The sequence below is a fragment of the Crinia signifera genome, chromosome 2 (genome assembly GCF_055691185.1).
Source record: "Crinia signifera chromosome 2, ASM5569118v1, whole genome shotgun sequence".
NCBI lineage: Eukaryota > Metazoa > Chordata > Amphibia > Anura > Myobatrachidae > Crinia > Crinia signifera.
The window spans coordinates 30,903,132-30,956,438 of NC_139218.1; the positions used below are offsets into that span (position 1 = coordinate 30,903,132).

The 53,307-nt window shown below is 43.8% G+C and overlaps 1 protein-coding gene across 2 annotated transcripts; it reads right to left on the bottom strand.

Annotated features, from left to right (window-relative positions):
* Positions 1-3,777: 3,777 nt before the first annotated feature.
* On the bottom strand, positions 3,778-45,597 carry C2H21orf91 (chromosome 2 C21orf91 homolog). Of its 2 annotated transcripts, none has more exons than XM_083171874.1 (5): positions 45,521-45,597; positions 41,386-41,519; positions 9,493-10,023; positions 8,313-8,375; positions 3,778-7,765 (listed from the first exon to the last, which is right to left on the bottom strand). In XM_083171874.1, exons 1-5 carry the CDS (start codon positions 45,544-45,546, stop codon positions 7,599-7,601), a joined length of 921 nt encoding a protein of 306 aa, XP_083028000.1. In that variant the 5' UTR covers positions 45,547-45,597; the 3' UTR covers positions 3,778-7,598. The 2 variants fall into 2 exon arrangements, with proteins under 2 accessions (XP_083028000.1, XP_083028002.1); XM_083171876.1 differs by lacking the exon at positions 45,521-45,597 and adding an exon at positions 44,997-45,229 and having other exon boundaries at positions 3,779-7,765.
* Positions 45,598-53,307: the final 7,710 nt, after the last annotated feature.

Here is a 53,307-nt window from a genome sequence, read left to right on the forward strand (position 1 = left end):
GATCTGCTCAAGTTACATCTGCCCCCCCCCCTGCAGTGCACATGGTTTTGTCCATCTAAGAAGGATTTTATCTGAAAGAGTGAACTTGAATAAGGCCCAAAGTCTTGACACCAGGATCTAAGGACTCTAGATGTTATCGCCCTTGCTGAGGATGCCTTTATTGCAGCTCCTGATGATACATGCTGCTTTATTAAATTGATCTCTATTTTTCTCTCCATAGAGTCTTTAAATACATTCGCATCCTCCAGTGGAAGAGTCGTTTTCCTTGATATGCGAGCAATGGCAGCATCTACCTTGGGTGCCTCCTCCCACGTTTTAACCTGTTCTGGGTCAAACAGGTACATCGTTACCACCCTTAGCGGTACTGACACTTTCTTATCTGGGTAAAGCCACTCCTCTTCCACATCTTTTAATGTTTTGGATAATGGAAATTGCTTAACCTTTTTCTTTTTATCTCTAAATAATAGGTCTTGAAGTTTCCCCTCTTCTTGGGGGTCTTCAATATTAAGTGACTTATGTATAAGTGACAACAGGTTATCAAGCAGATCTGGGTTAAAAACTATTTCTTCTTTTTCATGAATAATTCTCCCTCTCCTGCTTCTTCCTCGGTCCTAAATGCCGGGCCTGCCTCAGATTCCTCTGAATCTGAAAGTACCGCCCTGCTCCTTTTTGTAGGAGCTTTTGCCAAGTCCACTTTGGTAACAAAAGTATCTGCAAGTGCTGTTTTTAACATAGCCACCAAGCTCAGTCATTTGAGGCATCCCCATTTGATGGGACCCCTTCCATTTATTACAAGTAGAACCCGAGCATTTCTCATGTAAGATTTTATCATATAATGAGCACTTCGCTGTATGTATGTATGTAGAGTAGTATAGAAGTAACAATTAGGGATGCCAATCCAGGGGCATTTTTTCAATCCCGGGATTCGGGATTGAAAAATGCTCAATCACGGGATTCCCAGGATTGGCCTCCCTAATAAAAAAAAACCGCAACAGATCCCAATTAATACCCCCCCAATCCTCCCCATCCACCCTGCCCTGCACTGTCACTTACACATTGTTGGTGACAGGCAGCAAGACCATCTCTTCACTTCACAGCAGGCTGCAACGGGTGTCTGGGAGCGGCACAGCACGGGGGCATGGCGACACTGAATATTACAGCAGACACACAGCATCCCGGCGGCTGGGCTGCGCAGCGTGACACTTGACGTCACGCTGCGCTGCTCTCTGTGCACAGCGACACAGTCTGAATAGGCATCCCGGCAGCTGGGCTGCGCAGCGCGACACGACCTCACGTCATGCTGCGCTACTCTGTGCACACTCTGCCGTACCACCGGGGGGGTCACTAATAGCAGCCGGGCAGCACATCTGAGCTATGTAAGGTGCTTAGTGCTGCCCGGCTTTTAAAAAAGAACTTAAAAATGTATTGCCGCAGTAATCCCGGGATTAAGAGATCCAATCCCGGGATTCAAATCCCGCCTATTTTAGGCCAAAATCCCGGGATCCCGCCGATCCCGGGATTGGCCTCCCTAATAACAATCCTCTGATATATCTAAAATACAAAAAAATACTCCAAAAAAAACACTCCTGGCTTACCCTGACTTCATGGGCTGCTTTTTCTCATCCTCCATTATAATACCAGTACTCAACACTGTTTGTGCACTGCCAAAAGGAAAACACTTTGGTATAAGAAACTGCAACATTTAGTAAGAAAAAATGTAACCATTGCCCCAGCAGCGCCGCTGCTTTACAGGGGCTTATCGCAGTCTGCTGGTGTTAGGGAGAGTTCTGCAGCAACCTCCAGGGTTTGCAGGTTGTGCTCTGGTTACAGGAGCCGGTTGCATGCCGCGCCCGGCGATGACGTCAGACACCGCTAGCAAACACGTGCCTGAGCCGGCGCACAGCCTGGCGCTGGATGCCGCTCCTTGATGACGTCAGATTCTGGCTGCACGTGTTCCACGGTACTCTCCAGCGCCGGTGCCTATATTTAGCATCACAGGGTAAGCCATCCATCTACCCGAAAAAAAAAAAAAAGACACAGCCTTGTGGGAGCGGTCTTATATAGGGGCAGTGTCTTTTTGTTTACTTTCCAGATATCTACCCAGGAGGGCTTAACCCAGAAGTATGCTGCCATGGGGAGATAGAGAAAAAACTGCATTACCGAAGGAGGTAGGGTCAGCTCCATAGTTCAAGACCACTCAACTTGTGCTGGCTGTAGTAAACGTGGCTGGGGTGGAATATGTTGCCAAAAGTTCCAGATAAAAGATCCCTCAAAGCCACAAGGTACTCACTTGACTGGTGATTCTTTCCTTATAAAAAGGGAATCTTAATTCTGGGTACACCTTGAATATACACAAAAAAAAAAAAAAAACAACAACAACCTCTAATTCTGGCTCCAGCTCCGCCACCTATTTGGCCCTATCCCTTCTCCCTTTCGGCTGCTCTGTTTAGATAAATGGAGGTTATTTGCCTACTTTGGTAATGTAAAGTAGAAGTATTATCCCCCACACAAGTGTATAGAACTGCTTCAGTGGGCTCTCACTTGTTACCTTTCAGGCAAAACAAACAAAACTACAGCTACATAAAACAAACTACAAGCTCATAGCATTAAAACAGGCACGGACATATGGAGAAGTGGTATGATTTATTTATTTTTTGCCATTTATTACACATGCACACTAGCCTTAGGCCAGATGACATTAAAGGTTACGATCATTTTATCGCTCACTGATTATCGGAGATAAAACAAGCAACCAGACCTAAGGAATGCCCAAGGACAGCCTGCCATAGTGCTATCATTTTGCAAGAATGTGTTGTTTAGTAGTGAAGAAAAGGTCAGATATAACTAAAAACACCCAAATCTTCTATTTCAATGCAGGACCAACTATTACTTTTTTTATTTATTTTGGGTTTCCTGAATCACAGAGCCCTAGAATATCAGCATTTTTTTCACAGCACCCCTATGTTAAAATGAATTAATACATTTTGAAAAAAGTATTAAGTAAATTGTGCCTACCTGACATCCTTAAGGCCCATACACACTAGAAGATTATCTTTCCAATCTGGCTGGTTGGAATGAAAATTCGGAAATTTTTGGGAACAAATATCAATCAACCTTTTGCTCCCAAAAGTTGGAAAATGGACAAAGGCAGTCATCTGCATAAATAAATGTAACCAATTTGTCTGAATGACCATTTTCGTCTATTTTCCATGTTTAGGAGCCAATGGTCAATTGTCATTTGTTCCCAAAGATTTCCAACTGGCCAGATTGGAAAGATAATCTTCCAGTGTGTATGGGCCTTGAGGTTGTGTTTGTGGTGGTGACAAAAGAGGCGTGGATTATAAGAACAACAGTATCTAGGTAGACAGTCAATATGTCGACCACCATGAGTCGACATTGACAAAATGATGACGTGAATGTTTCACTTTATTTGGGTGTCTGTCGACATGGACACCATATTAGTGTACTGCTGTGCTCACCATGCTTCAGACACGGTGCCTCGCTGCTCTCGGCACACTATTATGTTCTCTTATGTACAGCGTTGCTTTTGATTGTCCCCATTTTAGGTTTGCCAACCACTAGCACTGGTTGGCTGTCATTTAGACCATACATAATTTGATTTGGTTCTGAACCACTGGTATAGTACAATGTATACTGCTTTCTTATAACTGTCTCACTAAACCCCAAACCAGTAAAATAAAAAAAATCCAACCTTGTTTACTTATTAAAACATGTTTATTACAAAAAGAAAAGCATACATTGCACCATAAAACTTAATTTGTTTTAAGAAAAACAGCAACTTTTAAATAGAAATAAAGTCCATTTTTTAAATGAAAAAACATGAATTCAAACTGCTTTCTAAAATTCTAAAATAAAAGCACAGCTTTTATCAGTGTAAAAATCTTACCAAGACAAAAATAAGCATTAAACAAAACCATTTGAATAAATTTTATAAAATAATTGGTTAAAAAAAAAATAATAAATATGGTCAAACAAACAAAAAATCTGTATTAAAACATAAAAAAAAAAAAGTACCAATAGTTTACATTAACGGTTTTACTTTGGCAGTGATGAAAATATCCGTCAACTCCACAAGTTACAAACACTGATATCACAGGGGAAAAAAAAAAGGCTAAAAAAGAAAAAAATATGAAAATCTAATTACTATCATAACACAAATCTATGTACATGTGAAATAAAAAAACGAACAAAGACCTAATTGCAAAAGAAGTTAATATTTTAGGACATCAGCATTTGACATGTATGCATATTTTTTTAAATGTATAATACATGTTAAAAGGAACAATATATTTACTAGGGATAGTCAGTATATGCACGTCCTTAAGATGTACATTTTTATGGGCAGTGTCAAGTCAGATAATACATTTAAAAAACACACACACAAAAAAAAAATACCACACAAAGAAAAAAATAGAAAAGATCGCTGCATTATGAGCAAAGCATTTAAGTCTTCCACTTTTATATACCCTGCTACACCCTGTGTTCAGTGGGCCTGATTCAAATCCATTCGGTACTGCGTGACCGATGTTGCGCGTCTGCGCATGCGGGTATCTGCGCATGTGCAGGCGTATGGTATGGTGCGTGCACCCATGGCGACCTTTCGGTGTGGGGGGGGGGGGGGGGGGGGGTCGGAGATGGGCGGGGGCACCGGGCTGCCCCATTACCATGGGCGTTCTCATGGTAATGAGGCAGTGACGCGGGTGTGGGGGGCGGGTAGCTGACATCACCGGATGTCAGCTGCCCGCCTACATCCACGCCAGCGTGCACGCAAATGTAAGTAACTGAAAACTCACTTATATATGCGTGCACGCTAAACATCATTCGATGGTCAGTGACCATCGAAAGATGTGGGCAGTTACCCGAGCCATGCGAATGGATGTTTATGCAAAACATCCATTCGCAGCTGCTCGGGCGAAGCCGCACTTTGAGGGGGCGGTGGTCGTTCGCCGGGCGGGGTTTGGTGGACTCGCAAGGCTGCGAATTCGCAGCCTTGCGAATCAACCTGAATAAACCCCATAGCCTCACACCCACATGGTGTTGAAATCCTGGAGCTCCAAGGAGTGGAAGGAGCAAATTACTGTAGTAAAACTGAAGCAAGGAAAAAACACAGCTCTGTAGAATATTTGTTTAATAAAGTTAAGGTGCAGATACGGTATGCGGATGGCTAACACTAAGTATGTCGACACGAGCAATAGGACGACATGCCAATAGCCAACACATGAAAATTCCAACATGAGACAAGGTTTTTAATTTGTGTACTTTTATGCCTTACTACCCCCACAAGGAATCTTTTTGAGAATAGAAAAAAGTGTTCCGAGCATAGCGATCCATTAAAGGGGACACAGTATACTAATTGGGGTTCAGGTGCCGACTTTGATACAAAAAAGGGGGAGGATTTTCAATAGTTACTCTTTGGAGGGGGGTGAAAAAAATAGCGCCGGGGGAAAATTTTCAATACTTATGCCACTCGTTTATTCTATATTAAAGAAGATGATTTACGGGTTTAACATTACGCATCTTTTCATGCATAAGATAAACAGATATACTTTAAATCCTACACCGCACATAAAACCTGATCTTCATGTGCGGCAGGTTTTCTTCCAATAAAACTTTGTGCATAAGATATCTTATGAACGAGTCGGGAACCAAAACAATAGGCCGCCAATTGGTCAAGTTTGTACTCCGCTTAGGGGAGTATTAAATCATGTCCACATTTTTTGGCTAGCCGAACATACCTGTTCAACATGGCCATTTTTTCAAAGTTTTTTTTTCCCCCGCAGTTGCAGTTTCCGGACCTGAATTGAATTCCCCCCGACAGCCGGACCTGAATTGAATTGGTCAAATGTAAATTCCTCACCAAGAAATAGTGGAAAACTGACAATTTTCCCACTGTGAGAAATCGACATGGACTGAAATCCCCCCTTAGTCTCGAATTACATTAAATTTCCCCTTAATTCAGCAATATAATTGTGCAAAAATGATCCAAATTTAATTTGTTTTCACCGACAGATTCAGTGAACTAAATAGAATAACCTTACTACATTATACAAATACTGTATATACATTTTACACCAGGACACCGTATCATAGGACTACCCATGGGCGTAACACCCAGAGGCAATAGAGATGCCTGCCTCAATTTTAATAATGGTATCCATTTTTTTGCCGCTAGAACATAATTACACAAATGTCTATTACACAATGCAAATGGTAATAGACTTACAAAAACATTCTCACTTCCACTTGTTTACCAGTCTTTGCCTTGACCTTTCAGGTATTGTAGTATTGCATAGCAACCTATACTTATAAAATATCATGACGACTTCATCACAATTTATATAGCACCAAATACATATTATCTCTGCTAATTTTTTTATATTTGTAGAAGACCATTGACCAGCATTAGGACACACATACTAGTACAAATAAAAATATCAGCCCACTTGCTCTTAAACACCCAAAATGTGTTTGATCCAAGTGACTTTCCACTTGCATGTGAAGTATTAATACACCAACCAGAAAGGCAAATAAATATATAATGAAGACAATGGCTTTATGTACCCCCCACAAAAAAACTTTTGCTTCACTAGTGCATATAAAATTAAAAAACAAACAAACAAACAAAAAAAACACACCCACACAAGAAAAATGAAATGCATAATTTTAGACAAGTTGCTGAAAAAAACAAAACACTTGCTAAAAGAAATCATTGGTCAGACTGATAATATTGTGCATAATCTGTAAACCTCCGTGAAGTTTTTTTTTTCTTTCAAATATATATATATACACAGTTATTAAAAAAGTATCCAAAATATTTCTCTTTATAAAAAAAAAAACACACCAAAAAAAAACAGCAGATCATATATAGTCTACGTAAACCTGAAAATTTTTCTAGCAATAGAACTTTAAGCGTTTCCAACCATCGTATATTATTACAGAACAGTTCAGTCTCTAAAAAGTTTTTTTTTTCTTTTTCTTAAAGTTGAAAGAAGGTGGCTTCTTTTTGGAAGAACAAGATATTAAAAAAAGCTTTGAATGACTTTATGTCAAAAAAAGATCAAACATATTGGAGTGCGTGACAAATTCAGCCCAAAATCTTTTTTAAGTAGGCACCAATGCTGCATGATTTGTCACAATACCAACCGGTTTTAGAAATGTAAAAAAAAAAGAAGATAGTTTACATTTGCTCTAGGGCCAACAGGGTGGACTTATTGCCTCTTGGTACAGGATTTGGTAAGTTCATAGTCTTTGTTTAAAAGGTCAACCCACCGGAGGGCCTTTGTCAGTAGCTGTAACGAGAGGGGAACAGCCCTCACCCACTGAGGACACCTCCGCGTGGTCTTTTAGGCCTTCCTTCTACCATGTAAGGATCATCCACATGCCCCAGACTCACACACAAGAACAGGTTTTGTACAATTGTGAAATGTGAAAGGCAGACCCATGATTTTTTTTTTCTTTTCTTCTTTGCATAATAAAAAGTATTCGCCTGGTTCATGTAGCAAGATGGCTGTATGTGTTATTGCTGGAGGCTGGCCAGGTAATTTCCTTTGTAGGCTGGAGAAGCTCTCCTCTACACTCTAGTTATGGATTGGAATATTCCCTTTCAATCTGGCCCGGCCCGTCTGGATACACGGCAGCTTTGAGTAGTTTTTAAGCATCTGTTCTATGGCGACGTGACGCACGTGGAGTTCCGAGGACAGTGCGTCCTTTTCTTGCAAGACGCAACTGAGATCTTCAAACACATCTATGGCAGACAAAAGGGAAAGGAATGAAAATTAACACGTCTTTTGACATTGCCGACTTCCTGCCATTTAAATAAAAATGTTAAAGAACCAATGCATGTTGCTTTTGTCATTACGGATAGAGAACTTCTTTTGCATCTTCACAAAAGAAGATCCGGACTTAATTAAAAATGGCTACATGATGAAGCGAGGCTGGGAAGCATTTATTGAGAATTGCCGGCTGCTTTGTGAAACGGCTCTGCTTAGTAAAACATTCCACTTAATGCCGGTAAAGCTATTCTAGTTTGTACAGTGGAATCTAAAAATAAGGCTCTAATACAGTCAAACCCTGATAAGCTTTACTGTAACCTATACTTATCCGGCAACTCAGATTACTGCACAAAGCATTGTAGTGTTGTGCAGTCCTAGTTGACATATTGATTTAACGCCAAGTAATTCCTTACAGCAATATTTCCAAATTAAAAAAAGAGAGAGAGAGAGAAAACGAATACCCTGGTCTCTCCCTACTATCTCCAGAGAAAACGCCAGTCATTTGATATTGAGACTTACCTTGTATTTGCCGTTGGAGATGTTCATTTAAATGTCCCAGTTCTTCTCTGCTCATCAAACTCACTAGAAGTGGTAGGGGGATGGGAAAAAAAAAAAAAAAAAATCAATCAATGGTGCCATGGCAACAGGAGTTCAATTTTTAGAAGGCCCTTTCACATTGCACTGGATCCAAGTTATTTGAGCGAAACAGGACCGGATTAAGGCCTGTGGGTGCCCTGGACAACAAAATTGCAGTATGGACATAGGCTGAAGGGTAATGCCACTGAGGAATCTATTGCCACAGCAAGGAGTGGAGTTGGGCAGGGTGGGGTGCTGGATGTTACTATGGGCCTTATTCTAGTTCACTCTGACAAAATCCTTCTTAGATGGACAAAGCCATGTGCACTGCAGAGGGGCAGATGTTACTTGTGCAGAGAGAATTAGATTTGGGTGGGGTTTTACTTCAAAGTAAGATCTATATCGCAGTGTAAAAATAAAGCAGTCAGCATTTTACCTGCACAGAAACAAAATAACTCACCCAAATCTAATTCTCTCTGCACATGTTACATCTGCCCCCTGCAGTGCACATGGTTTTGTCCGTCTAAGAAGGATTTTGTCAGAAAGAGTGAACTAGAATAAGGCCCATTGTAACAACTGGGTTGTTATTTATTTATAGGTTTGTTCCTTCATTTAATGGAGACCAAAAAAAAATTAATGTAATTTCATTCTTTGTCTTCAGGAAAATAAAAACCACCAGCTAAATATTTAATTAGAACAGCAATCAAAAAAAAAAAACAACAACAACAGATTTGTTCAGCAGCCATTGCATTGATTAAGGCCCTTTCCTAGATGGCATATTTAACATATAACACACAGTATTGTATTTACTACAGACTTAACTTTTAGCCAATCGTCTGTGTACAGAATCAGTCACTGCCGATTTGTCTTACTGTCAATCACGAGTAGCATTGTGACAAAGCAAACATCTTAAGGCGGTTAAAGAAGGCTGAAAGGCACCACAGCAGATGTGACCTTGTGGTGTCCTCTGCATTATTAGGGGAACACTACTAAGGACGACGGCAATGGCTGCAGGGACTGCATAATGCAGGCATTTAAAACTAAAATGGGGCTGTGCACTGTCATACACCGATGACTCAATGAGAACAATAAAATGATAGAATAATGCAAACACTAAACATACCTTCCTCCTTATTGTAATGCTGGTGATTTCTCTGAACAGTAGCTCCAGACTGGAGGTTGGAGGTATCCGCTTCATGTTCTTTGCATCCACTAGGCCACAAACTGCTATGGCGAAATGCGTTGTTGGCGTTCTCCAGCACTCTCATGTTGAAATCTCGGTCAGTGTCTTGATCTAAGATTCCTTGTCCACATCCGGAGAATCCGCAAGCTCCGGCATTCAGCCACTTCTCTGAGTACTTGGGAACCTGCAATTCATTCTGGGGATGCAGACTTCGGTCATTTAGATGTCGGAATTTATAAAGCTTGTGCGGAGAGGGTTTGGAACAGTCTGAATCTGAGTATAATTCTTTATTTTGTGCATATTGAACAATCCAGTTTATTTTTTTGCTTAAAATTGTTTTGACCCCCTCATAGGGACTCTTGACCAGCTTTGACCGAGGACAGTCCTGGTTTGCAATTTGGTGATATTTCTCGAAACAATCCTTATGACCTCGCAAAGACCTGCTGTGTAGAAGATCTGACCTTGCGATACCTAAAAGACAAATCAGAGCAAAATAAATAAGACATCAAAAGCTAAAAACAATAATTGACCAGTGGAACAGAAGAACAATTGTGCAATTTATTTTTAACGTCTTACTATAAATAAGAAACATAAAATCACAAAGGTAGAATAGTATATAAACAATTACTAACAAATACCAGGTAGGTCCAGCATAAATGAGTTCTCAAACTCGGTTGTAGGGACCACACAGAGGTCACGTTTTCCAGGTCTCCAGTAGGTGCACTGTGCATCACCAACTGTCAAATTTTAAAAATCTGCAGGTGACTTGGAAAAAAGGCACTGGGTCGGATTATGGGACAGAGTTTGAGAACCTGTGCACTAGTTAATTAACCATACTGGACGGCTGAAGAGGTGTGGTGCTTGTTTCACACACATCGCTACTTCTAAGATATGTCCCTGATGATACTTGTTATCTGAAACGCGTTGCACGGAAGCCATCACAAGGATTTAAGGTGACTTTGCTCCAGGTGCCCAGACCTGTGCCATTTGTAGTGGTGCCATGCTACTTGCCCTGGACTATAATGCTTTATTAACATAGCCCAACAGACCACAGAAAAAGGAGGAGAGACGAAAGGGTATTACCCTATCCTAGAGTGTATGGCATTTTGTATCCTATTTGTTTTGTGAATAGTCTTCTCATTTTATTATACCGTATTTAATCTTTTTATCTTCAGGTCATATAGCCAACAAGATTTGAGGACATTTTCCTAAAGATTAAGTGCCAGTCCTTACCCACACCTCTTGATGTGCTAAGCTTATGTCTCAACATGGGTATTTTTATCCATCTTGTAGTTAAGGGAACTACTGGACTCTGGATTAATTTGAACAACTTTTCATTCCCATCATCTATACCACAGGTTTTCAAAGTCGGTCCTCAGACTTTGCTGGTCTCCTCACAGAGGCAAGTGAAATAATTATCTCCACCGGTGTCTCTTTTAAAAAAGTGTCGATCAGTAATGAGTGCACCTTTCGGGTAAATGGAAAATGTGAACTGTGAATAGTCTGAGGATGGAGTTTGAGAACCGCTTATCTATACTATTTAATTGTAAGAGTATAGCAGTGATGTATGGGACATTATTGCTGACTTTTACTCTACTCTGTATCATTGCTTAGGCTGAACTGACGTAAGCCCGTCCTATGCAAGCCATTACCAAGCGGCCATTTTTATTTTTACTGAAGGTAACACCAATCCATGTATATGGAGGTTAAATATCAGCCTTCCAAAAAGTAAAGAAGTTGCCCACAGCAACCAACTTCAAGGTAGCATCTATAAAATGACATTCTTTAATAGGATAGGAGAAAAGGTTCTCTGCTATGAGCAACTTTACAATGGATACAGGACTATATATCCCGCACAATGCGAGACAGTAACTTTCTAAAAATAAAAATTGGGGTGTTGTCCATAGCAACCAGATTCCATAATTTCTCCACTGTAATCTAGAAATTGATAAGCAAAATCTGATTGCGATGGGCACCACCACCACATGTCTGTTTTAGACGCTTTATTAAAACCATGCCACAGTGGGAGAAATATAAAGCTTTTTGCACTACCGCTGTGCCCACTTGCCACAATATATTGCCATGATAAATGTTGTGGCATATTATGTAACAAGAGCAGGAACAGTCTGACACACATCCGGAGTATGGATTGGTCTTGCTGGCGACTTGGAAAGCAATTAGCTCTACCCTACTGACCTTGAATATAGTCAGTTAATAACTAAAGACAGAATGCAAAGAATAATATTACACAGACTCAGAATATACCACAATACCAAAGGAATGAAGGTCACATGTATTACTAGTTAAATAACCAAGCAGTAAAGTGGGAAGTGTCCTGGTTCCACATATAAAGCCAACAGCACAATAATTAAAAGATCATTTATGGCGTTTATCCTCTCATACACTTATGCACATAGGGCGGGATGCACCAACATCCGCGGAACTTCTTTGCCGCACATCGCCGGCTACCGCAGAAATAATTATTGAATACATACTAGCATATGCAATAATTATTACAAACGACAGCTCTTCCTCCCTCCATGGACCCTTACCGGGCTGCTGCTGCTGCTCCGCCTCCCTGCACCCAAAAGCGGCGCAGGGAAGAGGAGGTCACTGGTCCGGGCAGCACAGCAGGAGCCTGCCCGGACACAGGTGAGGGGGAGAAAATCGGTGGGGGTCATGCGGGTTGGGTAGGGACGCCAAGGGAAGCCCATCGGCTTCTATGGGGTTACGCCAGCTAGAACTGGGGTAACCCCCCCCGCAGCAAAGCCCCGGAGGTAGGCCTGGCGCTGCATATGAAAATGCAGTAAAAACCCAGAAAACAGGGTTTTTCCTGCATTTTCTGGTTAGTGAATCTTGCCCTAAGCAATATTTCAAACAATATCGTTCATTTTAGTCCTTCTGAGCAATATTGTGCCCCACACAAATGGTTAGCGATATGCTCATTATCATTAACAATGTGTGCTCCCTCACATAGTTAACGACCCCCACTCCTATTATGGTGTTTGCAGCCTGCTCAATGTTGACTTTATCGTCAAAGCATGCTGTCAGCAGGGCCAGGTCAGATCAATACTGTTCAGCATGTACGCAAAATCATTAACCCAGACTTACTGCCGATATAGTGTGTACAGATATTTAGTGTGCATGCCTTAATATCGATACTGAAGTGCATCCCCTGGGTTGTTCATGACCCTCCCAGTCTTCTGTACCAGCAGCTCAATCTTGACTATTTTGTCATCGACTGCATGATCAGTGGGGGAGCCGATAAGGTCATTGAATGATATTGTTCAGTGCTTATGAACTATATATTGCTTGCCATGAGTTCAGCGGGATATCGTTGATGATAAAGTTTGTAAACGATCTCGTCTAGTGCAAAGGTTTCCAAACACGGAACTCAAGGCACCCCAATGGTCAATGGTTTAAGTATATCTGTGGCTCAACCCAGATGGTTAAATCAAACGGGCTGTGGTAATTATTAAGTCACCTGTGGCTAAGCATGGATACACCCAAAACCTGGACTGTTGGGGTTCCATGAGGACCAAGTTTAGGAAACTCTTGTCTAGAAGGTATTATTTCTTCAGATATCACCTTGTGGCATCCAACATAACAGTTTCAACACCTTACTTATTAAAACAAGATCTTCAATATAAGCAGTTTTACATTTCTCAATGCAACAAATATGGAAATTACCAGAATTTAATTGAATGAACTGAAAACTACATAAGAGCCTGCTGTTATCATCCATATTTACCATTATAGAGAGCTTTTACGCCCTATAAGAATTTTGGCTGACCGTTCTCCATTTTAAAATACCAAGCTTCATACCTGGACATCTGGGGTGAGATGTAATAGGATGAGAGATTCAGAAAATGAGAGATTTGGTAAGAAATCTCCAGTTTTTTAAAACAGCAATTATTTACACTGCAAAAGAAGTTTGATTTGGTAGTGTAAATGACTGCCGCTTTAAAAAAACTGGAGATTTCTTACCAAATCTCTCACTTTTTGAATCTCTCATCCTATTACATTTCACCCCTGGAGTCTTACAGCTCAAGTTCCTATTGACAGACCTCGCTTCATTGATATTATATACAGAAGGGGAAATATATTCTCTGCAAACTTAAAATTCAGGCTTTGGTAAAATAATTTTTTTATCCTTCAGGAGTATTAGAGGTAAATGGGTTTTATTTTCTTCCCCCTCTCTCTCTGCTATTCGGCGCTTGCAAAAGAAAAAAAAAGCGTGGCGTTTGGGACTTAAGACTTTCAAATATTCTAATTTTTAAAGACGTTCCTCTTACAAGTGGTGTTCAAAAAGCAGGTAGGACTGCAGACGTGAGATAGGATATAGGATTGATTTAATTTCATGCTTATTAGCTGATTTTGCAAAGGAGCTGAAATTCTTGACAGCAGGGACGAAGGACGTGAAACATCTGACGGGGAGGGATAGAAAGTAAAAATTAGGTCACTCCGGCATCTACAATGAAAACGACGGTGTATCAAAACTGCAGCCCGAATACATTGATCCTTTAAGTGCCACCGTTGCGGTGAGAGATCCTCAAAATATCCGCTAAAAATGCAAGCGTCGCTCACAGCGCCTGTCCTTTTTTTGGACGCAATATTTAACTAATCTTCAATGAATTGACTTGGTCGTATTGGTATGTATTTATACTAAAAGAACAGTCAGTGAATATTTTGAGGATCTCTCTCAGCAACATTGAACCTCAAAGGGTTAACATTGTTTTATCCTAAGCAGGATACAAGTGTACTCAAGGCACTGGAGTGAAAAGTTTCGTAGCTACTATATAAGCATATGGGTCAACCTTTTGATGTCATCCTTCCCATTGTCGACCTTACCAATGTCGGGTGTCGATCTAAGGCCGGTCAACCTTCAGTGATCAACCTGTCGACCTTAATAGGGTCACCCTAATAACCGTATCCCCTATATAAATAGAAAACTTTTCCACATTATTTCATACTTGCCTACTTTTGATTTCACCTCTCCGGGAGAAGCCCAGAGAGGCAACACGCCAGAGGGCGGGGACAAGGCTGACCACTTGGCTCCACCCCCAAATGCCGGAAAACACAGTGATTCGTGGGCCGTGGAGAGGGGTGGGGCTTTAATGACGCGAAATGCCACGATTGCATCATTAAAGCCCCGCCCCCTCACCGCAGACCCGCGATTAATGGTAATTAAAACAGGGGGCAAGGGGGTCTCATCACTAGAAAGCGGGAGACTCGCCCACCTTCCCGGGGGGCCGGGAGAAGGACCCGATTTTCGGGAGGCTCCCGGCCATTCCGGGAGGGTAGGCAAGCCTGCGTTATTTTTAATACTGCAGGAGGGCAGATGTAAGTCAGCAGGTTCATGTCTCCTAAACACGGAATACGCCTTAAATTCTGGAATAGGGATGATGAATCCAAAAGAAGGTTCTGGATTCTGAGGTATGGATAAAATGCGCAGTGCTACCCAGATAGAAGCCTAAACACTGTGGAATTGTTCTTTTAAATAGACCAGCAGCTGGCAGATTCCTGACTGAACCAGTCAGCTGGGATACAAACTTATGTGCTAAATTGGAAAAGGAAGCAGGATCGGGAGAAAAAAAAAAAAAGTAGTTTCTCTACTGAGCATAGATTTAAGCCGCGGGCATGAAATGTGCATCTCCAGCTCAGAGCATACTGCTAAATTATTATACCAGGGGCTTACGCAATACTTATATGGGCAATGGACGAGGCACGCAGGAGCAGCTGGCAACTTCACTGCCTTCGACCCCCCCCCAGCTGAACAGCTTCTAAATAGGGATACATTCAGAACTTCACATAAGCCCCTCTCTACTGTACAGGGCCGCACAAAGTTTCATCTGCCGTTTATTGTAAGAATTAGATCTTACTCATGCCACTAAAAAGTACAATAGTCCTTAAGATACAGGTCGAGTCTCCCGTATCTGTAGATCTCATCAGAAATATTCCAAAAACCATGGATTGTTTTTTTTTTTCAGAATGTTTCAGATTTGTTTTTTGTAGTCCCCCCGCCCCTTTTTTCTTCATGTCCATGGCAGCCTTCAGGATCTTCTTCAGCGGTCCCAGGAGTGCACTGCGCTGGTGATGTCACCGGCGCGCCCGCAATGCACGCCTGGCACCGCTGAAGAGGATCCTGAAGGCCTCAGTGGATGCCAGGGAACACTGTGGACACCGGGGGACCCTCCGGGCACCACCAGGGGACCAGGTAAGTATTAAAAAACAAAATTTTAAAAACCGTAAATATCCCTTATGCAAAATTCTCGTTGTCCCGATGATTTTGGATAAGGAATACTCGACCTGTATAGTGTGCGATCATTTCCTGATACATAAAAGGAAGATTCCCCCAATCCCTCTATAGTCTTAGAAGCTTTACTAAATTTACCCCTTAGTTTTGATCAATATTACATATGTGATATTACAATGGTATTTTAATTATTGTTTACTACGGTTATAATGAAATCAGTTGGCAATAATAACTAAGTATTATTGGTTATACAAGTCAAATTTTTTTTTTTAAGGATCATCTCCAAGCAATGCTGCATATATCGCTATTCTTTAAATAATAAATAATTTTTGGGGGGGATAAATGGCCTTTTAGGTTATACACTGCCTCATGTAAAAAAGAGACAAGTCTCCTTTGCTGGATCCAAAACCATTGCAAGAGGCCAACTCTTTTATTTACTTATTTATTAACCGCAGCGCTTTAAAGAGAATATTTGAACATTTTGATCGTGGGCATCGCAGGTAAAGAAATCGCGGGCATTGAATGCACTAAAAATCGGGTGCGACGCGATGCCCGCGTTTTCCCATAGGGAACAATGTTAAATGTCTCAATTGACCCGATTTTTCCATAGGAAACAATGTTAAATGGCCCACAGAGGCCAAATAGCCACCCTCAAGTGTGAAATGGCCCCCACAATTGTTAGCGCCACCCCACGAGCGCAGCGAGGGGACGCGGATACCTTCACAGGTAAACGCGTCCCTTCGCGGGCTTCACAGGTGCTCGCTGCGCTCGCCACACTATTCTATTCTCAACTCCACGCCGACCTGGATAGTGGGGGTATGAAAAGGTCGTAGGACGCGTACCGCCGCCCCTCGCGGGCTCGCCACGCTTTGGGTTCGCGTTGATCGTGGGGTGGCGTTAACAATTGTGGGGGCCATTTCACACTTCAGGGTGCCTATTTGGCCTCTGTGGGCCATTTAACATTGTTTCCTATGGAAAAATCGGGTCAATTGAGGCATTAAACAGGAAAATCGGGTCAATTGAGGCATTTAACATTGTTCCCTATGGGAAATCGCGGGCATCGCGTCGCACCCGATTTTTTAGTGCATTCAATGCCCGTGATGGGCGCCGTGCTAAGTAAAGAGTACCCAAACTCCGCACAGTTAGGGCCATGGTGGCTATCGAACCCATGACCTCAGCGCTGTGAGGCAGTAATGCTAACCATTACACTGTCCGTACTGCCATGGAAGCAAGTACGGAGGCTCACAGTACGTCCATGCGGATTCAATCAATGCGTATGATGACTGCAGTGCTGGAGGGTTCCCTGGAGCTTCATTTACTTCTCTCATTCAGTTCCGGTTTATTGAATAAAGCATAATAATATGTACACACTCATGCTGCAGTCACTGTCCTGGCTCCAGGTGGCAGTAGCAATCCCAGGAGAACAGAGTAACATGAGGAGACACTACAGGGGCATGCGACTCTCTAAAGACAAAGCAAACTGCTCTGGCCCTCAAACGTTTTATTAGCATATAATTCTGCTATGCAAAAAAAGGGATGCTTTGTGTCGCTAAGCAACACTCATTATGGAGCAGAATGGAGAAGGAGGGCGCCAAAAGTGGCAGAAAACCAATAAAGTGAACGGAGGATTCAGCGAAGCAGACAGTTACTGGGTTTAGCAACAGGAGCATAAGAAGTGTAATGCAAAGACAGTAACAAATAACCGCAACTTATATAGCAGTATCATTTATCTTTATCCTCCCAATGCTGTATGCGAAGCATGGAAGTAGGACGGCCAATCACAAGCCACAGAATTTGTTCGCTGCTCACCTCAGTCCCCATTATTTGACTGGGAAAATAATACATTTTGCTCCACTGCGCCGTCCTTTGAGGCCAGGAAATATTCGTAGGAAGACTAGGGATTAGACCAGGCATTCCCAACCACGGTCCTCAAGGCACACCAACAGTGCAGGTTTTGTAGATATCCATGCTTGAGCACAGGGGACTTAATTAGTATCTGAGGGATTCTGATTAAACCATCTGTGCTGAAGCCTGGATATCACAAAAACCTGCAGGACCGTGGTTGGGAATGCCTGGATTAGACCCTTGCTTTGGCACTCCCGCAGAACTGACCAGTAGCTGCCTCTCTCGACCTTAAATACATCTGTAGCCGTACTGCATCAGACGACACAAGACTTGTACATCGGTACTTCGCACATTTGCCATTAATGTGTTGAGACCTGAACCAGGCCCATTATGGGAAGGTGAGAAGTCCACATTAAGATCTCACGGAAATGCAACACAGAATTACAAACTTAATGGCGGTTTGTATCTGCCTGCTACCCCAATGGTTTATGTACAAATCAGATGATGGGAGAGTTGCGTATGCGGTGGAGCTGTCCTGTGCTTGCGTACAATCGGCACCCGTGATCTCTCACAGGCAAGTCAAGCTGTAGCACTTGGGAGACTGCAACCGGGATGTCCTACAGCTACAGGACGGAGTCCAACGTCTGTGTCATCGGGTGCAGACATCATGGACCTGGCTGACCAGTTCTGATGCAATGTGATCCCATGCTGGGTCTTCAGATACATCACTCAGAACGGTCTCAGAGAGGAACACGCTGTAATTTTTACCAACAAATGGGGTCTGGTTGCTTGCTTAACATTGCGTTTGTGCATTATTGTACATAAGATTCTAGTCTTTACGCTCCATCAAGTGACATTAATCCGGTATAGGCAGAGCAGCTGTCACTGCGCTTAAAATCACACTCTCTTAAAGCTTTCATTACTCTTAAGAGAAAAAAAAAAGTTTTACATCATTAGCATTATTTCTTCTTCTTTTTTTTCTTAGATTCACCAAATTTGTCCCCTTCCTCCAGCTGAGCAGAGGACTCCTGCTGCCAGATACATACACTTCGGGGGTCGCCTGACTGAATAATTGGCAAATAAATGCTTAGTTTCCCATACTACAGAATTAGAATGCACACGCACCTCTTGACTGTGGCCTTTATTCAGATCTGGGGCGGGATGTACTAAGGGTAAAATGCGGTAAAACCCCAGTTTTAGCGCATTTTCCTATGCATTAAAACCCAGCCGCCTTGTTACCGCAGGGAAGGGTATCGCCACCTTTGGGTGGCGATACCCTATAGAAGCCTATGGGCTTCTTTCTGCCGCCCGACGCCTCCGCCGCAAACCCGCCGACCCCCCTCTACCCTCCCTCTGGGTTACCTGGTCCAGGTCCTCCTGGACCCGGAAGATAAGCCCTTCCTCCCCCTAGTAATGCAGCCGGACGTCCTTCTGGCTGCAGGGGGGAGGAGGCGGCACCGGGGACAGCCTGCTTAGCTGTCCCCGGCGTGAGGGGAGAGCCAGGCGGCAGGGAGGTGACGGAGCCCCCCAGAGTACAGGTATCGCGCGGGGGGGGTGTGTGTGTGTGTGTGTGTGTGTGTGTGTGTGTGTGTGTGTGTGTGTGTGTGTGTGTGTGTCTCCTTCACCGCATCGCGATGCCAGCCGCATATGTTAGTACATATGCGCTGGCATCGCGGCGGACAGCCGTTGATGTATATGAATACATCCTGCCCCTGATCACAAATTTGTTTGGAAAATGGGCAAAATCATGTGCACTGCAGGTGGGGCAAAAGTAACATGTGCAGAGAGAGTTCGTTTTGTGCGAGTTATTTTTTTTCTGTGCAGGGTAAATACTGGCTGCATTATTTTTACACTGCAATTTAGATTTCAGTTTCAACACACCCCACACAAATTTAACCCTCTCTGCACATGTTACATCTGCTCCACCTGCAGTGCACATGGTGTTGCCCATTTTCCAAACAAATTTGTACTGAGCTCAGATCTGAATAAGTGCCTGTGTGAGGACTCTAGAAGTACAGAACAGCCTGTTAAACACTCTCAGTCAACAAGACAAAAGGGCATCCATACTGTTCCAAGTTCAAGTTAGCCCCGTAACAGGCTGTGAGCAGTTAGGTGAAGCCTTGGAGAGAGGTAAACTAGAGCAGTTTCTCTAAGTAACCATTCAGCTTCTAACTAGAATTTCAAAGCCTGTGGGCCACACTGCTGTGGTTAGGTGGAGCATTTTACGATACGCCACAGCACAGCAGGCGGCTTACATCCAAGATGTAGGACACATCTGTATGCATCAAAACTTGCAGGCAGATATACTAGAGTGATAAAGGTACCAACCAATCTGCTCCTAACTGCCTTGTTACAGGTTGTGGTTGAAAAATGGGAGCTGGTTGGTACTTTCTCTGTCTACATACACACAGTGCTATTTTGCAGCAGGAACTAAAATAAAGTTTTGTTTTTTTCTTCTATCTATATATCGATATAGGTTTTTGTAAATCCCTCCCAGAGTTCCTCAACCTATTTTCCAGAAAAATAGTACTGCATACACATAGCCCTGTGCCAGATAAATAACCCTGCAGGTCACTTCAGGGGGCGGGGCCAAACCGTCTCACCATTAGGCCCTGCCCCAACACAGGGAAACAACTACAAATTTGTGGCTCTGCTCTGAGTGGGCGGAGCTAAATTACACAAGTCCTGTCATTTAGCCCTGCCCCCTTCCTGCAGCTCTAAAATGGACTAATCATCACACCATCCTGTCTGTGAAGTATGTGGGAGAGCCACCTACTCTTCCCGGTACTGTGGAGGACAATACTTAAAATTGTGAGCCTCCTGTAGTTTCCTGGACGGTAGGCAAGTATACTATTAGTGAGTATTGAAACCGGATGGCACATAACCAGGTCTGCTTGATATATAAATCCCTTGGAGTCTCACTTTAATAAAAATGCATTCATAAAATTAAAAGCTTAATTTCAACCAGACAACGCAGGTGAATAAACTTTCCTGCATTACTGTATAAAGTGATAAAGATCAGAGAAGGTGGATTCACCGGGCGCACTGCCGTGTGCTGTATCGCTGCCTAGGAGTCACATGATCCCCCCACCAGACAAGGGGATTATGTACTACCGTACGCCATGCATTACTGGATCAAGTGCTTCTGTTCAGTTAGATAATTAATACCAAACAAAACAAAAAGCTGTGCAAGGATTCTAAAGACCTTTTGGGGTAATTATTGTGGTTAGGTTGCACAGCAACAAAACATAAAATTGCTGAAATAAAATAAATGGACGTCTTTGCAACCCTTTTGGTCTAAAGCCAAGAACTTGTGGCTTTACTGTAAAGAAACTTGTTGGGGCAGGTACCTTTAATTACATATATTCTGAAAGAAAGCAAATCGCTGAGCTGAAGACTCAATGGAAATACATTCTAGCTTATAATATTTACTCCTGCTGCACCCACTGCCTGCGATTTTCGGGATCCTCCCGACCATAGTTGCCTCCCCTCCTGCATTCTGCACGAGACTCTATGAAATAGCAGCAATCTCCCTCATGTCACCTAGCCCGCATTACACGGTTACATCATAGTTACCTCCCCTCCTGCATTCCGCAGGAGACTCCCTGACATAGCAGCAATCTCCCTCATGTCACCTAGCCCACATTACACGGTTACATCATAGTTACCTCCCCTCCTGCATTCTGCAGGAGACTCCCTGACATAGCAGCAATCTCCCTCATGTCACCTAGCCCACATTACACTTTTACATCATAGTTACCTCCCCTCCTGCATTCTGCAGGAGACTCCCTGACATAACAGCAATCTCCCTCATTAGTCTAGCAATCTCCCTCATGTCACCTAGCCCACATTACACAGTTACATCATAGTTACCTCCCCTCCTGCATGAGACTCCCTGACATAGCAGCAATCTCCCTCTCTCCCTCATTAGTCTAGCAATCTCCCTCATGTCACCTAGCCCACATTACACGGTTACATTTTTGGGGAAAAAGAATGAGAGATCAATACTTTTACATTGAATAATCAGCACTTTAGCAAGTACAGTAGCTCTTACTAACTGCTTTGGGGCTCATCTACATTTGGATCTAAGTCATTTTAAAAGATTCCTCTCAGATGTAGCAGTACACACCCATGCTTCTTGGTTCCATGTTCACAATATATCTTTAAACAATCTCTCCATATATGAAACTGGACACGCCCCCTCAAAAGCGGCTCTGTGCAAAATTTTACTACTGACTATAATTTCCCTGAAACTAGTTTTCAAAAGGCAATTATGCTCCCGGCCATTTTGGGAGCGTAGGCAAATACGAGGTACATGCACACAAATTCAATCTAGGGTAATTTTTTAGAGAGCCAATTAACCTGCCAGCATATACAGTATTTAGATTGTGGGAGGGAACCAGAGTACCCAAAGTATACCACAGGGAGAATATACAGACTCTGCTCAGTAAGAGCCATGGTGGGAATTGAACCCATGACCTCAGTGCTGTGAGGCAGTAATGCTAACCACTATACCATCCGTGCTGCCCATGTATTAGCTCCCCCTTTATTTTCTAAATGTTGGAAGTTATGTAACATTGAGTGTATTCAGGATTCATATCTGAAATTCTTCATTTTGGGGTTTATTTATTCATTAATGGGAGATTTGTCAAACTTTCTGTAACTTTGCTGCTTTTCCCTTAAATGACAGGGCTCATTTGGTAAGAGCATAGATGCTCAGTGTAGTGAGTGCTACTAAACTTGAGTTTCCGGGTCGGCAAGTGTCCCTGGGTGTTTGCAGTAATTGTGCTGGCATCATCCGAGGGATGCATGAGTACTCAGGTGTGGCGTCAGCATCTGTGCAGCCTGACATATAGCCAGAAACAAAAACAAGGCATAAAAAGCACTGACGGCGTAAGAAACTTCGGGAAGCCAGCTCCGCAGTACTTCACTGCTGCTGCAGAAGTAGTAGTTTCAGGCAAGAAAAAAAAAAAAGGTACTTGTGTACTTTCACGGCTCCCATCGCATGCCAAATGTAGTGGCATGCGATGGGATGCAATGCAGATTTTAAGCAATTTTTTAAAAAATTGCATGCGATCGCATCGCATGCGATTGTTAACAGAAATGCATCCAAATGCATTGAAATTAGTATCAAACATGTTCAATGGCCCCAAATGTCATTTTTGAGGCTGTACCACCCCCACTATCAACGCAAACCCGAAGCGTGGCGAGCCCGCAAGGGGCGGCGGTACGCGTCCTACGACCTTTTCATACCCCCACTATCCACGTCGGCGTGGAGTTGAGAATAGAAAGTGTGGCGAGCCCGAAGCGTGGCGAGCGCAGCGAGCCCCGCGAGGGGACGCAGACACCTGTGAAGCCCGTGAGGGGACGCGTATACCTGTGAAGGTATCCGTGTGCGCTCGCCACGCTTCGGGCTCGGTGGCTCGCTGCGCTCTCCACACTTTCTGTTCTCAACTCCACGCCGACGTGGATAGTGGGGGGTATGAAAAGGTCATAGGACGCGTACCGCTGCGCTCGCCACGCTTCGGGTTCGCGTTGATAGTGGGGGTGGTACAGCCTCAAAAATGACATTTGGGGGCCATTGAACATGTTTGATACTAATTTCAATGCATTTGGATGCATTTCTGTTAAAAATCGCATGCGATGCGATTTTTTACTATACGATGGACATCGTGGGAGCCGTGATTGTACACAAGTACCAAAAAAAACAATTGGGAGTCTTTCCCGTTCTTCTTGTCCTCGATTTTAGACAAGTATAGCCCCGTACACACTAGCTGACAGGGGCCACGATAGATCAGCCGCCGATATCATTCGGTCAACATCACCGGGACACACTAAACATGCAGTTCGCTTGGCTATATTGTTAAATTGACCTGCATGTTTGCAAGACATCAATAACCGTTAACGACTTGCAGCAGCACGCATTGTTAACGATATTAATAATTGTACACACTAGATGATATTGTGTACAGTGTCATTCAGAAGCCTCTTTCTGAGCAATATTGTTCACAATATCGCCTAGTGTGTATGGGGCAAACGTCTTAAGGCCTCCATACACTATGCGACTTTTCCGAGCGGAGAAGTCACATACGATGCCGTGTGAACCGATAGATCGTATGCGGTCCTTCTGCATATGATATATAGTATGTGATCCCGTTCCCCACTGTCGGGAGGAGGGTTGAGTTAGAGGTCAGACATGCAGCAGGTCCGACCCCCTGACTCCGATCCGATGTGCACGGGACCGTGCTTCGGATTGGTTGTCAAACCCCCTCCTATCTGACCATTTTTCATACAATTTCTTTGCCCGATCTGTCGGAATCGGGTGAAAGCGTCCAAATCCGACAAGTTTACGAGGGCCTTTTGAGCCAGACTTAAGTGTTGACCCTAAATGAGAAGAAATGGATATACAAAGTTGTGTAAAATTTGTGTTTTATTTGCCGCTTTTCACATATGGCCTATAGATTGTAAGCTTCCAATCAGGGCCCTCCTACCTCTAAATTGGTTTGCTACTACCCAGTTTGTTTTATCACGGTTTCCAATCGTAAAGCGCAATACAATATTCTGCGCTATATAAAGAAACTGTAAATAAATAAGCCACTGAAATTAAAAGTTAGTAAGTTATCTGGGCAATCAAGAACACAGAGGCAATTATTGCAGCAGTATAAAAAAGGTTTCTGTAAATAGGTTCAGATACTTAAATTTTGCTCCAGGAAACCGGTAATTGAGTGTTAATAATAGCACATTGGATCACTATAATTTCAGTTTAAATCAGTAGTCTACTGAAGGATACAGATTGTATGACACAGAAGGAAATGCTTATATCTGATTGGCCAATTATTACAGCACACCTGCCCCTATTATTAAATATGGTGCAAAAGATCCCGTGCACCCAGCGTCTTTTTCTCTAAAATGTGCCCCTTAGTTGCACTGTGACACAAAAACAAGTTCACATTGCTGCACCGATTAATTTGATATGTGACACGTGTACATCTGTGAGTGAACGTGTCTGAATCTGTGTATGAAATGCTACGAAGCGGTCACCGCGGCTGTTTCTGCAGGTGGGGCAGATGTAACATACGCAGAGCGAGTTAGATTTGGGTGAGGTGTGTTCAAACTAAAATCTAAAGTACAGTGTAAAAATAAACCCGTCTAACATTTGTGAGCTACACGCAGAAGCAGCCAGTATTTACCCTGCACAGAAACAATATAAATTTGCTTCCATTGCATGGCAACATTGTGTGCACCGGACACAAAGTTACATTATTTTTTCTTTACTGAATCTGGATCTGAGTTGCGTTTCACTGCGTTTGTGGTAGAGATAAGACGCCACAGCATACACGAAGGGCAATATACAATGGTATAGAACAGCAGTTCCCAACCTTTTTTTCTCTCTCTGCATAAACTGATCCTAGAGAGGTGGTGGAACTCATTACCCCCCCTGCCTCTGCCCAAGCCCCCCTCCCCTGCATGAAAAAGGGCATGGCTACAAAAGTAGCACAATCGCATTCTCATTACACCACATGTAGTGTCCCTAATTCACTTTACATGACACAGTAGTGCCATGTTATTCCCACATTTGCAGTGCCGCTTATACACATGCAATGCCCACATTTGCAGTGCCACAATCTCCAATTGGCTAGCGGATAGAACCACAATGCAAAAGCTGTCAGTATTGTCCCCGTAGCTGCCGGAACGGTTCCGCTTCCAAATAGAACTGTCTGTTGTGGCCCACTTTAAGCCCTACCCGTACCCATACTTGCCTACTTTCAAAGTTTCCTCTCCAGGAGAAGCCCAGGAAGGACACGGTCACCAGAACTTCGGGGGGTGGGGCCTGATGTAGACGTCATCTTTGCATATTAGGTGCTATTTGCATATTTAGACCCTCCCCTGAAAAGCCACAAACCACGGTAATTTAACGATGCGGCCGGGGTGCTGCGAGGGCTCCTGCAGAATCCGGAAGGACTGCCCTTATTTCCGGCTAATGCCTGTAGGATTAATGCCACTGCTACCTCTACCATGTCAGCGAGGGGCAGATGACCGCTAACGTCCGAGGGTTGCATGGGTAGCTCCCAGTGGATTGCTGACCGGGAAGACGGAACCAGAAATGATGCAATGCGATTTGTCGCCATGGCAACGGGAGACTTCTTCTACCATTACCAATATTACTGTATGTTCAAGTATCCCCAACCGGTCTACAGACTACCCACAGTAGTACAAGTGCCCCAGGTTGGGAACCGCTGGTATAGAACATTTTAAAAACACATTTACAGCGGTTCTAGATTAGCATTAACAAAATTCACCCATATAAATCAAAATGATATTTTTTCCCTTCACATTTGTGGCCTTTAAAGTTCTAGATTTCTTTTGATGAAAGCGAGCGGTTTCTGTACAGTACCACACAGAAGGCAGAGCGCGGCTCTGCTGCACCGCGGGAAGAGAAACAGGGAACAACAAGACAAGCATCCGCCAAGTGAGACAGAACGCTTGGCTGTGGGAACATTACAGCGGTTAATGTGCTATGGTAAATGTTATCTCTGAAATAGAAAAACAAAGCTGCTAAATATTCCGCGGATAAAATCACTTTCATTTCCACAGGGTGAAGTTCTCCCAGCTCATTAGGTCTGCTCGGCGTAATGTACCCCTCTCTGGTTATTTCCTATTATACAACTTGATTACGCAGATTTGGAGATCACGCAGCAAAGGAGAGTGAAATTCCACTTTAGCTGTTCCCTTTCTGCACGTTATGAGCTACAAAATGGGATGTTTCACTCGAAGCCCAGATGTAATTGAATGTGAACACATTTGGAAGTGTTCTCCAAACTGGGATCTGGTAAATGGCATGTCTGAGCAAGAAAAGGCTTGTAACCTACTATACATAAGAGCACCGGGCTGCACCAATGGTTGCGATAGGCAAGTTCAGCAGATCGCTACCTGTATATATATATATATATATATATATATATATATATATATATATATATATATATATATATATATATATATATATATATATATATATATATATATATATATATATATATATATATATATATATATCAGGGTGGCTTGTCCATCCCTATAATGTAGGGCTGCCCATGGGAAATAGAATTACTGCTGGTGTCAACACACTGAGGTTTAGGGACTGATTCAGGGGTGGCGCAATATCCGCCTCAACTGCGGCTGTGGTGCTTCTACCGAGACTCCTTCAGTTGTGAGGCCATTGGTGATTGTTCCAGGCCTACTGAGGCACGCAATCTCCATCTGAACATGGCCACGGTCATCAGTGAAACTGCATTTTAAAAGCAGTTTCCACCAAGAAACACCCAGCAAAACTGCATCTGTGCACAATCTCAACTGGTGTCTTTCTGTGGTAACCATGCCCTAGATTTGTACCCCCAAAATGTTAGGGACTTGCCCAACTAATGAGGTCACTTGGACGCGGTGGGCCAGCCGTTACTTATGGCCATAACCATGTGAAGAACCTCGCTCAAAATGCTACATTTTATTGCAATGTTTATTATTAATAAATTGGGAGTTTGAGTTGTGCACCCGCAACCTTGTAGTACTGCCTTACTATGCAGCACTACATCTCCCTGTTATACAGAGGTGGGGTCCTGGGATGCACACCGGTAATGAGAGGTGCGACCCTGGGGAGACCTTTCGGTGGTACTGCATACAAAGACGGTTACAGGTGCACTATGCAGTACTACATCTCCCTGTTAGACAGAATGGTCAACACAGCCGGAACATCAGCACCATCATCGTGTCAGAACCAATATGTTGAGGCAAGAACGGTCGCCACCCTGGGAAACAGCAACAGGCGCTGGGGACACGTAATATAACTGCTGGGGCCGGCGGAGAGACCACATATGGCCACCATTTCTCTTCCTGCCCGTACACTAAACAATACAACCCAGCTATTCCCTCAGTGATTCTCTTTCCTGGTACTGTATACACATCCTGGTTCTACACAAATATACAGCATTCCCATCACTAGATCCTCAGGGGGTAACGGTGTAGGGAGCATCACATGAATACGCCGATTACGTGAGAGAAAATGTGAACTTTAGCTTTCCTAGAATATAAAGCAACGACAAAGCTGTGCAACAAGGATCTGTATAGGAATGTTACAGACATACAGAAAGCAGATGTACAGTGTGTGTCTAGACTGACCTATAAATGACGTTATCTACTTGTTTGCTAAACAGACCTTTTTTTTTTTAAAGACCTTGGAATTTACAACTCCCAAAATGAGCCACCTGTTCTTGGGAAAAGCCTCCTCAGACTTAGCGCTCCCAGGTGAAAGGTCATCCTCCCTGGATTACATACAACATGCGAGGTAGGAGGTCTGGATCTCTCGGGAGTAATACAAACAATTCACACTCCCATGAAACTGAACTAATCATCGCAGTAGCCCGACAATCCCAGGCAGGCAGACAGACAGCAGAAAATAGAAAGCAACATAAGGCGCACTGTACAGATTGTGTTGGCGGAGATTCAGCAACCTGCAAGATATACACATTCCTTGTAGATAAAGCACAGACGGTGTAATGGTTAACATTACTGCCTCACAGCAGTGCTGAGGTCATAGGTTAGATTCCCAACATAGCCCTAACTGTGTGGAGTTTGTATATTTTCCCCGTACTTACGTGGGTTCCCTCCGGGTGCTCCGATTTCCTCCCACAATCCAAAAATATGCTGGTAGGTTAATTGGCTCCCAATAAAAATAATCCAAGTGTGAATGTATGAGAGTGTACATGTGGTAGGGAATATAGATTGTAAGCTCCACTGGGGCAGGGACTGATGTGAATGTTCAAATATTATCTGTAAAGCGCTGCGGAATATGTTTGCGCTATATAAATAACTGCTAATAATAAAATCTTAAAAATAAAGAAATTCGGTACTTCCGGTGGGCGGCTAAGAGAAGTGGCCGCATTTTAGCTGAGCTCTCCGTGAAGGTTACCTGAAGCCTCGGTAAACAGCAAAAATACCGAACGCACAGGACCGACACAAGTATCCAGCAGTGCAGGAGATACAGGTGGACAAGAGGGAGACATCCCCGGCTCTCCACAGCACCTAACACCCCGGATCCCAGCGCTTGTAGAAGCGCGACGAGGAAAGCCGCCGCCATCTTGGGAGCGGCACGGCGCGAAAGACACAGCCGGCATCCTCACCCTCTGAACCGCACAGCAAGGAAAGTGACTCCCTGAAGGCTCCCGACGCACAGAGCAAACCTGGGCAGACGAGCGGAGGCTATCGATCCGCTCCCTCCACACGCAGAACAGAAATAGACGCAGACGCCATAGGGGTGAACCGCCGCCATCTTGGAGATAACACCGGAGACGGAGATCTCCGTTATAAAAAGAACTGCACCTAAAATCGGACTGCAAAACACCCTGCTGAGAACAAAGAAACTGCAGTACCAGACAAACAGCAGGTGAGAGGAGGCTGAGGAGGGAGCTACCTGAAAGGTGCACTGGGCGGGCCCGGCACAAAACAGGAGATACACCTACATCTATCTGCTCCCCACAAGGCCAGATACCAGCAGGCTACACACATTCACAGCCTGACAAGGGCAGCAATCACCCCCACGTTCAAACAGACCCCCACCCCAACGGCTGGAGAAGTGCTCTACCAAGCCCGACCCCTCACTGTGACAGTGACAGACACAAAAGCATAGCGGCCTGGGAAACAACTGAAACTTACCTAACACCCTGCCCAGCTCAACCCCCATAGTGACAACACCGGCTGAAAGGTCACAGAGGCTCATAGAACAACTGCTCTACCACCAGCAACAAAGACTCCAGACCCAGAGGGTACCCTGACAGATACCCAGGGGACAGCAGACATGGAAAAATACGTTGCAAAATCACAGAGGACCCAGAGAGGCTCAAATACAAACTCAAGCAGACAGAGAGACAAACCACAAGCAACAAGTTCTCCAGTAGCACACCAATCCCCTAGTCCACAAGACCCCTTAGCAGAAATCGATATCTCGCAATCATATAACCCCTCATCTGTCCAGAAAGCAAAAGAAATTGCTGAAATCATCTCCCCACTATTAGATGCCAAACTGGCCCCGCTAACAGAAGCCATTACATCAGCGGTGAACCAGCTAAAGCAACATGCCACCAGACTAGATGAGGCGGAAGAACGAATTTCTACACTAGAGGATGAATTACAAGAAGCAAAAACTCTCCTTAATGACCAAGAATCGATGACAACGGCACTACAAGATAGAGTGGAAGACATGGAGAACAGAAATAGACGTAATAATCTGCGCCTAATCGGGGTCCCCGAGTCAGTGAAACCAAGAGAGCTGCTGTACCTAGTAACCACATGGCTACCTCAAGCCCTCCAAGTCCCCACACAAGACAACCCCATCATAGTTGAACGAGCCCATAGAATCGGTCCGGAAAGGAGTTCTTCACAACGCCAAAGACCACGACCTGTCATATTCAAATTATTAAACTACTTGGACAAGCAGAGACTCCTAGAAGCTTACAGGAAGCAAAAAGAATTACTTTACGAAGATTCTAGAATTCTACTTTTCCAGGACTTCTCACTTCAAGTTTCAGCACGCCGTAGAGAATTCACACCGATCTGCAAGGACTTATTCGACCGTGGTATGAAGTTCGCTCTAATGTACCCAGCGAAACTGAGAGTCATTTATAAAGACAAGCCAATTTACTTCGACGAAGTACAACCAGCAAAGAACTTCATACAGTCGCTGAACACGGCTGGAGCACGCTCACCAGAAGCAGACTCCGGCTGAGATCTTCGTATCTGGAGAAATCGTAAATATAATATCTACACTTGCACTTGATTATGGGAGAGTTGAAGAGAAAAATGCGAAGTTTGATGGACTATGTTAGTTTATATGTTCAAATAGGGTTAATGTGGTTAACTTTAACAATACTAAGGTTCAGAGAAGACATTGTTTTACCTAGGAAAGCTAGGGTCAGTAATTCTTATCTGTTTAAAATAGTTAGTAATAAGAGGAGCCAAGTTAGGCCCTCACTCTGGGTTCAGTTAAACAGAAAATTAATGACATTACAGGTTCTATTAAGGCTCACAACACGATACACACAAACAAGCTTAAAAGAGTTATTAACACAGTACGGGGTACAGAATAACAAAAAACATAAGACGAAATGTTTCTCTCCTGAAGGCTGGGACAGGGGAGGGACTTATAATGACGCAAATGATCATATTTCTAGGGATAAACATAGAAAAGGTATAGGATAAATATGGCAAACAACAGAGAGGTAAATGACACAAACAGGGTGAAATCAACTATTAAGTTCTTATCATGGAATGTTGAAGGGTTAAATACGCCATTAAAGAGGAAGAAAATAATGGGTCATCTGAAAACATATAAACCAGACGTAGTATTTCTCCAGGAGTCCCATTGGAAAGCTGGAGATCCAAATATATTAAGGGGTAACTGGTTAAAAGAGTTTAAGCACGCCTCATACACTACAAAATCCAGAGGGGTATTGATCTTATTTAGCAAGTACATAAACTATGAGATCACACAGGAATGGGCAGACCCAGATGGCAGATTTTTGTTTCTGAAAGTAACCATTGAAGGTGAACAATACACATTGGTGGATATATATGCACCTAACACCCAAAACGCTGAATACTTCTCCGACATATTTTCACACCTACAAGACTGGGCGGAGGGTACAATGATCGTTGGAGGGGACTTCAATGTGGCAATGGATCCAACACTAGACGCCACAAGAGGAGGGAGGGAAAGTGGCCATAGAAGAGGACCCCCGTTAAGTTTATCATTACTCACTGACACCTTCCAACTAATTGACCCATGGCGATTTTTATACCCGACCTCAAAAGAATTCTCATTCTATTCCCATCCCCACAACACCTCTTCAAGATTGGACTATTGGTTCATTCCCAAAGCAATGCTCCATAGAGTCACTTCAGCCAAGATAGGAGACATTCTTATTTCGGACCATGCTCCTGTGTGGTTCACAGTACAGCTAGCGGATCCCAAACTCACTTCCTTTAACTGGAGATTCCCAGACTATATGATAAATTCAGCAGATTTTAAAAGACACTTAAACCATTCCATAACTAATTATTTTACGGACAACAAAGAACATGATCAAGACATTAACCTACTATGGCAGGCATCAAAACCGGTAATGAGAGGACATATTATTTCATACATAAGCCACCAAAAGAAAAAACTTAGAATAAAACTTATTCAAGCTAGTGAAAAGGTTAAAAATGCTTACTCCATATTAATAAATACCCCAAATGACCAGAATAGAAACTCATATAAGGAAGCCCAGACAATTTACGACATGCTATGTGCAGAGAAAGCACAAATGGACATAAATTTCCAAAAAAATAAATATTACAGGTGGGGAAATAAGCCAGGCAGACTATTGGCGACAATGACTAAGGCAGCTAAAGATATCAAACACATCACAACATTAAAGACACATAATGGAAAAAACACCACAAGCCCCATAGAGATAGAGAAGCTTTTTCTAAAATATTTTAAAACTTTATATGAGAAACCTTATGAAGACGCAAGGGATGGAGAGTTACTATTAACTCAGGCCAAGCTTAAAAAGTTATTACCCACAGATAGGGAACAATTGACAGCTCCTATCACGGAACTGGAAATTTCCACAATAATCTCATCCCTGCCATTAGGGAAAAGCCCAGGCCCCGACGGACTATCAGCGGCATACTACAAAATGCTCTCTCCCATACTACTACCACATTTAAATAACCTGTACAATTCCATCCTCAAAGGAAACATGGCACCAGACCGCTTCAATGACGCCAGAATTATATTAATCCCCAAGCCAAACAAAGACCCAACAGAAGTTTCCTCATACAGGCCCATTTCTTTATTGAATCAAGATCTAAAAATATTCTCAAAAATAATGGCACAAAGATTACAGTTAATTCTCCCAAATATCCTCCATCCTGCGCAAACGGGCTTCGTCAGAAACCGACATTCGGTGAACAACATCAGAACACTTATTGCAGCCCTAACACATACCAAGCTGGCAAGGGAGCTAGACAACCTAATACTAAGTTGCGATGCGGACAAGGCATTCGACCGAATCTCATGGTCCCACTTAACCCGGGTGTTCATACATCAGGAATTCGGCCCAGAATTCATACATATCTTCAATGCATTATATAAAGACCCCAAAGCATCTCTCACCATAAACTCCCTAAACTCCACACAATTCACATTATTCAGAGGGACACGACAAGGGTGCCCACTGTCGCCCCTTTTTTTTAACTTGGCATTAGATCCCATTTTACGTTATTTTGACTCTTTACCCGATTGGACGGGCATCAAGATAGGCGCAGACACAATTAAATTCTCAGCCTTTGCAGATGACCTATTGTTATATTTCTCCAACCCCAAACAAATCATCCCCACACTAATAACAGTACTCAACAGACTGGAAACGGTAACAGGTTTCAAATTAAACTATACCAAGACGATAGCATTAGCGCTAGGGCCGAGATCTAAACTAGGATGGGGAAACACATTCCCATTCACATGGGCAGTAAACACAATACAATACCTAGGTATAAACATACACCCGGACATCGAAAAACTATATGAACTTAACTACAACAGTTTGTTCACCAAATCTTACCAAGATTTTCAAAAATGGAAGAACCTGCCCCTCTCATACATAGGTAGGAGTCACCTGTATAAAATGATAACTTTCCCAAGGCTGCTATACTTGATACAAATGCTGCCCATAATGCCTAGAAAACAAGACCTAAAACTATTTAACAAAGCTCTATCCGCTTTTATATGGGGGGGAAAAAAAGCAAGGATCTCATTATTCAAACTCCAACAACCTAAAGAATTAGGGGGAGTGAACCTGCCATGCCTAAAGAGTTATGCGCTGGCAGCCAATTATAAAATAGCAATTGACTGGATTAAAGGCAACAATGTATACACCAGTAGATCCCGAGAACAAACCTTTAGCCCACATAAAGATCTAGTAGTGTTATTACATACACACCCCAATTCACTAGAAAAGGATTTAAGAGAAAACATCCTAATAAACACAACATGTACAGCATGGAGATCAACACGAATCAATAAGAAATTAAAAACACACAAATCCTTATTCATGCCGCTAAACGGAAACCCCAACTTTAGCCCCTATCACACACACCCATGCTTCCTCGAATGGAACAAAAAAGGATTGCGCTACATTTACCAGTTCATGGACTTGGCTCAATGGAAACCTTTAACTAGAGCCCAAATACAAGAAAAACACCCAAACATCACATTCCCGCTTTTCCAATATTTGCAGGTTGCTAGCTACATCACCAAACTTATACGAGATTTAACAAACCAGGACAAAAGTAACGACCTGGATTCAGCGGTTAGACATACTACAACAATATTAACCACATCACAAATTTACTCTAAATCTCGAAAACTATTAGACATCACCACCCCACCACTAGGTCTTTTAAAATGGCAAGCAGACTTTCCTAACATCACAATGGAAAAAATCCTATCATCATATGTAGAAATGAATAAACGCTTAGTGGCCAGCACATTCATGGAAATGAACCAAAAAATCCTCCACAGATCTTACTATACACCTAAACTAAGATTTCTGACCGGAGAATCTCAGACGTCTAATTGCTTTAAATGTCAAGAACCAAACGCAGACATGATGCACTGTCTATGGGAATGCTCAATTGTTAGAGAATTCTGGGGGGAAATACAGTCCTATATAAATTCACAATTAAATATACAATTCAAGATAACTAAAGAATGGGCCTTCTGGAATGTTTACACCAAACAAGATAAAACGACACTAACAAAAGGTACAAAACAATTACTACTTAAAATAGCAGCAGCAGGAAAGAAAACCATTCTTTCACAGTGGGTAGAAACTACACGAATCTCGCTATCACTTTTGTATCCTAGAATCCAACACATGTTCACAATGGATTGGACAGAAGCAATGACAAATAAGGAAAAATTAGTAAGCAAATTTGTCAACACATGGTTACCGTATATAATACTCCTTAGCGCACAAATGAAAGACGCGGTGAGAAATAGCCTTAAGTCTACTACATGGTATGACCTGGAGATGGTAGCAAATGAGAGACTTCCCTTTTAATAAAAAAGAAAAAAAGAGTATGCGCGGTTACATGGCCCAGTCAACCAGGGACAAGAAGTAAAGGGAAATGCCAACAGGGTTACAGATTTAATGAAGTATTGTATAAACCAAAATGTTTCTTTAATATCAAAATGTTTATTTACACCCCAACATCAACACCTTAACGCCATTGTCACGCAACATCAGAAAGAACGACAAACACCATATTACCTCGATAATTGTAAACTATACCTCTGACTCTAGTATTCTTGTGTCTAGAACCCCCAATGAACAAATATGTATAACATGCAATGATAAGCTTGTACTGTTACTTGTATGTGAAACAACTTGTGATAATCAATAAAAATTGTTAAAAAAAAAAAAAAAAAAATAAAGAAATTCTGGGTGAGATTTAATAGGATGAGAGATTCAGAAAGTGAGAGATTTGGTGAGAAATCTCCAGTTTTGTTAAAGCGGCAATCATTTACACTGCAAAATCAAACTGGTCTTGTAGTGTAAAGGATTGCCGCTTTAAAAAAACCTGGAGATTTCTTACCAAATCTCGCACTTTCTGAATCTCTCACCCTATTAAATCTCACCCTCTGTATGCGCTGGGAAGAATCTAAGGCTCAATGGGTCGTTTAATGAATGTGTACAATGCAGACTACATGCTGACTTCAGGGCAGCACAGTTGGCGTAATGGTTAGCATTACTACTATACAGAACTGAGGCCCCAGGTTCAATTCTAACCATGGCCATAACTGGAGAAAGTGTAGGTCATTTGTGACCTTTAAACACATTTCAATTTTGTATCATGAACAGGGGCAGGTAGTAAAAGTGCCACTGCCTGCTGACAAAGTGGTGTAATGAAGTGTTGTAATGGCTCTTGTTCCAGGGGAGATCTGCAGAGCAATCGCTCTCCATCCATTATTCTGGGTGCAGCTACACAGCCTTCGGTGTTATGTTATCAACACATCACGCACATAAATGCTCACGGTGCTACAAATATTATATGTGGAATGTAACCTGACACCACATCCACGCTTTACCTGAGGTTCTGGAAAAAGGATATTGGTGCGGGGATACTGTCGCTAGGTCGACAGTCAAAATGTCAACATGAGTTGACAACTCACCCTAGGAGCAGGAGATCCAACTGAAATCAGAAAGATCTTTTTGCTTTCCCACCTGAGCAGCCTGTGACTTTCTCCTTCTACGCGAGACCTGTGAGGCTCACTAGGGGCCAGATGCACTAAGCTTCAAAAGTGATAAAAATGGAGAGTGCTAAACAGCCAGCCAATCAGCTCCTACCTGCCATGTCACAGGCTGGGTTTGAGACATGTCAGGAAGGAGCTGATTGGTTAGTTGTTTATCACTCTCCATTTTATCACTTTTGAAGCTTATTGCATCAGGCCCCCAGAAACAATGCATATCTTGGCCTTTTCTCTTTTATTGCCAAGTTGCGTGACCAGGCGGCGCTGCATGCCGCAGCTTCCTGAAAATAGCGAGGGCCTCTGAATCACGCCACAAATGTGCATTTTGGTTTTGTAATCCATCGGATATCGCTACACAGTCAAGACACATTATACGGATGTCTGCTGTGCTGTTGGGAATGCTATTTCCCAGCCGTGTCAGACTAAAGACATTTCAGAAAATAAGACTCATGCGAAGCACAAGGTCTTCCGTCAAATGGCTTATTGCTGTCTGACATTTAAAGCAGTAGTATTTGTGGCAGTAAAACATTTAGCAGGATCCATCAAAAGATCTAACAACTCAATGACTATTATCTGCCTTTCAGAACGATAACGGAAGCAGGGACTAGCAGAGATAATGTATAACTGCAGCTTGCAGAGATATCAGCAAGTGCAAAATGTCGGCGGGAGATCTGGAACACAGGATGTTGGCGTGACCACGAGCAAAACAGAAGGGGATAGAAAGTCTCAGTCACTGAGGAGGAAATTTACGAAGATGGGAATTCTATTTCACATGGGATACCGAACCGATACCATCTATTACATACCCTCCAACATGGCCCATTCCATTAGGTACAAAATGCTCTGATCCTGGACTTCCTTACCAGTGGCAGTTGCAAAGGTGGGGCTGCAGGACAGTCCAATATTCAAAAAGGGGAGCCACACCTAATGCCACTCCAAAGATCACTGTCATGGACTCACTGGCAGTTGATGTAACCCCCTCTTTGAATTTTGGACTGTGCTGGAGTCCAACCTCTGTAACTGCCACTAGCAGGGAAGTCCAGGAACAGAGCATTTTGTACCTAATGGAATGGGTCATGTTGGAGGGTATGCGATTATCTTCTAGAAGGTGCTAAATAAATAATAAGTCGACTTATTGTTTGCCCATAGCAACATCCCATGTGAAACAAAAATCCAATCTTGGTACATTTCCCGGAGTCAATTTGCCTATGTTGGTACCTGCTTTAAATTGGGACAGATCTGCCTACATTCAAACTGGATGCTGCTTGCCAGAGCAGGGGGCGGGGCTTTACATCACTAGTACCCCACACCTAAAACACTGGCCCACATGGAGGGGGCAGGGCTAAATGATGCAAATTCATTGCCCAATCTAAAATGCAGAGTAAAATTAAAGTGGTCTACTAAAATTTGTGGGCTACATGCAAAAGCAGCCAGTATTTACCCTGCACAGGAAATCTTTTATTTATTTTTTTAAACTTATATGCTGCCCTTGCATTGAATTGTATCTGGAACTAACTTTTTTTTTTTTGCTTTACTTCCAAATCAGGCCTCATGTTCTTCAATATACTATGTTAATTAATTATAATCAGAAGCTACAGTATATAAGACACACACATTGGCTTTGCTTTGCCAATGACAGCTGGTTATGTAATTTGCTTATTCATCAGGTTCAATGACACCACTTATACAGCGCTACAGCTGCGGCACTAGAAAGAAATGTGCTTTCCCAGCACGTGTAATGACTGGAAAAGCCCTTCACTCTGCCAGCTCATGTGTACAGAGGAAAGCATTGGTCACGTGCTTCCCATACGACAGTGTATGCCGTCACGGGAACGTCATGACCCAATTCTCTGCCGGCGCCACCATACCAGGCATGTGTACCTATAGGCTAGGAACAAAGAACCAATGAGTGTGTATCATCAAGTGTGGACTGTACAGGATGTAGCAGATGTTCTAGTAACCTTATATAATCACCAGTTTCTTAACCAATTATGTACTGATTCAATGCACGTCAAAAAAAATATTATTTATATACACACAAAGTATTTTGCACTCATCATTCGTGCACGAGTGTGAATATATATTATATTACCGTACTGAAACATTGACAATACACAGTTATATTGAAACATTTTGGGGGAACATTTCAAAAACCCGTTTGATACTGTGTACAACCACGAACTGTGCTCATAGGCTTGATATCAACCAGAATTCACTTTATTTATTACCAGTTATTTATATAGCGCACACATATTCCGCGGCGCTTTACAGAGAATAACATTTGCATCAGTCCCTGCCCCAGTGGAGCTTACAATCTATATTCCCTACAACATGTAGTTAAAATGGGTTAATTTTTTTTTTTTTGGGGAGCCAATTAACCTACCAGTATATTTTTCGATTGTGGGAGGAATCGAACTCATGACCCCAGTGCTGCTAGGCATTAACGCGAACCACTACACCATCAGTGCTGCCCACAGATATCTGGACATATAGTGGTATGCCTTCTTCATGCATGGGCAGGGACCGATATCAATACCTAAAACAATCCGCGTGCACAAATAAATATGTCCAGAAGGATTTACAGTGCAATCTGGGACACATTCCTTCTGTCACTTGCTATCTGCACAGCTTCTCCCACATCTGGGATACAACTGTGGCGTCTTCAGCAGGGGAAACAATACTAACCCCGGCTTCCCTACAGGATACCAGAAGCAGGGCCGAGTGCAGTGTAACAACACTCTGACTGGAGGGATTAATCAGGATCTATAAATACACAGAACTACATATATGCGGATTATTTCAGCTCTCTCCCCTTAGTGACATTTACATAGTGGGACAATCTGGTTAATCTGAGCTTCCACTTAAACCATTATGTCCTAGTTGTTAGAAATAGCAGCCAGAGGTTGAAAATACTTCAAATATTTGAAATGATTGTTTATAATAAAGGGTGTATTTTCTTTCCACATGAAGTTCTGTATGTAATCAGAGTCCTCATATATTTACTGTAAAAGTTATTATTTGTTACCAGTAATTTATATATTCCGCAGCGCTTTACAGGGAATATTTGAACATTCACATCAGTCCCTGCCCCAGTGGAGCTTGCACTCTATATTCCCTACCACATGTACACGCACACACAGACGGGTTAATTTTGTTGGGAGCCAATTAGCCTTCCAGTATATTTTTGATTATGGAAGGAAACCGGAGTACCTGGAGGAAACCCACAAGAATATACAAACTCCACACAGTTAGGCCATGGTGGGAATCGAACCCATGACCTCAGTGCTGTGAGGCGGTAATGCTAACCATTACACCGTGTGTGCTGCCCATATCCCTACTTACAATCCGCAACCAATTTTTAATTTAACATCTTCTTGTTCTTGTTAACCTTCCAGAGAAGATACGCACTCACACCTCTAGCTACACTATAGAGTGGTTGCTATCAGAAGGCACAAATGAGGACAACCCCTGGCTGCCTACAGTTATACTGGATTCATTTCAAATGGAGCAAAAAAAGTCGGGCCTGGAATTGGCTCAGTGTGAAATGGTCTAACCAAGGCCAAATTACAGGGGGCCTTGGACACTACCAAAGTTATTCCTGGGTTTAACCCAGGAGGAGCTGATTGGTGCGCTCAGTATCACATGATGATGACAACACCGCCAAGGCATCTATGGTCAGACTGAAGACCCTGGTTAGACATGAACAGTGATGACCTGGGAATAAAGCCGATCCATCCGCCAGCGTGAAAAGCCTAAAACCCGGCTCTAACCACATGTCCAGTGTCCCAGGTTGTAGCTAGGTTTTAAGAGGTATATTTTCTAAGATAGGAGTTGTAATTAAGATGGGATATTGCCCATAGAAACCAATCATATTCTACTTATTTAGCACCTTCTGGAAGATAATAAATAGAGACAGGTTGCTATAGGCAACATCCCATCTTTAATAGAACTACCATCTTTGTAAATGTACCCCTTAAGTCAGAGATGGGGAACCTTCGGCCCTTCAGCTTTTGCTGAACTACACATCCCAGCATGCCCTGCAACATTTGTAGCATGGCCACATTGCAAAACTGTGCATACTGGGATGTATAGTTCCACAACAGCTGGAGGGCCGAAGGTTCCCCATCCCTGCCTTATGGTACTCATACAATGAGCCAATTCCGACGGGGACATGAGACTGGCCCAAAGCGGCTCAGCTTGACGTCCCCTCAGCTCTGATGCATGGTCCCATGCACATCGGACATGAACCAGTGGTCGTACCTGCTGGCCGTCCGACCACTCGACCTGGGACCTCCTTCCGTGTGTGGCGGGAGGTGGGCAGTGGGGTCCGGCCAGCTGGTGGTGGCAGGCAGTTTGTAATGGCGGGCAGCGGGGTACGTCTGAGCAGCAGCGGCGGCTGGGGCTTGTAGCAGCATTTTTCCGGACGGCAGAATGTGGCTGCTGAATATTTTGACATGACTGGCCGGACGTTCAGCCAATCAATGTCCGGCCAGGCATTTCAAAATATTCAGCAGCCGCATCCCGCCGCCCGGCAAGATGCCGCTACAAGCTCCAGCCTCCCAGCCCCCACTCAGACAGACCAAGCTGCCCGCCACTACGAGTGGTCTGCCCCCGGAAGCCACCACCAGCTGGCCGGACCCTGCTGCCCGCCCCTGCAGCAGCTCCCCGGGAGTATTACATGCAATAGATTGCATGTGAATTATTGCATGTAGAAATGGCACATCAAGTACCACATCGCATGTGAGCCTCCCGGTGAGCTGCCGGGGGGGCTCTGGGAAAACTGGTCCAACTTGTCCTTAGGACAAATTAGCCCAATGTATGGGGGCCTTTAGTGTGAGAGTGGTATCAATTCCATACAACTTATGGCAAGGAAATTTACTACAGGTAATAAAAAAGTACCAGAGTGTAGCCACAAATTACCTAGACTACTGCTAGGAAATAATACCTAAAATCCGATTGGATGTTTTGTTGAAGACCCGGGGCGAAAAATCCCAGGTCCAGCAAGCCGGCAATACGACCCAGGTTAAAAGAAGGGTTTTACTTGGTTCGGACCTGGGTTGCTGGACAGTGTGAATGGGTAACCTGGGTCGAGCAAATGCCGGGTTGCTCCTGTGATGGACCAGCGTCCAAAATCCGGATGTAACCCAGTATTTGCGATGTGAAAGGGGTATAAATCTACCATATGGTCTACAATTGCCGGGCTGAAAAAAAAAAAAAAAAAAGTTATGCGTTAAATAAAAAAAATACATATTAAAGACTGCCCCAAAGAATAAACCTGTCCATTGAAATTCTGCAAACGAGACAAAAATAGTATTCCTGGACAGGAATGGAGTTCATCCCTGACGTATCATGCAAACTAAACCAGACAAGTCAATCTTACCCTCGATGCTCAGCTCAAAGCATATGTGGCAAAATGACAGGGTCTCCATTTCGGTGCCCAACTTGCAGATGCCACAGACATTGTCGTCATTCAAGTCAATGTTCACAAACTGCTCCTCTACAGCCATGGTGCCCCTGAGACAGAGGGAGAGAGAGAAGACTACATCACCAGAGGAAGAGAATAATGGTCCTGAGGCAAACACAGCTGCTTTGGGCCTTTGGCTAAACAAAGGCATCACGTATGTTACCCATTTATATTCAAATATAAAAGTCTGTGTGCATTATCCTCTAATTAAACTCAAAATGATTTCCCTAATTAAAACAATTTTGCTGGGAACTGGAATCGCTGTTAATGGTGAAGAAGGATCTTCTGCCTGAACAATAACATAATTGTAAAGCAAAAAGACCAGATTTTGGGAGACCAATCAACGTACTCAAAGAATTAGTAATTCATTTTTAGAAGGTTCAAATGCTATTCACGGCACCCTTAGGCCACAAGATTCTTGAGAAATGTTATTTATATGTCGTCCTTAGGAGGGTAAGGACACAGGTTATGATTGGAATCCACCAGCACTAGATTTGCTTACCCCATTTACCGTAAATAATTTGAATTGGTCCTGGACACCCCTGCAAGTGTCCCAAGGCCCCCCAGAGTGCTGCGGCACACAGTTTGGGAACCAATGTATAACTTTCTCATTGTGCAGTAGGTCTCATTAGCGATATTGTGAAATGTTATTCTATGGCCCAGATCTATCGAACGTTGGAGAGCGATACAGTACAGGCCGTGTCTGAGAAATATCAGATGCTGACCTCTCTCTCTCCAAGCTTTACTAAATCTGGGGGAGAGGAGATAAGCCTTCAAAAGTGACAAAGTAGAGAGATAAAGTAATCAGCCATTTAGCTCCTAACTGCCAAATGACCATTTTTTTTTTTTTTTTTTTTAAAGCGTGCCGGAGCGGATAGGCTGGTATTTTGTTTATCTCCACGGCTTAGGACATCTGCTTCTGCGTGTGTTGGGTCTATCCCATTTTGGATTTAAAGCAGGCATGGCCAAACTGTGGCCCTCCAGCTGTTGTGAAACTACAGGTCCCAGCATGCCTTGACACAATTTTGCTAGTAAGGAAAGCTAAAACTATGGCAAAGCATGCTGGGATGTGTAGTTTCACAACAGCTAGAGGGCTAAAGTTATATTTATTCATATTAACAGTAGTTATTCATTTTAACAGCAGCAGCAGTTCCTGCATCGGTTGGAAGCCTCTGAAAGTTATAAAAGGTTTCTGATGTATAAGGGATGAAGGGAGGTTATGGCAGTGGAGTCACGTCTACCAATCTGCATGACAAGATGAGGCCTGTGATCAAAGCGAAAAAGTATAATTTGCAAGTCAGGCGAAGTTCAAACAGCTCATTGGAGAAGTAATCAAGCAGAAAATGCTAGCAGTGCTGCAACTGCCTCTAACACATCCGCGCCAATCAACCATGTCCCAATGGCTGGAGGTCCCTGACTTTTATGGCAGTTGAACACAGAAACATCCAGTGTTCTAGCTTCTTAGAGCAGCCTACCAGCATGGGAGATCTCAGCATGGGGGAACGTCAGGGGCAACATAAAAGTTAGGCCTGGTCTGTTTTGTAGCCATAATTAACCAACAGCAATAAATATATTTGTTCTGAGTAGTCAATGCACACTTATCTGGAAACAGGCGTTCCATTATGTTACATGTGACACAGAGCTGGGAGAAACAGATCTTTGTGAAGAGATTCAACAAGCCCAATTACAGTGCAATATTATGAAAGCAGAAGAGAAGTCACACAACGATTCTCAGTCACATGAACCGTGGCCAATGGGAAACACGCAGAAAACAAACTTCACTCCATCTGTACAATGCTTCTATAATAACTCCATACAGCCAGTGACCTTAAACATTTCTCTAGTAGGAACAGAACTGGATTCAGCACTTTAGAGGGGTGTGGATCGTTTGGTCTACAACAAATACCGCCTGTCGGCACATGTCAGCTCAAAAAACAGTGAAAAACTCCATGTCAACCTTTTGACTGTTGACCTAATGCTTGTGTCGACCTAATGACCGTATTCCCTTTAGAGATAACCTATTAATGCCAAATAGGTGATAATATCAAAAATATCAGAAAAATGTAATAACTATTAAACAGCACCAAATACATTAAGGAGAGTATATATCAAAGCTGGAAGAGAGGTAAAATGGTGAGAGATAATGTACCAATCATCTCTTGAAATTTTTCAAACGGACTGCAAAATGTAAGACAGAAACTGAATGGCTAATACTTTATCTCACACAACGTTATCACTCGCCAAGATTTAATAAACACCCCTCTTAGTACTAATTAGGAAGGAATTATAGAAAGTCAGGAGCGGAATTATAGAAAGTCAGGAGCTACAAATCATCGTACTCAGAAATAGAGGATTATGGTATAGATGATAGACAATGTCTAGGTCGACAGTGACTAGCTTGACACCTAAGAATGGTCGACATACCCTAGGTCAACAAGCTTTAGGTTGACATGAATATGGTCGACATGAGTTATTCTGGTGTCTATGTCGACATGGACACCGTACAAGTGTCGGGCACGGTGCCTCACTACCCTCGGCACACTATTATATTCTTACGCTATGCCCACTTGGACAGTAAAGTATGAAAAACCATCTATAAAATAAAAACCGTGTTGATCTTCTATCAATGTCAACCCTACTTAGGTGTTGACCTAGTCACCGTCAACCATTAGCAGTCGACGTAAACAATGTCGACCCAGGTGCCGCATACCAAAATGGAGACTATGGAATACCACACACACACTATAGAATCCCCCTTCCTCTACTAAATGTGCCCCAACAAGTTACATTAATGTTTAACTATATCCTTTGTTTCTTTGGAACAAAACACGGAACTAACACAGCCTCCGGGGGCCCAGAGCACAAGTCCTTTGTTAGTAAACTGAACTTTGGAGGTCTGAGTGGTGTGCAGCGTATAGGGGTGATTTGTGATCATGTCAATAAAAGACTCAATAATGTAAACATGATTCTGGGAGATAAAGACCTTAAGGTGTTAGTAATCTGATTATGTGTAGCACTGGTGTTGGCTAGGGCGAGTCAAAACTTTACATCGATCTACAATTGCAATGTGACTTAGAACACACACACACACACACACACACACACACACACACAGTAAAATACACTTCAAAATCAAATACTATAACAAAAGCAAATATTGAAGAAAAATAAAATAAAAACAAACACTTTGTAGATCAAACAGAACAATAGACTTTTTTTTTTGAGGCCCCATGATGGGTCTATATGCCCCACAGCTATCATTCACAGCACAACACGAGGAGTAAATAACAAAAGGCAACAAAGAAAAAATAAAAGTAACTCAAGAAGGAAACTTGTTTCAAACTGGTTTCTAAAACATCTATACATTAGCAGATTAAACTATAGAACTGGCAATCAGGCCACCAAACACCTGTATGCTATCTCTAATGATAAATATAGGACATTAAACGAGTTCTTATACTGTTTTGTGATCATGTATTGTAACCAATCCATATTATCTGAGCTGGCAAGACAGAGGATGTACTTACATTACATTAGCCTGTAGTATATGAAGAGGATCCCAGCTTGCCTTCCTGCCTCACTCACTGTCTTCTCCCCACTCACTCTCACTCCTTACTTACACTGTACCAGCAGCATGGACATCCCCTACCAGATCACTCACTCACTGGATCATACCAACACCTCACATTGTGGGGGTGAGTGGAGGTGGGTTTAAAGCAATAACAACAAAGTACACCAAGAACAACTGTCTCAGGATTTTTGTTGTTTTACAGTTAACAGCAAGAGACAGAACAGATAGCACATACAAATATCAAGAAAATCACACACCTTTGTCTTTCATCACACCCCTAGAAAACATGATACAGCCCACGCCAATACTACATCATACAGCACTGATGCCAGGTAATGGACGAACCCATTGCAGAAACGGGGGGGGGGGAGCAACAACAAGAGAATGTGCTCCGTTATAAAAGTAACATAATGCTAGTTCGGAGTACATTCAATTCTGCATGAACGGCTATAACAGCAATACATGGTAAGCAGGGAATACCTCCGGCGGTGCTCCCTATACTCCATGGTGAGTGGTGCAGTCCGGCTGTGTATAGTGCCCAGGAAAGTACACGCTGTTCTTTACGTCATGAAGAGACGTTCTGAAACAGGGCGGGGAGGGGCTGTGATAGGCCCCGCCCACATACAGATTCCAACTACAGGACAGAACAGAAGAGGCTGTTACATTGTGTCTCATGGCTTCCCCGTAATTTCCCTGGCACTTTGTGTTCTGCGCCCGCCGGCAGTTTTTTTTTGGAGAGGGGAGGGTGGTAAGGCATAACTTTTTTTTTTTTTTTTAAGTATATATAAATAAAACATATATAATATATATCAAAACAAAATTTACTGCGCTATATAAGAATGTAATAAATAATATTATCTGATGTATGAGAAAAGAAATCGAATAGTGTAGTATATTTGGAAAGTTTATTGCAAAAGAAAACAAAAACAAAAACTCCAATATATAAAGCATAAAATATTGCACAGAATATGGGCCAGATGGACTAAGCTTGAAAAGTGATAAAATGGAGAGTGATAAAGTGCCAGCCAATCATCTCCCAACTGTCATGTTACAGGCTGGGTTTAAAAAATGACAGGTAGGAGCTTATTGGCTGGTTGTTTATCACTCTCAATTGTATCACTTTATAAAGCTTAGTACATCTCGCCCTTATTTGTTGCAAATAAAGCTTATTTGAACTGAGGGAGAATTAGTAGGTCCCAAACCAGGAGTTTGCCTCAATGTGTTTTGTCCACAAAAGGCTTATACTATACTGCAGTTGTTCCCAAACTGTGTGCCTACCATGGAGTGCCTCGGGTTGGGGGTCCATAACCGAAACAAATTATGTGTGATCAAAATGATAGGCAGAACCATTTCAGACCGCACAAATTAAGCGGTATATTGCCGTTTCTTTACCGTTTCAAAACGGTAATATGTGCGGTCTGAAAGGTCCAGAGTGAATTTACCGTTTTAAAATAACCGGTATTTTAAAACGGTAATAAAGCAGGGTCCTACACATTTCAGACCTGTTTTTTTTTGCGGTCTGAAACGGTACCCAGGCAGCAGTGAGCACTATTGGTTCCCAGTGCCTGCATATTTAATGAGCCGGCCACTAATTACATATGCACATATGTAATTAGCCGATAATTACATTTGTGCATATGTAATTTGCCACTCATTACATATGCGCATATGTAATGCATGGCCGGCTCGTTAAATATGCACTGCGCTGGCTAAGAGGGGACCTGGCTCAGAGGGGACCCGCTCCCCCCAATGTGTTTAAGAAAACCCCCATGCGCCGGTACCTCGTGCCTTACGATCCCGGCTGTCGGCTCCTGTTGCTTATAAAAAAAAGTGCCTTTCGGAAAATGGCTGCCCCATAGGAAAGACTGTTTGAAAAAACTAAAAAACGGTCTTTGGTATGGGGGCAGCCATTTTCCGAAAGTCACTTTTTTTAGAAGCAGCAGGAGTCTGCACAGCCGGGATCCGCAAGGCATGAGGTACCGGCTGCACTGGGGGCTTTCTTAAACACATTGGGGGGGGGGGGGTGGGTGGGTGTTAACACCCCCCCCCCCCAACCAGCAGGGCTAACACCCCACCCCCCACCCCCAATGTGTTTAAGAAAGCCCCCCGTGCACCTCCTAGCTACACCTCTGGGGGTCACTTCACCGGACCTCAGACGTTGGTCTGAGTGGCGGTGGTTCGTCGGTTGGGCTCCAGGTGTCTGTTTGGTGGCGAGGCTGGCGTCTAAGCGGCAGAGGGTCTGGGGACTGAGCCGGTGACTCACTGCTCTGTCTGGCTGTTTTCTTTGGTACTTGTGTAGAATCACGGCTCCCACGATGGGCATCGTATACGGAAAAATCGCATCGCATGAGATCGCATGAGATCGCATGCGATCTGATGCAATGCGATGTCATTTTTCACTGAAATTATGGACATGAGTTGAAATCATGTAAAATGCACCACAAATGTCATTTTTCACACTGTACCACCCCCACTATCAACGCCAACCCGAAGTGTGGCGAGCGCAGCGGTACGCGTCCTACGACCTTTTCATACCCCCACTATCCACGTCGGCGTGGAGTTGAGAATAGAAAGTGTGGCGAGCGCAGCGAGCCACCGAGCCCGAAGCGTGGCGAGCGTACGCGGATACCTGTGAAGCCCGCTACGCTCGCCACACTATTCTATTCTCAACTCCACGCCGACGTAGATAGTGGGGGTATGAAAAGGTCGGAGGACGCGTACCGCTGCGCTCGCCACGCTTCGGGTTCGCGTTGATCGTGGGGTGGCGTAAAGTACTTTTGGGGGGACATTTCACTGTTCTGGGGTGTTTTTGGGGCTTTCTGGCCCATTTACCATTGTTCCCTATGATGATTTGGTGAAATTGAGGTATTTAACATTGTTCCCCATGAGAAATCGGGGGCATCGCGCAGGGCCGGTGCTAGGGTGTTCGGCGCCCCCCTGCAAACTAAAAATTTGCGCCCTCCCATACTTTGCAAAAAAGCAGCGTGTGACTAAGACGGAAGCTGAGAGTAAAAGTTGTTTAATGCCCATAGTAGTAAAGCTTCTGCTCTTATACACATAATGTGACCGATAGCAACAGAGCTGTAACTAGAAACTTTGGTGCCCTGTGCCAAAATAGGAATTGGTGTGTTTCCCCCCCCCCCCCCCCCCACACACACACAAAAAGGGTCATATTAAGGGCATGCCTTCGTGTAGAAGGGGCATCGTCACATAGTACAAATTCACATTATACCATAGTTGTGCCATTTATACACATTGCGCAGCTAAAGCTCCTTAGGCACACTGCACCAGGTAGAGCCCCTTGAACTCACTGCACCAGCTAGAGTCTCTTAAATTAACTGTGCAAGGTAGAGCCACTTGTACGTACTACGCCAGGTAGATCCCAATGAACACACTGCGACACCCCAGCGCACATTAATACGCCATTCCTCCACCCCTCCCCAGCACACAAATATGCCATTCCTCTGCCCCACCCCAGCGCACATTAATACGCCATTCCTCCACCCCTCCCCAGCACACAAATATTCCATTCCTCTGCCCCACCCCAGCGCACATTAATATGCCATTCCGCTGCCCCACCCCAGATTAATACACCATTCCTCCGCCCCAGCCCACATTAATACACCATTCCTCCGCCCCAGCCCACATTAATACACCATTCCTCCGCCCCAGCGCACATTAATACGCTATTCCTCCGCCCCAGTGCACCGTAATACGCCATCCCTCCGCCCCAGTGCACATTAATACGCCATTCCGCCACCCCAGCGCACATTAATACGCCATTCCTCCGCCCCAGCGCACATTAATACACCATTCCTCCGCCCCAGCCCACATTAATACACCATTCATCCGCCCCAGCCCACATTAATACACCATTCCTCCGCCCCAGCCCACATTAATACACCATTCCTCCGCCCCAGCGCACATTAATACACCATTCCTCCGCCCCAGCGCACATTAATACACCATTCCTCCGCCCCAGCGCACATTAATACACCATTCCTCCGCCCCAGCGCACATTAATACACCATTCCTCCGCCCCAGCGCACATTAATACACCATTCCTCCGCCCCAGCGCACATTAATACGCCATTCCTCCACCCCAGCGCACATTAATACGCCATTCCTCCGCCCCAGCGCACATTAATACACCATTCCTCCGCCCCAGCCCACATTAATACACCATTCCTCCGCCCCAGCGCACATTAATACGTCATTCCTCCGCCCCAGCGCACATTAATACGCCATTCCTCCGCCCCAGCGCACATTAATACGCCATTCCTCCACCCCAGCGCACATTAATACGCCATTCCTCCGCCCCAGCGCACATTAATACACCATTCCTCCGCCCCAGCCCACATTAATACGCCATTCCTCCGCCCCAGCGCACATTAATACGCCATTCCTCCGCCCCAGCGCACATTAATACGCCATTCCTCCGCCCCAGTGCACATTAATACGTCATTCCTCCGCCCCAGTGCACATTAATACGTCATTCCTCCGCCCCAGCCCACATTCATACACCATTCCTCCGCCCCAGCCCACATTAATACACCATTCCTCCATTCCCAGCCCACATTAAAACGTCATTCCTCCGCCCCAGCCCACATTAATACGTCATTCCTCCGCCCCAGCCCACATTAATACGTCATTCCTCCGCCCCAGCCCACATTAATACACCATTCCTCCATCCCCAGCCCACATTAATATGCCATTCCTCCGCCCCAGCCCACATTAATACGCCATTCATTTGCCCCAGCCCACATTAATACACCATTAATCTGCCCCAGCGCACAGTAATACGCTATTCCTCCACACCACCCCAGCGCACAATAATAAACCATTCCTCCCAAGCACACATTAATACATAATTCCTCCAGCCCTCCCAGCACACATTGCAGGTATACATACTGTATTTCCCCAAGCACATATTGTTCAGATAAATTGTCTCCCCTCTCCTCATCCTCTCCCTCCCCCCTCCCCAGGTCACATTGTTTAGGTACATTTCATCTTCCCCTAGCACACATTACAGCCCCCAAACCCTTTAATGTTGAGCAGACTTTACCAGAAACTCCTCTATGTGGCTAGCAGTGCATCAGGCTGACCATCTTCTCCTCCTGAGTCCTGTCCGTCCTGGGCTCCTCCAGTGCACACAGACACGTCATGTGCAGCCAGCAGCGTGTGATTAGTTTCCTGTGTCTCAGGACAGGAAGCAAACGTACAGAGAGAGACTTCAAAGACCAGAGCTCTGGTGCCCCCACTGATATGAGGTCGTCAAAAAACTGAAGGGGATCTAGACACACTTGATCCGAGGTGAGGGGGCGGTGCTCTTGTCTGCGTGCAGCACGGAGGAGCAGCGTGGAGGAGGGCAGCAGCAGCCGACAGCAGCACACAGCAGAGTATGCAGAGCAGTGACAGCGCCTCTCTCGGTTGGCGCCTCCCTGCTTTGCATCCTTTGCTGAGCGGGTAGCGCCGGCCCTGGCATCGCGGGTACATTGAGCCATTTAACATTGTTTCCTATGGGGAAATCGTGGGCCTGGACCATTTAAGCCTTTTTTAGCCGCATACGACGCGACCGACGCGATTTTGACTTTTTTCAATGCATTTCAATGGGAAAATCGGGGGCATCGCGTCGGTCGCGTTGTATACCACTAAAAATGACACCCGATGCCCGCGATTGTGGCCGTGCTAGGAAACAAGTACCATCGCCTTTATTGGCTATGGTTACATAACAGGGATACATACAGTATAAAGCTGCAATATTTTATTTAAATTGCAGTGCTATTGCAGTGCTATTGGAATAGCATTTCCACATGTGAAATGTGAAACTGTTTTATACTGTAGATTGTCAATGGTAAAAGTGTTACGGAGGATGAGGAAATAGCAGAAATGTTTAATGAGTTATTCTCATCAGTGTTTACTAGTGGAGAGCAGACAGTGGAACACACATGTACCACAAACGGGATTAACAAGCCGGATCTCAATATTGATTTCAAGACCGAGGAAATAATATTGAGGCTCGGCAAAATCAAAACAAACAAATTGCCAGGACCGGATGGGATTCATCCTAGGGTACTAATGGAATTAAGGGAGGAACTAGCGACCCCTCTATATTACATCTTTGATAATTTGCTATCATCAGGTAAGGTACCAAAAGACTGGAGAATAGCAGAGTTAGTGGCAATATTCAAAAAAGGGAGGATCCTGCTAATTACAGACCTGTGAGCTTAACCTCAATAGTGGGTAAACTATTTGAAGTATTCTTAAGGGATGGTAATGAGGAATATTTAGACTTTCATAGTTTACTCAGTAATAACCAGCACGGGTTTGTGAAAAATCGTTCATGCCAGACTAATTTACTAGGTTTCTATGAGGAGGTTAGCAAAAATCTTGATAATGGAAAAGCTGTAGATGTGATTTTCCTTGATTTTGCTAAAGCCTTCGACACCGTACCACACAAGAGGTTGATAAACAAAATGGAGGACCTGGGATTAGGGGTAAATATCTGTGGATGGGTAGGGAACTGGCTGTGTAATAGAGAGTAACTGTGAATAGTGCCATATCAAATATGATGCCGGTACTAAGTGGAGTGCCACAGGGGTCGGTGCTAGGGCCCATTTTTTTTAAACATATTTATTAACGATATTGGGATAGGGTTGCTCAGCAATGTATCCATCTTTGCAGATGACCCAAAACTGAGCAGAGTTATTAAATCATCAGAAGATGTCACCACGCTTCAAAATGATCTTGACAATCTAGATGAGTGGGCAAAAAAGTGGAAGATGAGGTTCAATGTGGATAAATGCAAGGTCATGCACCTTGTGAGACATAACCAGTGTGCTAGTTATAACCTATGCGCATAGGCGAATCTAGGGGGTGGTCCACGGGTGCACAGGACCACCCATTAGCCCATTTTGTAGCTGAGGGATGGGGCTTTCCAACGAGCCCAGCCCCGTGTCTCTAGCCTCCTGGGAACCAGAGATACTGCCAGGCAAAGCTGGAACGTTTTCCCTATAGGATAACATGGGACCCGCTAATTCCGACCCGCACCCAGTTCAACAGCTGCCAGTTCCCCCTTCTGCATCACTGAAGCTCAAGGTTGATGTCAGTCAAACCCAAATCGCCGGGCCTTCAGTCTGATACCAGGCTGGATCCATATGGGTTAATTGGTTCCAGGGATATTGAGGTTAAACGTTTTTTTTTTTTTTTTTCTTAAATGTCATTTCATGACTGTTTATGTTCTTTGAGGGCAGATTTCTCTGTAACCAAACAGCCCAGTTTCACGGGACCAAAAATCATTCGAAGCCAACTCAAAAGTTCTTCAATATGATACTGGTCTCATGTAAATGGGTCAGTTGGTTCCGAAGATATAGCTTGTTGGTTAAAGGGGTGTAGGGAGAGGGGAGTGTTTGTCTCTCCCCCTCACACCAGAAAATGCAGGGACTAGGATGGTGTATAAGGGGTCAGCCTGGGAATGTCCCTGCATGATCCTAGTACCACATTCCCGGGTAAATCCCTGCATTTTCTGTTGTGAAAGGGGTATTATTTCAAACAGCCGTGACCTGCAGTGCTCTGAATACAGCCGGGCAGCCCCCTGCTCTCTGCCCAGCTGTCAATGACTGTCACCCCTGCAGCTTCTGCTCCAATTCTTCTCCCCGCTTTCACCTTAGCCCGCCCCCCTTTAATCATGTGGTGCCGGCGCCCGGTGTGCTCCCCCGACGTCACGCACAACAGTGCGCATAATATTTCAAATGTCCACTCGTTTAGAGGGGACACCAGGAGGGGAGTGGGAGCGTGCTCTGCGCTGCGCTCTGCTCCTCTCCCCATAGAAGCAGCTGCACCGCTCTCCATCTTTCCCTGCAGCAGCAGCGAAGGCTCATATAAAAATTTACAGTAAGTGGCACTTTTTGGGGGCATTGCTTAAGGGACGCTACAAGTATATGGGGGCAGTATGGGGGGGCATTACGCATAATGTGTGGCTTAATGTGTAAGGGGCATTACGGTGTGCAGCATCATGTGTAAGCGGCATTATGTGTGCAGCATGATGTGTAATGGGTACTATGGTGCACGGCATCATGTGTAATGGGTTCTATGGTGTGTGGCATCATGTGTAATGGGTACTATGGTGCGCGGCATCATGTGTAATGGGTACTATGGTGTGCGGCATCATGTGTAATGGGTACTATGGTGTGCGGCATAATGTGTAATGGGTACTATGGTGCCATAAAGCAAGAACCCCCTAGCAATGAGCACGTAGGTAAGCAGCA

What these genes read in the sequence shown, in the direction of transcription:
- C2H21orf91 (XM_083171874.1), bottom strand. Translation starts at nt 45,546, where the DNA reads ATGGAGTATAGGGAGCACCGCCGGAG. An exon ending in TATAGGGAGCACCGCCGGAG is followed by an intron (nt 41,520 to 45,520) that starts GTATTCCCTGCT and finishes CCTCTGTCTCAG; the next exon opens with GGGCACCATGGCTGTAGAGG. An exon ending in CTTTGAGCTGAGCATCGAGG is followed by an intron (nt 10,024 to 41,385) that starts GTAAGATTGACT and finishes TTTGTCTTTTAG; the next exon opens with GTATCGCAAGGTCAGATCTT.